This window comes from Xenopus laevis, chromosome 6L, assembly GCF_017654675.1.
Source record: "Xenopus laevis strain J_2021 chromosome 6L, Xenopus_laevis_v10.1, whole genome shotgun sequence".
NCBI lineage: Eukaryota > Metazoa > Chordata > Amphibia > Anura > Pipidae > Xenopus > Xenopus laevis.
The window spans coordinates 129,779,700-129,835,659 of NC_054381.1; the positions used below are offsets into that span (position 1 = coordinate 129,779,700).

The 55,960-nt window shown below is 37.1% G+C and overlaps 2 protein-coding genes and 1 long non-coding RNA gene across 3 annotated transcripts; 1 reads left to right on the forward strand and 2 right to left on the reverse strand.

Moving 5' to 3' along the window:
* Positions 1-15,727: 15,727 nt before the first annotated feature.
* On the reverse strand, positions 15,728-18,582 carry LOC121394887. The gene is made up of 6 exons (XR_005962067.1): positions 18,251-18,582; positions 18,066-18,131; positions 16,681-17,786; positions 16,343-16,453; positions 16,131-16,221; positions 15,728-15,840 (listed from the first exon to the last, which is right to left on the reverse strand). It is a non-coding gene; the product is annotated as an uncharacterized LOC121394887 (long non-coding RNA).
* A 475-nt stretch (positions 18,583-19,057) lies between these two features.
* LOC121394498 (ring-infected erythrocyte surface antigen-like) lies at positions 19,058-22,167 on the reverse strand. Its single transcript, XM_041565661.1, has 6 exons — positions 22,144-22,167; positions 21,707-21,752; positions 21,181-21,320; positions 20,845-21,006; positions 19,760-19,993; positions 19,058-19,450 (listed from the first exon to the last, which is right to left on the reverse strand). Exons 1-6 carry the CDS (start codon positions 22,165-22,167, stop codon positions 19,211-19,213), a joined length of 846 nt encoding a protein of 281 aa, XP_041421595.1. The 3' UTR covers positions 19,058-19,210.
* An 8,971-nt stretch (positions 22,168-31,138) lies between these two features.
* On the forward strand, positions 31,139-41,924 carry LOC108704836 (telomeric repeat-binding factor 1-like). Its single transcript, XM_041566495.1, has 7 exons — positions 31,139-31,337; positions 32,394-32,486; positions 33,277-33,404; positions 35,157-35,243; positions 40,128-40,277; positions 41,687-41,743; positions 41,829-41,924. The coding sequence occupies exons 1-6, from the start codon at positions 31,190-31,192 to the stop codon at positions 41,690-41,692; spliced, it is 612 nt and encodes a 203-aa protein (XP_041422429.1). The 5' UTR covers positions 31,139-31,189; the 3' UTR covers positions 41,693-41,743; positions 41,829-41,924.
* Positions 41,925-55,960: the final 14,036 nt, after the last annotated feature.

The window sequence follows — 55,960 nt, forward strand, 5'->3', positions numbered from 1 at the left end:
TTTCATTGGAAGGCTTACTCGCACGTGAATAAGGCAATTGTACTGCTAAAGGCAAGCTGCGATGGGTCAAAGTTTACTCATATTCTGCATTACTTGACTGTTGAGCCCCTTTGAGGCACTTACTATGTATCACTGTGCAGGAAGCCAGAACATATTTTACAATACCTGCCATGAAGGAATTCATACGTGATAAACATACATGGAAAAAAACCCCACAAAATTCTAAACCGGGAATATATTTTAATGAAAAAACGTTTCATCATATAGACATATTGCTAAGGTAAAATATATATCTATACACAATCTCCTGTAACTGAAAAACTATCATTGCATATAAGAGAATTTTACCTTCACCATAAATATAAATGTCTTCCACCCTCCCTCCTGTACTGTGCTAATTATGTTTTCTCTTGATGACCAGATGTCATGTTAATCGCTGTACCAGAGCATGGCCTGATAATTACATTTAGTGGTACCACATTTATTTCCCCCAGTAAACAACTAATAATAGTCCTGTAAATACTGTGGGTAAACAATGGTTCGTCTTATTAGCTTGGGGCTAAACAATTGGCAATTACCCCAAAGTCCCTTTTCCCTAAATTAAATCTTGCTATTTTACCAATTTAAAATTGTTGCCATTACTAGATTTGAAAGGCATTAACAATCTATTTTACATACTAACGCTGGCTTTCATAAGTTATAATGTGATGTTTTTGGGGGGTTAGCACATGTAGGAATACAGAATAAAATACAGTAGAACCCCAATTTTTTTTTTACATTTTTCAGGGGACCAGAAAATAATGGTGAAGTCAGAGAGACGTACTATGCATTATATATTGATGGGACCACAAAAAAAAGGTAAAATGAGGGGAAACTTAAAATCAGGGAATGTAAAATTGAGCTTGTAGGAAATTGAGGTTTCACTGTAAATATTTGTACCCAATTATAAAATCCAAACACACAGGAAATAGAAAAAGACTAAACTGCATAAAAATATAGCCTTTGAGATACAATAGTTAATTAGAATACCAGATCATCTTAAAGGGATAGTGATCCACGTAACAGGAACATAGCACTAAGCCTTTAGCATCACTAACCTTTTTTTACTGTAGACCCCCCTGCCTTCCACCAGCCCCCCACTTACTAACCTGTGTTGATCCCCAACACAGCTTAAAGGAGAAGCTTTGTAAGTGATATTGTGCTTGGGGACAGGGCAATATTTGGTTACACTTGTCCTCCAGCCCATTGGAACATTAACCTACTCCTAAGGATGTCGGCTGTTGAGGACCGATACAGGTTAGAAAGCAAGTAGCAACTACTTTACAAAAGGTTATAAATACCAGGGTTTCTATAGACATAATGGCATGGAATGTGTCTTAATTAATTGGGTTAATTAACCCTCGATATTCGACTGCCGAATTGAAATCCTTCGTCTATCGAAGTTGAAGGATTTACCGCAAATAGTTCGATCAAACGATCGAACTATTAAATCCTTCGAATCGTTTGATTGAAATGATTTTAATCCATCGATTGAACGATTTTTCTTCTACCTAAAAATTGTTCCAAAGCCTATGGGGACCTTCCCCATAGGCTAACATTGACTTCAGTAGGTTTTAGGTGGCGAACTAGGGCGTCGAAGTTTTTTTTAAAGAGACAATACTTCGACTATCGAATGGTCGAATAGTCAAACGATTTTTAGTTCAAATCCTTCAAATCGTTAGATTAGAAATCAAAGTCGAAGGTCGAATTAGCCAATTCGATGGTCGAAGTAGCCAATATAAACGTTCGAAATTCTAAGTTTTTTTTATTCTATTCCTTCACTCGAACTAAGTAAATGGGCCCCCTCATGTACAGTAATGGCAACAAAACATTATAAATATAAGATCCTGTTCTAGTTTGTGGGTGAAATTGTTCTAATTTGTGGGGGATACTGTAGTACAGTAAATAGAGGGTGGGGGATGCCCCGGTAAACCCCTTTACCCCAGACTTAATATTTTGCGCATTCCATGGGGTAAATTTACCAAGCGGTGAAAATTTGCCAGCGACAGCTTTGCACCCATTGCGACACTTCGCCAGACGAAAATTCGTTGGGACACTGCTAATTTACTGAAATACAAAGTTTTGTCCTTGCCGACGGACACTGGCGAATTTTCGCTATCGTTACTTTGGCAATGTGAGCAAATCAATTCTGCATAACGTAAATTCATTAGAGGTCTTGCGCTGAGCTTAATTTGCTTAATTTAAAGTTGAATAATCTCTCCCATTTGAAGAATTTCTAGCAATTGGGCAACAGTGATGACACTTCCAAGTCCTTTGATTACAATTCTAGGGATGTGCTGTATTGGATTCTGCTGAATCAAGTATACTCCACAGAATACTGTACTGAACAGTAAGTTGTATATTCAGTACGAATGTCAAAATGACAGCTTTCCCTGAGGAAATCTTCACTGCAGAAAAATCATGTGACATTAAGGGGACAATTTTATCAGAGCTGAAATGTAAAATCCTGCAGAATACAATCTGACTTCCATCTGATTCAGCTTTAATCAAATCAACCACATTAGCTGATTATATTAATCTATAGGTCAATCTGAGTAATTTAATTAAAATCAATAATTAATACTTTCCGAGCCTTTCAGAGATTCAATACCTGAGACCCTCAAAATATTGAATGATCTAAGATATTGAATTCCCTTGTAAGCAAGAGCAATCTTTGTTAAAGTGGATTCAATCAATATTGGTACAATATCGATACTACCAGAAAGCACAAACAAGTCTTTCAATAAGATCAATAAAAGATTGTTAAAATTCAACTGATCCAAAACAATTGTTAATTCAGTAAACCCTAATGATTATTATGGATCATATTCCATAATAATCACTATTAAATAAGGCCTTTTCCCAACCAATTTGCTGCTTATCGTGCTGATTTCTCATTCCACATTTCTAGTACATGGCTATTTCTTATTTTCTTAAGGGCCTTAACCTGCAGAAATAGCCATGTACTGGAAATGTGGAATGAGAAATCAGCACGATAAGCAGCAAATTGGTTGGGAAAAGGCCTTATTTAATAGTGATTATTATGGAATATGATCCATAATAATCATTAGGGTTTACTGTATTAACAATTGTTTTGGATCAGTTGAATTTTAACAATCTTTGATTGATCTTATTGAAAGACATGTTTGTGCTTTCTGGTAGTATCGATATTGTACCAATATTGATTGAATCCACTTTAACAAAGATTGCTCTTGCTTACAAGGGAATTCAATATCTTAGATCATTCAATATTTTGAGGGTCACAGGTATTAAATCTCGAAAGGCTCGGAAAGTATTAATTATTGATTTTGATGAAATTACTCAGATTGACCTATAGATTAATATAATCAGCTAATGTGGTTGATTTGATTAAAGCTGAATCAGATGGAAGTCAGATTGTATTTTGCAGGATTTTACATTTCAGCTCTGATAAAATTGTCCCCTTAATGTCACATGATTTTCCTGCAGTGAAGATTTCCTCAGGGAAAGCTGTCATTTTGACATTCGTACTGAATATACAACTTACTGTTCAGTACAGTATTCTGTGGAGTATACTTGATTCAGCAGAATCCAATACAGCGCATTCCCTAGAATTGTAATCAAAGGACTTGGAAGTGTCATCACTGTTGCCCAATTGCTAGAAATTCTTCAAATGGGAGAGATTATTCAACTTTAAATTTCCCACCGTATGCAAATTAAGCTCAGCGCAAGACCTCTAACGAATTGATTTGCTCGCATTGCCAAAGTAACGATAGCGAAAATTCGCCAGTGTCCGTCGGCAAGGACAAAACTTTGTATTTTAGTAAATTAGAATTGTCCCAACTAATTTTCGTCTGGCGAAGTGTCGCAATGGGTGCAAAGCTGTCGTTGGCAAATTTTCGCCGCTTAGTAAATTTACCCCATGGAATGCGCAAAATATTAAGTCTGTGGTAAAGGGGTTTACCGGGGGGAAGACCCTACACTCTATTTACTGCACGACAGTATCCCCCACAAATTAGAACAATTTCACCCACAAACTAGAACAGGATCTTATATTTATAATGTTTTGTTGCCATTACTGAACATGAGGGGGCCCATTTACTTAGTTCGAGTGAAGGAATAGAATAAAAAAAACGTAGAATTTCGAACGTTTATATTGGCTACTTTGAACATCGAATTGGCTAATTCGACCTTCGACTATGACTTTGACTTCGAATCTAACGATTTGAACTAAAAATCGTTTGACTATTCGACCATTCGATAGTCGAAGTATTGTCTCTTCGACCCCCTAGTTCGCCACCTAAAACCTACTGAAGTCAATGTTAGCCTATGGGGAAGGTCCCCATAGGCTTTGGAACAATTTTTAGGTCGAAGAAAAATCGTTCAATCGATGGATTAAAATCATTTCAATCGAACGATTCGAAGGATTTAATCGTTCGATCATTTGATCGAACTATTTGCGGTAAATCCTTCGACTTCAATATTCGAAGTCGAAGGATTTTAATTCAGCAGTCGAATATCGAGGGTTAATTAACCCTCGATATTCAACCATAAGTAAATTTGCCCCGAGGAGTTTTGTTGTTCTTTAATTACAAGATAAATATAATACAGCAATAAACACAAAAGCCATGTTTTGTAAAAAATGTCTAACTGGACAACTAGAAACGTCGAAGGTGACAAAATATACATTTTTTTGCTTTATGCTCTGCTTTTCCAAACAGAATGCCTTACTATATACAGGTATGGGATCCGTTACCCAGAAACCCATTATCCAGAAAGCCCTGAATTACGGAAAAGCAGTCTCCCATAGACTCCATTATAATAAAATAATCCAAATTTATAAAAAGGAATTCCTTTTTATCTGTAATAATAAAACAGTACCTTGTAATTCGCACAAACTAAGATATAATTAATCCTTATTGGAGAAAAGACCGCTTATTGGGTTTATTGAATGTTTACATGGTTTTCTAGTAGACTTAAGGAATGGAGATCCAAATTACAGAAAGATCCGTTATCTGGAAAACCCCAGGTCTTGAGCATTCTGCATAAAAGGTCCCATACATGAACATGTATATTGCTATTTTTTACTTAGTGTCAACATTTTGCACTTAAATCAACCAGAATTAAGAATCTCAGCAACTAAAGGATTTATAAAGTGCAATAATAGTGTGGCTAATTTTAATGAGATCTGCCCATGTTGGTAACTACAGACAAGCAAAGAGAGTAAAGCTTTCACATACAGCTTGTGTTTATTGTTTTGCTTTTAGTTTGATGCCATTGGCCTTTCTGACCCAAGTTTAGAATATACTGTAGCTCCCATGAAAACAAGAGGTCCTCGGACTGAAAATAAATGGAATGCAATAAAATCAGGATTTCTGTTTTCACGAGAATATCTTTCAGCATGCTGGATAGAAATAATTGTTTTGCAATAGTAAATATATCATTGCCCCTTTCGGTGATGCTGTAGGACAACCCAAATCATCAAGAATATTAAATATCAAGAATACTGCTAACTTGATTTAATGTGGCGGCTTAAGCTCTGGATTTGAAATCAAAAACACGTATTCAGCTTTCTCCTGCCTCTGTGCACAGTGCTGCATCCTTCTACTGGGCAAGATAAAGATTACAGATAATTTGGGAGCCAAAGTGCAATTTTCTGGCAAGCTTTAGAGAAATACTAATGTGTGCTATTGCAAGCTTCTTACAAGACACAATAAGATTAGAAATCTGAAAAACTCAAAGACACAATAGATTCCCTTCTGCATGCAATGTACCCTGTGCAACAGATGTCCAACAGGATAAATACCATTTAAAAGAAGGTTCTGCAATAACTTGGTCCTTTAGAGACAATTTACTAATATCCATAGATCTAAGTGGAGAGAATATTTGGGAAAGGTGACATTTTCTTAATAAGCTGCACAGAAACGGCCAGCTACCTAGAAAACGGATCTGGTGTATTTCAGTAGTTAGGGAATTGTTAGGGAATTATTGTTAATGTTTTATAGGGGCTGCACAGCAAAAGCTTACTTTAAAGGGAAATAGCCTCACAAAGGAAAAGGCTTAAAGGACCAGTAAGATAAAAAAAAAACCAAGGCAGTTTTAACTTTCAATTTGCAAAGTTTTTATTAAGAAATGACTTACCGATTCTCTACTTGCACTCCTCTTCAGAAACGGCGACAGGGCGACGATCCATCGTGCGGCGCTCGATTTCTCCTCCATGACTATCTCCTATAGAAGGTAGGGATGAGAAATCGAGTGCTGCACAATGGATCGTCGTCCCTGCCACCGTTTCTGAATATTAGCGCAAGCAGAGAATCTGTGATTTCTTGATAAAAACTTTGCAAACTGTCTTGGTGGGGTTTTTTCGTTAAGTAGAAACTATTTTTTTTTTTTTTAAATGTTAGTTTTTTTTAAATGAATGTACCATAGGAATAGAATTTATTGGAGCAACTCTTTTCTTGAGTTACGATTTAGGTTTGGCTTCACCTACCAGTCTGCAGTCATCACTTAAAATATGAATATCATTAAGGCTCAAATTGGTGTTTTGTTTCGGTAGCAGAGGATGAGTAGAGTATAACAGTGCTTTATTAGCAGGTTCATGCAGCCATTACACTTCAACTCTAATACCTTTAAGCAGTATAGAAAGTACTATGTACACAGTATAACTCTTGTGCACAGTGACACCTACAGGTCCTTTGTATAAACACCACAATTGGCTCATCATTAAATAAGTCAAAAACTGATGAACTGTCTTTAGTTTCTGTTTATAGTTAAAAATAATACTTAACAGGGAAGACACATTCCATGCCATTATGCCTATAGAAACCCTGGTATTTATAACCTTTTGTAAAGTAGTTGCTACTTGCTTTCTAACCTGTATCGGTCCTCAACAGCCGACATACTTAGGAGTGGGTTAATGTTCCAATGGGCTGGAGGACAAGTGTAACCAAATATTGCCCTGTCCCCAAGCACAATATCACTTACAAAGCTTCTCCTTTAAGCTGTGTTGGGGATCAACACAGGTTAGTAAGTAGGGGGCTGGAGGAAGGCAGGGGGGTCTACAGTAAAAAAAGGTTAGTGATGCTAAAGGCTTAGTGCTATGTTCCTGTTACGTGGATCACTATCCCTTTAAGATGATCTGGTATCCTAATTAACTATCGTAGCTCAAAGGCTATATTTTTATGCAGTTTAGTCTTTTTCTATTTCCTGTGTGTTTGGATTTTATAATTGGGTACAAATATTTACAGTGAAACCTCAATTTCCTACAAGCTCAATTTTACATTCCCTGATTTTGTTTCCCCTCATTTTATCTTTTTGTGTGGTCCCACCAATATATAATGCATAGTACGTCTCTCTGACTTCACCATTATTTTCTGGTCCCCTGAAAAATGTAAAAAAAAATGTGGGGTTCTACTGTATTTTATTCTGTATTCCTACATGTGCTAACCCCCCAAAAACATCACATTATAACTTATGAAAGCCAGCGTTAGTCTGTAAAATAGATTGTTTATGCCTTTCAAATATAGTAATGGCAACAATTTTAAATTGGTAAAATAGCAAGATTTAATTTAGGGAAAAGGGACTTTGGGGTAATTGCCCAGTTTTTAGCCCCAAGCTAATAAGACAAACCATTGTTTACCCACAGTATTTACAGGACTATTATTAGTTGTTTACTGGGGGAAATAAATGTGGCGCCACTAAATGTAATTATCAGGCCATGCTCTGGTACAGCGATTAACATGACATCTGGTCACCAAGAGAAAACATAATTAGCACAGTACAGGAGGGAGGGTGGAAGACATTTATATTTATGGTGAAGGTAAAATTCTCTTATATGCAATGATAGTTTTTCAGTTACAGGAGATTGTGTATAGATATATATTTTACCTTAGCAATATGTCTATATAATAAAACGTTTTTTCATTAAAATATATTCCCGGTTTAGAATTTGTGGGTTTTTTTCCATGTATGTTTACAGTATCACGTATGAATTCCTTCATGGCAGGTATTGTAAAATATGTTCTGGCTTCCTGCACAGTGATACATAGTAAGTGCCTCAAAGGGGCTCAACAGTCAAGTAATGCAGAAGTATGAGTAAACTTTGACCCATCGCAGCTTGCCTTTAGCAGTACAATTGCCTTATTCACGTGCGAGTAAGCCTTCCAATGAAATAGCTATGGTGCTAAGTCCATAACTATCAGTGACAGTTGATTCATTCAGCCCCCCTAGATTTAGACCAATGGCACGAGGAGCATTGTCTCCATTAGTAAGAAACGCTCCATTGATGTAGTTCAGCCAGGGGAGAAGCACCTAAAACTGCCCTTTCCAGTGACTTCAATGAGAGCCACCTGACACCACTGGACCAGGTGGTTCATTGCCAACATATACGTATTGGAGCATTTTTAGACTAAAAAAAGACCTGTATTCAGTGAGGCAATTCCTGTTGAAGAATGCATGGTTTCTGGTACTACTCCCAGCGCCGGATTTCAATGAGGGGCGCCCCTAGGCCGCGCGGTCTGACCAGGCGGCCGCGCGGTCCTAGCGCCCACCCCACCTTCCCTTCCGAGCGCGCCGGCGCAGCTGCTGTAATTGAATGGGGACGCACACGTCCCCATAATGCGGCTGGGCGGCATGCCGCCCCTATTTTTTTGCCGCCCTAGGCCCGGGCCTATGCGGCCTTGCCGCAAATCCGGGCCTGACTACTCCACAACCAGAGAAAAACCGGTGAAACATGGTGGTACCTCTAAATACCGTGTAGATACCCTTATTTTAAAAAAATGCATAAAATAGAGGCAGGCACTAAAATCTAGGGATGCACCGAATGCACTATTTTGGATTCGGCCGAACCCCCGAATCCTTTGTGAAAGATTCGGCTGAAATCCTGCTGAAAAAGGCCGAATCCCGAACTGAATCCTGGATTCGGTGCATCCCTACCAAAATCATTATCTGTTTTTATCAAAACGTTTAAATTTCATTATTTAGCAAAAAGCAGTAAAAAAAAAAGCAAATGATGACGAAAAAATTTAGGATTAGCAAATGCTCATTTGAATATAAAAACTGGAGATTTTAGTCACAATTTTGTATTTAAACAATAATTCTCAAAGAAACAAAACTTCCCTTTACCTTCTTACAAAGTTCAGGAACCACTCCCTTATAAGGTGCCCCATACTTGGTCTGTAAATGCAGAGGAGTATGGAGGAGTTGGCATCTGCCATATTTGGACACATTACATCTAGGGGCAGATTTATCAAGGGTCGAATTTTGAAGTGATAAATACTTCGAAATTTGACCATCGAATGGCTTTACTTCGAACTTCGAAGTCGAAGTTTTTTTCACCGAATTTGACTGTTTTGTGGTCAAAGTAAAATTTCATCCATCGATCGAACGATTTTTCCTCATCTTCAAAAAACTTAGAAAACTGCTTAGAAGGTCCCCATAGGATAACATAGCCCTGGCAGGTTTAATTTGGCGAAGTATTGAAGTCAAAGTTTTTTTAAAGAGAGAGTACTTCTCTCTCTAGTTTCTCGCTAGCCTGGGACCTGCCAAGCCATCCACCAAGCACCTTCCAAATATGCATCTCACATCTTTCGGTTTTGTTATTCACATAGAATTATGTGACAAACGATACAGTCCAGAAGTTTAAGTAGCTATAATGAGGCTCCCAATCAATGACCCCCAGTTGAAGAGTATAGTCTAGCACCTGTTAACATGAATTTGAGAGCCTTCTAAAAGTACACATGATTTGAAAAGTAAAAAGTATATTTATTAGGATGTGAAAAGCCTAATGCTTTTTGAGCCTGACGATGCACTTATTCAAAGGCAACTGCCGCACACTTCCTTTTTAAAGGAGCTGTGTCCAATCACGTCTGTTAAAACATGTGCACTATTGAGTTCCAAGGGCTTACGGGTCTGATTAGCTGCTTAACTTTTCGTCTTCGATGGGGGGCTACATCGCTAATGCAGAGGGAGCAATTAAAATTTTGGTTTTAAGAGTTACCAGGAGCAGCTTTTTGCCATCCCAGGTAACTCACTGGGTACTGCTCCCTGAGGTAACTTGCCAATTGGCAGCCGTGCCCCTGTAAATGAGCAAATAAATGTGAGTGTGAAACAGAACAGAGAAGAGATCATTGATGACGGACAAACACCTTTTTTGTGGAATATGTCAATGTATTTTAATATATAAATATGGGTGAACGCAAACAAAAAGATAGAGTGTTTGGCCTCCTGCCTCACTGCCAAATTGAATAAAATACAAAAATTTGGTGAAATTACACATGCTTTTACTCACAACAGAACATTATTCCCAAAACTTTCAGGACCAGAAACAGGAGGTACAAAAATTGTCACCAGTGAGTGAATTGTGCACAGATATCTCATGTGAGTGGGACATAGGTGGAAGGCCTATAAGGTCAACACTAAAATGCAGCCCTACACCTAACACTAGGTCTTCAGATCAGATTCAGGGTTGCCTTGTACCCGAGCACATTGTGTTTGCACCTTCTGCACTAAAATGTGGTAACTTGGAAAATACATATATAGATACGTTTAAGCAGGCGCGAGGAAAGCTATTTCTCTTTCGTTCTGGGAAAGGGTAGAACTTGATAGACTTTGATCAGCCTTGGCATCTCTATCATGCTAGTAAGTTACTACACTTATATGACACAGTGCACAATGAAGAAAATGGTTACGCAATGCTGGAATGTGGAAACAAATTATTGCCATGGTAATTATCTAGAGTGCTTTATTTCCATAGGGAACAGCTGTCTCAGACTGTATTTTGAAATGTTAAGGACACATAGAAACGTTTAGCTATGCTTTTGTCACCACCCAGTGGTAATATTGAAGCAATACAGTATTAACGGTACTGTCACAACATAGGCTTTACTCATTCTTGACCAGCCTGTTGGTCCATTTATTTGACCTGAACAATTGTCTTTCTGAAACCTGAGCAAGATTTAGTTCAGATAATAATTAGCGTATGGAAAACCCCACCAGACCCGCATAAAAGGAGCCCTCAGCCGACAATGTCTTTGGCCCACAGCTGTTACAGAGTTAAATTGATATATAGGGAATAAAGTAGCCACTATTGTAAAAAAGAGATTAGAAATCATTAAAGGAGAACAAACCCCTAAAAATGAATAGGGCCAAAAATGCCATTTTTTAATTCTGAACTTATTGCACCAGCCTAAAGTTTCAGCTTCTCAATAGCAGCAATGATCCAGGACTTCAAACTTGTCACAAGGGGTCACCATCTTGGAAAGTGTCTGCGTCACTCACATGCTCTGAGCAGCTGTTGAGAAGCTAAGCTTAGGGGTTGTCACATATTATCAAGCAGAAAATGAGGTTGACCTGTAATACAAGGCTGATTATTAATTTCTGATGCTAATTGCACTGGTTTCTGAGCTGCCATGTAATTATTATCTGTATTAATTACTAATCAGCCTAATATTGTGACATTTTGTATATTGTGTGTCGGTCCCTAAGCTCAGTAAGTGACAGCAGCACAGAGCATGTGCAGTGAATCAGCAGAAAAGAAGATGGGGAGCTACTGGGGCATCTTTGGAGACACAGATCTTTACTGCTAAAAGGCTGTGGTTGCCTTGGGCTGGTACAGAAGCCCAAAATATAAAGTACAACATTCCTAGGTACTTATTTAGTTAGGCTTTGGTTCTTCTTTAAGGAACATTTTCCTACTCCCAGAATGGTGCATGAAGAATTGTGCCTTCCTATAAATACAGAGCTTTATTCATACAAGGCAGGTGGTGTGTGGTGTTCGGTGCCTGGACATCCCTATGGACTCCCGCTAGTGTGCACATCATGTACTCGTGCAAGCTAGATGGCACCTCGGAGTGAAGGAGGCAAGAAAGCTCTGTACTTAATGTCTACCTATGTTTCACTATACAGGGCTTAGAAATCCCCATGGGCACTGTGGATGCACTCAAAGGACTCAAAGGTGCTTAATTTTGTACCCCTTAGCGCTTCAGCACCTGATCAATGGGATTAGTTAACTAGGGCTGTATTTAGGTCACTGCCTTAGAACCCCCCTTCCCTGATGATTAGCCCTTGAGCATACGGTCCTGCATGCGTTGATTCCCAAAGAACAGATTTTGGCAGCAGGCTGAAGAGTTGTTTTTAACGCAAATTTCTGTATAAGCACAAGACGGCTGCCCCTCTAGTTAGTGCACTCGAGTTAGAGATCTGTAGTAGGTCAGGTACCTGTGGAATACCCACAGGTACTCATTGTGGTTGGGCTCGGCCTCAGGTAGTGGCTCTAGGTAGGAGGCAATGGTGGGGCAGGTCAGGTGTCCAGGTTGAACACAAGTCTGCTTGACTTTACCATATAGGCACTCAAGATAGAGTCCTGCAGATAACATGTTTATGTCTTGACTTGAAGACATATATTACAAAAGGGCCTAGCAGAGCACATACATCATATTATTGTTTTTTTTTAGTTTGGGATCCAAATCATAACAAGGTGTCAGATCTAAGGAAAATACCGTTTAATATTAGCCATTTAGCCAAAGTTTTACACAAATTATTATTCACTGACTTTTAAAAGTTACAGGCCAGGTTCCCAGGTTTATAAATCAAGGCAATTTTGCTTCTTGCCAAAAGTTCACACTAACTGGCCTTCAGGGTAACCTCACCACCAGCCAAATCTAAGTACCCTTGAAGAGAAATAGGTGAGGGGATAGCAGCCATTTTTGGGAATCACTGACTGGTCTTTTTCCACACATTACATTTATTTCAGCTGTTTTTTTTCTACGAAAAGTATGAAAATTGTGCGTTTTTTTTTGTTGGGTAATTCTTATACTCTTAGTGGCCTATTTATATAGGCATTATTTTTATTTACGGTTATGGGGGAGAAAAGTCCACATTACTGCTACAGATAAGGGAGCTCAGATAGTCGACCCTTTAATGCGTCAAGCTCCCGCCATGATGACTGCTGACCCGTCAGGTGTATGTTATACTGGTCTACTACAAAACTTGCGTCAGTTAGCATTTCCTGAGCTATGGTAGCATGCAATTTCAACCTGTTTGTTATCGGCAGACACTAGAACAGTAGCACCGGCCTGTGGCTGAGATAGCTGACAAACCGCTTATCTGCTACAAAATGTCCCCTCATATCCCGCTACAATGGTCCCAGCCACTACAGTTGTTTAAAGTTTAATGTCCCTGATGTTTTAGTCTTGCGGTAAATCCTTCGACTTCGAATATCGAAGTCTAAGGTTTTTACTTTGACGGTCGAATATCGAGGGTTAATTAACCCTCGATATTCGACCAATAGTAAATGTGCCCCTAGATATTAATTATTCAAACGTCAAACATCAGCTTGTATTTTATTATTTTTATTAATATATAAAAATATATATACATTTAAATAGATTATATAAAAATAAACATTTGGTAAAGTATATAAAGTAGATGGGCTGTGGCTCCTACATTGTGTTCCCAACCCTTTCCCTCCTTTCCCTTTTGGGAACATAATGAAGGAGCCACATTTCAGATCTTGCGAGGGTAGAATCCATTTTGGGATTTATATATTGTTCTTCCATTTCCTTCCTAAGTCTTAACAAAGTCTTCTTAATGAGGTGTTGCAAGAGAATCTTTTACTTGAAGGCCTTATTTCTTTGCTCCTAGGAGAAAATGTTTTTATGTTAGACAAGAAGATCTGTGTTTTATATCTATGCACATGATAGGGCACTGTAAAATGGTCATAATGTGATTCCTTAACTGGCTAGCTAAGTTAGTAATTGATAGAAACTTTTACGATTTAAAGCAGAACTGGTTGGAGCTAAAGCCATTAGTAATTTAAAAAAAAAACTAATTACACCTGAAAATGAAAATTCCCTAAAAGCATTAATACTTAGGGGCAGATTTTGCATGTGATGGAATTTCTCAAATTTTTGGCTAGTGATCAAAATAGGAATCCTTAAATCCATAAAGCCTGGAATAACCACATAGGCATTAAAGATTTCCCAGTAATTGCTTTTTGATTGTAGAGAATATGAGTCATTTGCATTACCTTTATGTATATGCTCTGCTATGCTATATTGCACCTCGTCTTCATCTCGATTATATGTGATGAATCGGTTTAATAGGAGTTCCTTTGCGAATGGTCTTTTGGCTGGATCCTTCTGAAGACATTTATTAATAAATCTCTGGAATTTACTACTCCTGGGGGGAAAGAAAAAGGGCAGAAGTGTTACTGATGATGTAATAAAACACAGAGCCAGAATTATTCAAAAAGGACACTGAAGTCTGTTGGGTAATAGGGAATTAAAATGGGAGATATGTTTCTTTTCATTGAATCATTTTGGCCAACAAAGTGTAAGCTCTTGAATTTATGAAAAGGATGATGTCTCTAAACGAATACTAATAACTTGAACACAGCCCATCATCACAGCAATGGATAGAGTGGATACAGTAGTATAAATTGTAGGTAAAATGTTATTGTTTCTACCTGTATATCTGACAATTCAGCTCTACATGTGTGTACTGAAATGAACAATCTTTCTTGGAAAGATCTTTTCCAGGAATGATTGTAATTGTAACGTCTATGGCCACCTGAAGTCCCATTTCTGTAAAAAAAACAAAAAAAAATGACTCACCATATATCCTCTTTTAGAGCTGGAGCTGGACCATTCATAATCCTTTCGGAAAGCTCAGCACCACGGAGTTTAATGTGTGCTGTAAGTGTAAGAGAACACAATATTATTATTATTGTTATTCTTATAAATTTACAAGGGGCCAACATATTTTGCAAAATTGTACAGTAGAGGGTGACTACATCAAATATTCTGATGAGTTTCTTTTATCAGAACCAACCGATGATTTATTTTAACTTTTTGAGATTAAGAGACAGAATTTCCTTCTTTCATACATAACAAGTAAATAAATGCAGTCTGGATGGAATTTGCAGTGTGTGCACAGTGACAGACAGATATTGGACATATAGGGCAGTATATGGCTGTATCTGCATTTTCTCAGCGGCAGAGAAAACACATTATTTGCCATTAGCCTAAGGGGATACAGGAAAGACACAGTCTATATCTTTTATCTGATTGCTCCTGTCTCTGAAACAAGAAGTTATATCTTGCTTTCTTGTGTATCACTAAAAATCACTGTATTCGGCCGAATCTTTCACGAAGGATTCAGGGGTTTGGCCGAATCCAAAATAGTGGATTTGGTGCATCCCTACATGTTTCATTGTTATAGAATGGGTGATACCCCCTGACCTTCCTAAAAACACTCCTCCACAAATTAACATAAACGCACGCAAAATGTTATTTAAGATTACTTACGAGGATTGTATTCTGCCATTTCTATGGCCGTGATTCCTAAAGACCACACATCCACCTAGAAAATAAAAACAAAAAGCAACACCCATTTAGAAAACAAATTATAATCATTGTTAGAGATGATAAAGATACTTCTACTGACTCTCCCTCCTCATTCTGTCTCAGGGTCAATATGGGATGCTAAATGACTAATACTTTAGAACCAAGCTACGTTGTATTACTATGAAACATTTCCAGTAGCCGACTTTAACTATACCATTTATGATTTTACATTTTCAAGAGTCTCTACTAGGAGAAAAAAGCTCTACAAATTACATTTGGCATGGATTTGTTATTCATTTTGCATTTTGCCTAATGACTTTAATGAAAACTGAACTAAATGACAACTATTTTATTAATTATACCTTGCAGTTATAATGTACATTTCCTGTAAAACATGCATGGACTTCAGGTGCCATCCAACAGCGGGTTCCTGCATTACTTGTACTGATGGGCCCTATTGTGGCAAGGCCAAAATCAACTGAAATTGAAAGAAACAAGCATGAATTAACTTTGTACAACACAGTAATAACATCTATGCCAATACAGAAAGGTGTTATAGTTATTACAAATGGAAATATATTTTTGAAGCAGTATTTTCTTTTGTCTGGTGCTGACTATTGATTTGAACCCGGTGCAAAAAGAGTGTAAAGACTGAAAATGAATAACTGTATATTGGAACGTTGCTTAGAATGATATTTTTGAATTATGCAAAGGTGCCCTTTCCCTTTGTGGCACCCATTCTTCCTATAGATAATAAACGTCACTTACTTATCTTCACACGGGCCGTAGAAGTTAACATTATATTGGCGCCCTTGAGATCATGATGTATCACGCTCAGTTCTTGTAAGTAATCCAGGCCCTAGAAAGAAGAATAAAGCAAACATGAACATGTATATATTTTTATATTCTAGAATTAATAGGATACAAAGTCGGTGAGCAGAGATTATGAAAAGCAATGAAGGGGTTAATATCTGTCTTACCTGTAAAACTTTCTTGCATATGTATGAAATCCAGGTCTCATCCAAGGATCTATTGGGCGTGCTCCTAATTAAGGCGTCTACGGAGCCACCAGCACACATTGTCATAGCAATCTAGAATAAAAATAAAGTGTTTATATTTATAGTGTATATAAATATTATAGTGTATATATATATAAATATGTTGCCTAAAATCTATCTATCTATCTGTCGGTCTGTCTGCCAGTCTGTCTGTGTGTCTGTGTAACATTCATAGTAATCAGTAGCAGTAATGGGTCTGAAATAATCAGTGATATATTTAACTTTGATGGAGATTTTCTTTTTAAGAAGTATATCCTTACCCATAGCGCCTCTTCAGTTGAAATGCTGGGCCGTAGATAATAGGCTCCATAAAAGGCAGGGAAGTTGTCGTGGCCAGAAACGCGTTGAAGTACGTACAGTTCAGCAAAGATCTCTTCATTATCCTAGATACAGAAATAATGATCATTAATATGATAACTATTTAATCCTTGTTGTAAAACATAGAATTCATTAGTTTGCCATCAGTGTACCACAGTGCCAACACCACAGATACTAACTTCCCAAACAAACTTGATAGTAGGGATGACCTCACCGGATCAGAACTCGAGGAAACCAAACTTGGATAAAACCAGTTAATTTTATTAATCCATGTTAAGAATACAAAAGTGTAAGCGGGCAGGGGAACTAGCTTTACGCATTTCGTGACTGGAGTCAGTTCATCAGAAGCTTCTGAATGCATAAAGCTAGTAAAGTTTAATAAAGTTAACAGGTTTTATCCAATATTGGTTTCCCCCATTTCGGAGCCCACGGTCAGAGCGGGGATAGAGGGATCATCCGGCTATCAGTTCTCTCAAGTCTCTCTGTGATGTGCTGTAATGGCGTCCACTCTCAATCATAGATACTAACTTCCCCTCTTTCTCTATGCCACTCCATGTGTTTACTTGCAATGTTTTGAAATGGGTTATAATATTTTTTTGCTATGATTTGGTGTGATTTAAATCCCCTTCTGTTAGGGGTGGTTACTTTATAGTATTGTTACATAGAGATTAATGAATATAAGTCACACAATTGCCTTTTATAAGCTGCAAATATTACAAGCAGTTGATATAGTTAGTTTTGCATTTATTAAATAATTAAACCTCCAATGAATATTTCACCGGGCTGAGCAGAGCTTGGGGCATATAAAGAAGTCCATTTCTAATCATTACAAATTCCATTTTGCATTATGACTATCCATTATATAAGGGGGCGACTTGCTAATCATGGTTTACAAAGTCTCTTTTTACTGGCAGTTGATTTGTATGTGTAACACAACACTTTCTGCAACATTCTCATTATAATAAATTAAATAGTAAAACATATACATTACCGTAAGATCTTTTATTACTTTTATGGCCACTTCTTTCTTTTCCTTAAAATGCCATGCCTGAAAGAAAACAGATTTGTGGTGAATTTTGACTTGAATTTGATAAAGTACCTGGGTATAACGACATGAGTCTTTGCAGTCTCAGAAACAAAAAACAAACTCCAAAAGGAAATATGAATCCTGCTTAAAATGTGGCATAAAATACTTATATCTCCCTGTATGAATATTTATATACTAGATAGATAAATATATACAATATATAGAATTACATTGAGATGTTAAGGGCCACAAAAGGTAGGTCATTCCCACCCCTTACAATCTTAAAATCTCATATCTGACCTTATGGATTACTCCAAATCCTCCTGATCCAACACATTGTTCGAGGTCTATCCAGCCAGTTGGGTCCTAAAAAAAAGTTAAATGCAAAATTTGAAAATAAGACAATATAATGCCAGGTGGTGGGGGGAGAATAGAGGGAGAAGGCTGAAAACAGGGATAATAATGTAAAAACATTTTTTGCATACCGGGTATAGTTTGTCAAATCCATATTCATTGCAGACCTGGTAAAGGAAAACATTATTTTAGATTAACTCAGTAAATAGTTTGTTGCTCATATAGTTTGTTGGTTTCTGTTACATCAGGTTGAGAGGCATCCCCATAATATTCCTCACTGTGTTCCTTGTTAAGCAGTTTCTAATTTATATTTAGTATAGCAAAGGGACCTTGTGCCCAAACAGTGTTGTTAATGGTGGACATAACTATTACAAAGATTTTTATTCTTATGTATATGGGTTATGGTTTGTCCTAATAGAACTAATGTGTGTGAGACTTTTAGGGGGTCATTTACTAAAACTCATATTTGTATTAAACTAAGCTCGACCAAACTCCCATCCACAATTTTATCTTATTTATCAATAAAATAACTTGAAACAGTCAGGTCGGGAAAAAAATTGCTAAATCGGGCAAAAACCCAAATCGGTAGATTTTTTTGGGTTATTGCCCGAAAACCCCAAATTTTTTTGATTATCGGACAAAATACAGAGCAAATCACAATACCATTCAATTATAAAAAGGAAATCTCCCATTGACCTATACACAACAGGTTTGAAATGGTGAGCGTTTTTTTCTCCTCTAAAAATCTAAATTTTTGCCCTCTTTAGCAAATAATGTATTCCAGAGCTGCAAAGAAATAAAATGACCCATTTGTTGGTTTCCCCATGTAATGTGTGCAGCATGGTGTTGTAGTGATAAGCATTGATGGCTTCCCTCTGGGCACTGCAGTTTATGTGGACACTTCAAATATATATAGTTCTTAAAGTGTTTTAGCATGAGCTGGACTGGTGATTTAAACTGCAGTTTGGTTATTAGGTTCCTAGACATTAGTGGGCCTAAACAAAGTCATACTAAATAAACTTTACGCTAAACATGTCCCAATAAATCAATCAGTTCAATGCACAAAATGTCTTAATGTCCTTGATAGCAAATCATACCTCAAGTGATGGAAACAGATCATCAATAATGCTTTCTTCTTCATCACTACATATAACCATGTCATCACTATTGTTTTCTTCTTCATCTTGTTCTTCTAGATTATCTTCTTCCTCTGAGGCATTACCCTGACTGAACTCTTTGCCAGGCTCCTCAGGTTGCTCCTGGAAATGGCCAATATTTGTCTCAGGTTCCTCCTGGCAGATTTCATGGGCAATCATTTCCTCTAGTTGTTTCTGTTTAGGAATAAAAACATACAATTAATCCATTTGTTGCTATACTAATAGCATGGTGTTGTAGTGATAAGTATTGATGGCTTCCCTCTGGGCACTGCAGTTTATATGGACATTCCAAATATATATAGTTCTTAAAGTATTTTAGCATGAGCTGGACAGGTGATTTAAACTGCAGTTTGGTTTTTAGGTTCCCAGACATTAGTGGGCCTAAACAAAGCCATTCTAAATAAACATTATGCTAAACATGTCCCAATAAATCAATCAGTTCAATGCACAAAATGTCTTAATGCCCTTCATAGCAAATCATACCTCAAGTGATGGAAACAGATCATCAATAAAGCTTTCTTCTTCCCCACTAGATATAACCATATCATCACTATTTCTTTCTTCTTCCTCTTGTTCTCCTAGATTTTCTTCTTCCTCTGAGGCATTACCCTGGCTGATCTCTGTGCCAGGCTCCTCAGGTTGCTCCTGGAAATGGCCAATATTTGTCTCAGGTTCTTCCTGGCAATTGTCATGGGCAATCATTTTCTCAGGTTGTTTCTGTTTAAGAATAAAAACATACAATGAATCCATTTGTTGCTATACTAATATCTACTGCATATGCCAATGTGACACAGTTTTGTAAAATAAAGTTGGTAATGTGTTATGTGAATATCTTGTTTGTAGGGGTGGGAGAATTTGATCCATTTCACTTCGTCAAAAACTAACCGGCGGCGAAAATTTACCAAAGCGCATTAAAGTTTATGGGCGTCAAAAATTGGCTCAACCCTACGGTATGTTTTCCTCTCAAGCATCAATACTGTGATTATCTGGTTGATGATACTTAAGAGAGAGAGTGAATGACAAAGATCATTTTAGATCAATTCTGATTTATAGAGAAGGTGCAAAAACATGCATTTATAAGAAGGTAAATGTTTTTTATAATTCCCATTATTCAATTACTTGGCAGTTGTCTGTGGTAATTTCTACATTCTGCTCTGGTTCCCCCTGGGTAAGAGAGAGATAACGGGAGTTCTAACTCAAAGACAACTTTAATAAAAGTAAAATGTATTTTCAAAGTTTTCAATGTATTCCAGAGCTGCAAAGAAATAAAATGACCCATTTGTGCGTTTCCCCATGTAATGTGTGCAGCACGGTGTTATAGTGATAAGCATTGATGGCTTCCCTCTGGGCACTGCAGTTTATGTGGACACTCCAAATATATATAGTTCTTAAAGTGTTTTAGCATGAGAGCTGGACTGGTGATTTAAACTGCAGTTTGGTTTTTAGGTTCCCAGACATTAGTGGGCCTAAACAAAGCCATACTAAATAAACTTTATGCTAAACATGTCCCAATAAATCAATCAGTTCAATGCACAAAATGTCTTAATGTCCTTGATAGAAAATCATACCTCAAGAAATGGAAACAGATCATCACTAATGCTTTCTTCTTCCCCACTAGATATAAGCATGTCAAAACTATTGTTTTCTTCTTCATCTTGTTCTTCTATATTTTCTTCCTCCTCTGAGGCATTACCCTGGCTGATCTCTGTGCCAGGCTCCTCAGGTTGTTCCTGGAAAAGAGATAGAAGATTATTGATCACATGGATCACATGATTGATTCTGCAAATGTGATATAATTAATTGAGTTCTACAAAGAAGGCTTTAAAATATATTTAGTAAAAAGCCATGTATTATTGGGGAAGAGGCCTGTTCTTATTTTTTTTAGTTAATTTATAACTCCTTACCTGATAGCTGTGATGGCTAATATTGTCCTCAGGTTCTTCCTGGCAGATGTCATGACCATTGTTTTCATCAGGTTCTTCTTGGCAGCTGTTATGGCCAATATCTATCTCCTGGCAAATATCATGGGCAATGATTTCCTCAGCTTGTTTCTGTTTAATAATTAAAACATAAAATTAATCCATTTGTTGCTATATTAATATCTATTGCATATGGCAATGTGACACAGCATTGGAAATAAAGTTGGTAATGTGTTATGTCAATATCTTGTTTGTAGGGATGAGTGAATGAGGCATGTTTTACTTCATCAAAAATTCAAAATGCATTAAAGTCTATGGGCATCAAAACTTCGCTCAACTCTACGGTATGTGTGTCCCTCTCAAGCATTAATACTGTGATTATCTGGTTGGTGATGCTTAAGAGAGAGAGTAAATAAACATCAATTCAGATTAATTCTGATTTATAGAAAAGGTACAAAAACATGCATTTATGACAAGGTAAACTTTTTTATAATTCCCATTATTCAATTACTTGGCAGTTGTCTGTGGCAATTTCCACATTCTGCTCTGGTTATTCCCTGGGTAAGAGAGAGATAACAGGAGTTCTAACACAGAGACAATTTTAATAAAAGTAATATGTATTTTCAAAGTTTCATGTTTTCCTACTTAGCTCACTGATATTATTAACAGTGGTTTCTACTGGTTCCTTGTTGTAAGAAAAAAAATTCAATCAATTATTTGTTGGAAAATGCCAAAGTATACTTCCCGTGATATTATGGGTTTGTTTTGTTTTAATTGTGTTAGCCTTTTTTAAATATTTTTAAATATTTACCGGGCTGAGAAGATTCCCATATCCAGTCGTTTGCTCCTGTTTAAGGCAGCAAAGTAGAACAGTTCATATATGTAATGTTGCTTTATTTAATTTAATATTATTTAAATATAACTAATAGTAAACTCATATTTGCTTACCAAACAGGGCATTTCTGTGTACATCTTCGGTAGGTCCTGTTTTTTGAATAAAAAATGGGGGGGTAAGAGATTATTGATCAAGATAAATAAAACACACATTATACTATGAGATATAGTTTTGAGTATAAATGAATGCAGTGTTGGAATCTCTTTTCTCAGAAAATGCAAGGGGTTCCAGGACTGCCCCTTGCTGGAAAAAAAAAGGATAATTAGACATTTGCAATGAAATGGGTTCTTAGCAATCAGGTCATTGTTGGTATGTAAGTGGCAATGGTCAAATCTGTAAATCAACTGAAATGTTAGATACATTTGTGTAGAGTTTGTGTCTAATGCTACTGATCCACAGATAAGTCTGACTTGTAATTTAACAAAATCTAATTAACAAATGTGAACAAAATGTGGCCCCTTGGGAGTAACATATGCTAGGCTATGCATCATAGTTCAAGAAGAGTTTTATATCTGCTAGAAGGTTTGGAGTGTTTTAAAGTGTTTTTAATTTTTATTATATTTTACAACATTAAAATGTACTTTTAAAATTGTTACATTATCCTACATCTTTAACAAAACGTTTATGTATGACAAGTTTCTCTACTTACCAAAATGACTTCATTTTTCTCTTCTTTAACCTGGCAAAAGAAAATAGGTTTGAATATTAGAGGCAATGATCAAGGTGTAACTAAATGAATAGGCCCATTAGAAGAAACTTAGCAGTTCCCAACCTCTAAGACCATTTTCCTTATGAAGCAATACAGAAAACAAGGTATAATTTAATATTAAATATGCAGAAAGTGTACAAAATATAAGGCTATTATAAGCTGTTTCTTACGGTGAGTAATGAAAGGATTTGGTTTAGATCTAGCCAAAACCAAAGATATATGAAATTTGTAATTAGAGATGCACCAAATCCACTATTTTGGATTTGGCCAAACCCCCGAATCCTTTGTGAAAGATTCGGCTGAATACCAGACTGAATCCGAATCCTAATTTGCACATAAATATATATATATATAGCACAAATAAGGTCCGCACTCTCAGGACTTAGGAAAAGTTAAGAATTTTTTTATTCACATAGGAGACTGACGTTTCGACCTCTTCAGAGGCCTTTCTCAAAGTACTGACAGAGATTACAGAAATGCTTTAAATACACAGAAATGGCGGGAACATAGTCAAATTGGAATAGATGTGTCAGCATGGTCATCAGTATACGTCACATAATTAGTCTACACATGTTTCAAACAATACACTCATCTGGTGTTTCACTTTTGACTATTACAAAAACACACCAACATTTAAATTAAACCTCTCCTACACTCTACACTGTTAAAATGGTTAAAAACAATACTATGTAACATTTTGTTGCCCCTCTATGGCCATTTCCTATTTTGTTCTGCAACAGCTGTTCATTTAGATATTTTATGTTACAAATAGTATCCAATAAGAGATAAGATTCAAGGTCTGTGTGGACTCTATAGTGAGCTCCCTCGCAAGTCCATTCTAAAAGCCCTTAAGTAATGCAGTAATGTGGCCTTCAGTTTCGGCCGGAAACATGCATATTGCTCTCCCCTCTAATAATAAATCTCCCTAAACGCGGGTACTAGCACTTCCATTCTGAACCGGATGGTTAATAAAAGTGAGAACTCTATTCATTTGTGTTGGGACAACTGCTTCTGGGTATATATGAGCCTGCAAATGTGTACTTAAACTTAATTAATTTATGCTCAGTGTTAATAAAAAAGCGCTGGAAAAACGCTAATCAAATGTGTAAATTACCCCAATCAATTACTGAAAATTAGAAAATACTTGGCCAATAGGCATTCACATATATTTAGTGCACACCTCCTGTGTTTAATATAATATACAGGTCAAAGTAGAAATTGTATGCACTCCCAGGCCTTCTCGTATGCAATAATCTGATGCTCAGTCCTCTAGGGAGACGGCACTCCCCTGGGTTCACAGGAAACGAAGAATTGAGGAAACGGCACACAGAATTGAATGCAAAAGGGGATATACCCCTATGGATTTATTGTGTCAAACAGCACAACGTTTCGGGGGCAGGCCTATCACCTGACACAATAAATCCATAGGGGTATGTCCCCTTTTGCATTCAATTCTGTGTGCCGTTTCATCAATTCTTCGTTTAATATAATATACCCCACAAGTAAAAATTAAAATTGCACAAACGAAAAACAAAAAGCAAAAAACCGTGATAATTGAAATGAAATATATATATATATATATATATATATATATATATATATATAAGGGATGGGAAGTGGAAAACATTTTTTACTTTTTTGTTTTGTAACAAAAAGTCATGCAATTTCCTTTCCTGCCCCTAATTTGCACATGCAAATTTGGGATTCGGCCGGGCAGAAGGACTCTGAATCCTGCTGGAAAAGGCTGGATCCTGCCCGAATCCCTAACCGAATCCTGGATTCAGTGCATCCCTATTTGTAATCATGAATATTTTATATTAATATTTTATAATTAATATTAGATATGCAAAATGATCATAAAGTAAAGCTACATCCCACCATGGAGCTGTTATAGCTTTAACATGGGGAAACAAATTCACTAAATCTTAAAGAGTGCCCTAACTTGCTAGCTCCGGGCCCCCCACAAATAAATCTTTGGAGGGGCCAGCGCACAGCTATACCTACCCAGAAATACCCACCCACCCACTCACCACCCTTGGCTGACATTTCCTGCCCACCACTGATGTCCCCCACCCATCTGCTTCCCCTGCTCCCTGGCTGGAGGTTGGAGAGTGGCTGGGGGATTTCTTTGGCCTTAAAAAGCTATAGAGAAAGAGGACCCCATGGTCCAGGCCCCCCTGTTCCTTGGGCTACCCATCATGATTATGGGTTTGCTTCCTCTATAGTGATGCCAGTGAACTAAAATTTAAATCAGTTAACACAGGGGTCCCCAACCTTTTTTGACCCAGGGACCAAAAAAGAGCCAAATATTTTTCCAAAGACCAGGGTGGGGTCGTGGAGGGGGTCTGGAGGGGTCGGGATGGGGTCAGGAGGGATCGGGGAGGGGGTATGGAGGGGTCGGAGGAGTCGGGGAGGGGTCAGCATCCAATTTGGGCGTGCCATGTTAATTGTTCAGCAGTCCAGTTCAGGCCCGGCGGTTGGGGACCCCTGAGTTAACAGGAAAATAACATTTATAGCAATTTGTTTTCAAAGGTACATTTGATGAAATTTTCATTTTCATCACATACATTTTAGTTTGTCATTAACAATTTACACAGCATTTCCATACAAACTAAAAATCTAGGATATGAGTATAAAAAAAAACCCTTACTTTCGTAAAACATTTGAAAATACTGCATATGCGTCGAAACATGATGGTTTTTGTATGTCGATAAGTTTTTCTTTGAATTTGTTTGTCGAAAACTCTTTCTGTAGATTTGTATGTCAAAAACTCTTTTTGTTGATTTGTATGTCAAAAACTCTTTTTGTTGATTTATATGTCGAAAATTATTTTTGTTGATTTGTTAGTAGAATATTCCTTCTGTGGAGAGAGAAAATCATTGGTTACACACTATGTAATAATCCTATGAAATGGTTATAAATAAGGTTTGAACCATTTTTTAACAGTTAACTGAAAATGAATGGCCAGTAACATTAAGGTAACATTAGAGTGACAATTAATGACTAGGAAAAACTATCAGCAGTTTGAAGCACACTAATATCTTTTCAGATCCCCATAATTACTCCACTAGCAGATACTTAGGCCTACACAACAACTACATGCAGCTATATTGCTATATGTAGATGAAAATAGGGAATGTATAATATATGTACATATGTATACCATTAGTAAAGGGAATGCGACCATTATTGTCTGTAGGGCCAATCACTTCATCCCCTTCAAACTCAAATGGTTTGCAATTACCCCACTAACAGCTACTAAGCCCTACTCAGCAGCTATATGAATATGAATATTCATTTTTCTAACATTTCCCCAAGTGTATGATGATGAGCTCCACTCACCTCAGTTGCCTGATACAGAATGAGGCAGTTAGAGCTTGTTTTCAAACATTAACTCTGTGTGCACTGTGACATCACAATGTATTATGTGCCACATTATGACATCACTCCTGCAAACTACAGTCGGGAAATTCAGGTTTAGCAGATAATCTGCTCTTTTAAGGACAGTTATAAATTAATGCAAATAGAAAGACTGTATTGAGATTGTGTTTAAAATGGAATATTTCTTTTGTTGGCTGCACTATGATATTATAATAACTCTATTGCATTGCTATATGTATGTTAAATGAAAATAAGGAATGTGCTAATATTATATATAGGCTATTAAACAGGCAATGCCACCATTGTTGTTTGTTCGGCCACGCAACTCTCCCCCCTGCATTTACCCCACTAGCAGACACTAATAAGGCCTATCCAGCAGCTACCTTTATATTTATATTAATATTGTTATTTTAAAAATTTCCCCAGCGTGTCATGAGCTCCACTCACCTCAGTTGCCTGATACAGAATGAGGCAGTTAGAGCTTGTTTTCAAACATTAACTATGTGTGCACTGTGACATCACAATGTATTATGTGTCACATTATGACATCACTCCTGCAAACTACGGTCAGGAAATTCAGGCTTAGCAGATAAACTGCTCTTTTAAGGACAGTTATAAATTAATATAAAGACTTATTGAGATATGTCTTTTGTTGGTGGCGCTATGATATTATAATAACTCTATTGCATTGCTATATGTATGTTAAATGAAAATAAGGAATGTGCTAATATTATTTATAGGCTATTAGTACAGGCAATGCCACCATTGTTGTTTGTTGGACTAAGCAACCCCCCCTGCATTTACCCTACTAGCAAACACTAATAAGGCCTATCCAGCAGCTAACTTTATATTTATATTAATATTATTTTAAAAATTTTCCCCAGCGTGTCATGAGCTCCACTCACCTCAGTCTCCTGATCAAGAATGAGAAAGTCTGGGCTGGTTATGAACAGCTGTGATAATGTCCATTATGACATCACAATGATATGTCACATGACTAGCTGCTGATCAGAGGATACAAAATGAGCATAAAAACTGCACATAGTTCTACAATTATTTCAAAGAGGATTATGGTTAAAATGCTGTTTGTTTATTTGTTGACCCTTTTATTTTTATGAAGACAGTGTAAATATATGAATGTATAATATACTGGTATAAAGTATGGAGGTATAATACATAAGTAGCACACAGGTATAGAGAATGGCCCAGATATTTGTACAGCAATTGAAATATATCAATACTGATAATTGCACCATTACTGTATGTGCTCTATACTATATCATCAGAGGGGATTCATTCATTATTATTAGTATCAGTACAGGGAATGACATTACTGTATGTATAATACATCATTAATGGGAATGTGCCCTTTATTATCAGACAGATTTACTAGAGATTGAATTAGAAATCCAGAAGGATTTAAAATAAGGTAAAGCAGCACTCATAGAACATTTAGGTACTTATGTTATTTAGACATTAAGGGGAATAAACTTCCCAATCATAATTAACTATTACAATGCCGCTGCTTTGGAACAAGTTAAATCTTGTTACACTCTTGGTATAGGTAAACGTTGGGTATAAATTGAACAAGGTTATCTCTAGCCTGTGCCAATCCCCCAAATAATGGGATCTCTAACACCCATTTAAGCATGTGAATGTAAACTATGTCCCACCTACAGCATCCCATGTATTGATAGCATAGCAACTAAAAGTGCCTGTAGTACCGCCGTTAAATCTCCTGTGACCCCGTTTCAATGTTTGAGCGATTAAATTTGCATTTAAAGCTTTTTCGATGGGGTTCTTATAGACATGTACCATTTCAATGTCTGTATAAAGGGGGTACTACAGTCCTTCCTTGATCTTCAACAACAGATGCATCTTCCTAAAAGTGTCTTTTATCAGTATCTTCAAGGTGGTTTTTCACTCAGGCCCGGATTTCCTTTTTCGGCGCTGCCAGGTCCTAGCACCCACCCGCTTTCACATGCACCCATTCCCCACCCCACGCATATGTGGTGGGTCACTGGAGCTCCCCAGAATGCGGCTGGATGGTATGCTGCCCCTGAAATATTTACCGCCCTAGGCCCGAGCCTTTGTAACCTCGCCACAAATCTGGGCCTTATTTCACTGTGGTATTGAACACTATTTCCCTCCTTAGAGAACAAGGAGCATATGTATAAAAATATACCCAATACTTGATGGAAAGACTGCCAATATAAAGTGGGTGCATTGTATTGCGTTCCACTTGTATTTGGGGCTTGGATGCACCTTTGTTAGTAAAGGCCCATAAGAAAGACTAGGCTGTGTTTTGTCCTGCGGTGGAATGCAGGTAAATTAAGGCACTAGCACTAGCATTTGATTTTTATGAACATGTGATCAGTGAATTAAAATTTAATTTTGTGAATTAATTGGCACATAGCACTTTTTAAGTTTAACACTTATTTAATTTAGAACAGGCACTTTAATCAATTAATTTCACAAGTATTTTTTATGATAATAATTAATAACTAATGAATTATACCTGTGATCACGGATTACTTTAATCAAATTTTAATGATTGCACATAGTACTTTGTCAGCTGGCATAGATTATTAATTGGTTAAGTGGTGAAGAGAGAGGGTTTTACTAATTTCTCTATATGAAGTTAATAAAAAGTAGCAATTACAATACATTTGTAGCCATACAGAGCATTTATTTTTTAGATGGGGTCAGTGACCCCCATGTGAAAGCTGGAAAGTTTCAGAAGAATGTGAACCACTCCTTTAAGGAGAGTTTTTACATAGACATTGCCCATGGATAGCTTGGTATGATCATTTTAACACCAGCAGAAATGTTTTTCATGTTTATATATTTTAGAATCCAAGAGCTAAATGTTCCTACTTTAAAATCTATTTTCCCTCTTCTACTGAGAGTATTTGCATGATAGAATGGCTACAATCCACAAGATGGCAGTGCTTCATAGGGATTTACAAGCAGGGTAGAATTTTTTTTTTAAAAAATGTTCTGCTCATGACAATTTACTAAGAAAGTCACATATTTATGTGTTTCAGCATTTAAGGATTTACTATTTTAACTGGACACATTAAAGATGAGTGCTTGTGACAATGAAAAGACTTGCCCTGTACTTTTGTACTTCTATACAGTGTTATAGAGAAAAAAAAGCTGCAAATGTGGAAAATACATCCACCGCAGCATAATGGAAACTCTAGAGATTGAATGGAATAAGATGAACTTTAATACCAGGGAGAAAGGTGTAACGTGTTGATTTAACCCTTTTTCTTTTGTAGTACAGTTATCTGCCTGCCAGGGCTTAAAGGTAATGGCACACATGAATCATTCTCTTATGGCAGAGAAAATACCTACAGATGTCTGCTTATCTGTCATATCATGCAGCAGCACTGACAGGCATAGCATCTATCTGTTAATGTCAGCACAAAACTACATAGAGTCAGGTCTTTGCAGTGAGATCTGCCCTGTGTTTGCACTGATAGGCGGGTGCTATGTCTGCCAGTGCTGCTGCAGTATGGGGCATATTGGAGTAAGTGAATGTTTATTCTTCCCCCGGTTTAATGCCAGCAAAGAAAATGCAGGGACAAAAAGAAAATACTCCTACAAATGGAAGCTTTGTGGATAAAAAACATTTAATGCATTGGAACCATGATCAATGGAGTGTGGCTTTGGACTTGATCACTTTGGACACTCACAGACTTGGGTTATTTGAGCCAATCAGGCTGCAAATCTTCATAGCAGTGGCTGTCTTGACCAATCAACTGAATGGTGGGAGTGGCTTATTGTATTCATAGGTTATATCATGCCCCAGTGACACCTGACAAATCACCTGGATATCTAGGCCTTTCCCCTTGCTACCTTATTGTTAGTGGATTATAATATGAGGGTTCTTATAAAGTAAAACGATGGCTCTACCCAACAGTGTATTCAGATCCGGTGATGCCCTAGGCCCCTCTGCGGCACATTTGTGCTGTCAGTTCTGCCACGCGACGCAAAAAAAAGAAAAAGAAAAAATTTTCTGGAAAAAAAAATACCGGCCTCCCTATATATTTATCTTTTTTCCATATTAATAACATGGGTATCATCCATTATTTTTACTGGCCAGGTGGCAACCATAGACCCCCCCCCACATCTGGTGCCTGGAATTGATACAAAAGTATTGGGCAGAAGGAAAGTGGGTTTATCCAGAAAGTTTTCTTTTTCCATATAGGCTTTAGAGGGCCTCCCTTTTAAAGCTGCCGTCCTAGGCACAGGTCCTCGAGTGCCTATATGCTAAATAAGCATCAGGTTCTACCCAGTCTGAGATGATGAAGGTAATTTATTATACCCTACACTACAGGTCACAAGTGTGCGCTCCTTCATGCTCACTGGTTCACCTTTAAGATAATTTTTAGTATGTTATAGAATGACCAATTCTAAGCAACTTTTCAATTGGTTTTCATTATTTATTTTTTTATAGTTTTTTTTCCCTTGTTCATCCGACTCTTTGCACCTTTGGCGTCGCTGACCCCCTTCTAAAAAGCAAATCCTCTTAAAGTCTACAAATGTATTGTTATTGCTACTTGGTATTCATCTTTTTTCTATTCAGCCCTTCTCCTATTTATATTCCAGTCTTTTATTAAAATCAATGCATGGTTGCTAGGTTAATTTGCACCCTAGCAACCAGATTGCTAAAAATACAAATAAAAAGCCAAATAACAAAAACCTTAAATAAAAAAACAAAACCAACTGCAAATTGTCTCAGAATATCCCTCTCTACATCATAATAAAAGTTCTCAAAGGTGAACCGCCCCTTTAAGACAGATAAGGGTCTGAGCTTTCCCATACGCCAAACCGAAAGCATTGCCCAGCCAATCAGCGTACGCAAGAAAAGTGACGTAACAGCGAGCGCAGTTCAAACCCGAAAAGCGCGAATCCCGGTTCTAGCGCATGCGCAAAGACTCCAACGTCACTGTAAGTGCAAGTAGCCACGCTTCAGTTATTACAAGCGCAAGTACTGGACAATGGAAGAAGAAACAGACGGACCCCCGTTCGATGACACGGCCGCTGTTGCTACTAACTGGATGTGCGACTTCATGTTCGCCAGCATGTGTTTCTACTTCAGAGAAGATCGAACGGAGGATTTCCAGAGAAGCACACACATGCTGGAATGTAAGCTATAGCAACGTCAGTCCTTCTCTCGGACTCTCTTATATGAGCGTCGGCAACAGAAACGCGCCGCTTCCGAGATTTTACTTCAGTTACATGGACCGCAAATTTGTGCGTATCGCCGAGGGGGCGGGATTAGCGGCGCGCAAAGTGACGTTGTTAAAGGCAACATCGGGTCTTGATTGGCTGAGGTCATTAGTGGCCGCCCACTTCTCTGCCCCGCCTCCGTCTGGCTTGATGAATGCATTTATACAGCGTTACTGGGTGGAACATGGCTGACAGGAACCCATAGCAACCAATGAAATGCTTCATTTTAAACAGTGAACGCTGAATGTCCCTTTCTTGGTAACTTTCAAATGGTCTTCATATTTAGTTTTCATTGTGTTTGTCTTCTTTCCAGCTGTCAGATGGGGGGTTGGGATCAAGACAGCAAAAAAATGTATTGATTTGTGAGGCTACGACTTTTTATTACTTCTCTTTCAGTTCAGGCCCTTTCCTATACAATCTTCCATTCAAACCACTAGCAGGTTGTTAGGGTAAACTAGCCCCTAGCAACCAGATACCTGCCGAAAATCTGTTTTGCACCAACCTTCAGTCACAACCTAAAAACTGCACTGAACAAAATCACAGGCCCCAGTACATTTACCCATATACCCAGTAAGGTTTGTATTTATCATATAGGCAATGTGTGTGGAGTGGCAGCTTTGGGGACAGCACTCCAGTGCCTATGGTCCTCATGTCAATCACTGTTCTGTAGCAAAAAGAAGACCTGCACACATGTATTAAAGTATTAAACCCTTACAGTTTGGCAGCCAATAAGTGCAGACCCTGTGACATTGGCTTTCAACTCTAGCGTTATCCTATCCTATTCTCCTATACTTTCAACTCTAGCACTATCCTATCCTATCCTATGCTCCAAAAGATGGCTGCCTTGATTGCTGTAAAGCACCTACATTACCACAGTGAGAAAGCACAATATATATAAATGTTGGGAATATGAACTGGTATCCCAGAGTCCAAATATAATCACAATTTAATGACATTTTTGTACAATGACAGGGCTGCTAGAGGGTTCTCAAAAAATAGACGCTCACAGGAAGACAATACCTATTGCGCAGTTTCTTATGCGAGTGGCCGAAGGAAAAAATCTGGGTAAGTAATTCTTATCTTCTTTTAGCCCCTGGTGAAATCAGGGATCATGGCTGGATAAAGAGTTTAGGAGTACATGTAATTGTTAGTAGCAGCAGGTGTAAAGCATCTTGTGCAGGTATAGGGTCTCTTATCCAGAATGCTTTGGACCTGGACATTGATATTTATGTAATTCAGATCTCCATAACCTTAAGTCTGTTAAAACCATTAAAGCATTAAAAAACCAAAAGGAGTGTTTTGCCTGCAGCTTAGTTACCATCATATTGCACTACTGTTTTATTATTACAGAGGGAAGGTAAAAAAAAACTAAAAGAACAGTAGAATTATTTGCTTTGAATGAGCTACATGGGAGGTGGTCTTCCTGTAATCCAGAGCTTTCTGGATAATAGATCCCATTCATATACCAGTCTCCCATCTAGTGTAAAGGGGCATGACCAGTGCAGCCTCTGCCTATAATACCCAGATGGGACCATAGCCAAACATCCAGAGGTGAGCAGAGTAGGGTTAGGCACCCCTAAACCACAGTTATCACCCAAATATAGCCCATGTACCATTGAAGTTAAACTGGTGTCCAGTTTCTTATCCATGCTTAGTGATCTGGGCTATTAAAAAACAGCTCGTTGTCTTCTGTTTATGTACTTCAGTTCCTTGAGCATTACAACATATGTAATAGATAGTTTTTCAGTTAAACTGGGGGACAATTCTTCGGAAGAATATTCGCTAAGGCCATTTCCCATTAAATGTATTTGATGTACAAAAATTTCAAGGCGCTGATTTTTGAGCTATTTTACAGATTCTCAGTTTGACACAGATGAGAGCCTTACACCTTTAGAAACAGCTTTAATGACTTTTAATCAAATTGAAGAAGAGGAGGATCTGAAGCATCTCCATGAAGAAATTGAACTGCTTTTGAAAGTGCAGGTATTGTTGCTTTCTAGCAATCTGATTGCCTCTTGTAGCAGTTTATTATTTAGGCTATTTTACCAAATTATTGCCTTTGTTTTTAAAAAAAGGGCTTATATATATATTAACATTTGATTTATTGTTGGCTGCTCTTTCAGGTCTTAGCTGTGATGTTAGGAAAAGATCTGCTTCTTAAAGGGGTTGTTTATATCAGAACAGACTTGAAGTATAATGTACCGAGTGATATTTTTAGACATGTTGCAGTTTGCGTTTATTTTGTATTATTTGTAGTTTTTGTATTATTTCGTTTTTTGTTAAGCAGTTGTCTAGTTTGAAATTGTAGCAACTATATGGTTGCTAGGGTCTTAATTACCCTAGCAACCATGTAGTGGTGTGAATGAGAGACTGCAAGATGAATAGGACAGGGCCTGAATAGAAAGATAGTTATAAAAATGAGCAATAGCTATAAAACTGTAACTTCACAGAGCAATAGTTTATGGGCTTCCGGGGTCAGTGACCCCCATTTTAAAGCTAGAAAGAATTAGAAGAAAAAAGGCATGTCATTTTTAAAAACTATAAAAAATTAAAACCAACTGAAAAGTTGCTAAGAATTGGCCATTCTATAACACACTCAAAGTAAACTTGAAGGTGAACTACCCCTTTAATAATGGAGGGATTTCCCATGGTCTCTCCTCTGTCATTATTGTTCAAGGTGCAAAACTGACACTAACTACAAAGTTCTACATAAGTTCTGTCCATCATCTTAGAGCAGAAAAGCAAGATACTGCAATCAAAGGTGTTAGCCACATGGTCTTGCCTTTTATCTCAAGGTCCCCTCTGTATTAAAGTAGGGATGCACCGAATCCACTATTTTGGATTCGGCCGAACCCCCGAATCCTTCGTGAAAGATTCGGCCGAATCCGAACCCTAATTTGCATATGCAAAGACCCAGCCCAAGCCCTTGCATATGCAAATTAGGGGTGGGAAGGGGAAAACATTTTTACTTCCTTGTTTTCTGACAAAAAGTCACGTGATTTCCCTCCCCGTCCCTAATTTGCATATGCAAATTAGGGTTTGGGTTCGGCCTGGCAGAAGGATTTGGCCGAATCCGAATCCTGCTGAAAAAGCCTGAATCCTGGATTTGGTGCATCCCTATATTAAAGATATTCATAAATATGGAGAAGTCCTTGCTTTATTTACATGAATGCACATGTTTATAACCTAGCCAGAAAATATAATCCATATTTATAAAGGCAGAACAAGGGCTTGGGGTGGGTCTTTAATTAGGAAGACATAGTTTTGATATACAGTAGGTATTCTACTTTCCCCAATCGGCGTATGCTCATTTCCCCTACCTTGCCCTTCTTTTCTCACCTATATACAAATTATACAAAATATATACATTTTTTTCTCCCATGTTGTCTTCCTTCCCATTTCAAGTCTTAGGATGGTGCCACATAGAGAGTCACACATCATGCAGAGTTTGACAGGCCTCTGGTCTTGTGTATATAGTAATATGTAACTACTGCTGGTTTCATTTCATTTTACACCACTAGATGAAGAAATGTAGAGAAAATTCATCTCCTCCTGTCACTATTAAACAATTCCTGTGAGCAATCTATAGGAATGCATTTGCATGGTGTTACAATATTCTAATTTAACCCAGATGATTTAGTTTAATATCACAAATTACAAATGTTTGGATTTTGTTTACGATTACTAATGACAAGCATACAGATTTTAAATATGTAATTTTACTTTCTCTTTAAGGCAGTGGTCACTTGCATGGAAAAAGGAAGATTTAAGCTGTCCGCAGAAATCCTCGACAGACTTTTTAAAGAATCTGGGTCAAACAAGGTAGAGTAATTGCTCTGAATAAATAGTGTAACCGGCTCACAAAACCAAACTTAGTATGAAAGGTAAAAACACATTATAGTTTTAGGGAATCCTTAAATACAATAATAAAGGCTCAACTTTTCATGATGTAATGTGAGTTAGTGATGCTGGAAGGCACAAAGAAGAGTTTTAACTTGATGGACAGTTGTCTTTTTCCAACCAACTGTGGGCTTCATATTGTGACCTGTTCATTGGACAGTGGGTATAGTGCCAGAATATTGCCTTGTGTGTTTTTTTTTTTTTTTTTTTTTTTTTATGTTTGCAAAAACAGAATTACACTTATTTTATCTTAAAGGAAAACTATACCCCCCAAAATGAACACTTAAGCAACAGATAGTTCATATCATATTAAGTGGCATATTAAAGAATCTTACCAAACTGGAATATATATTTAAGTAAATATTGCCCTTTTACATCTCTTGCCTTGAGCCACTATTTCGTGATGGTCTCTGTGCTGCCTCAGAGATCACCTGACCAGAAATACTTCAACTCTAACTGTAACAGGAAAAAGTGTGGAAGCAAAAGACACAACTCTGTCTGTTAATTGGCTCATGTGACCTAACATGTATGGTTTGTTGGTATGTTTGAGTACAGTGAATCCTACGATCCCAGGGGGCGGCCCTTATTTTTTAAAATGGCAATTTTCTATTTACGATTACCCAATGGCACATACTACTAGAAAAGTATATTATTATGAAAATGGTTTATTTACATGAAGCAGGATTTTACATATGAGCTGTTTTATGCAATATCTTTTTATAGAGACCTACATTGTTTGGGGGGTATAGTTTTCCTTTAAGTGCCACCAAATGTAGAATCTATGGCACCTAGTGCCCGTGCCATATATTTTATGTTTCTGGTTGGCTCTTGGATCTGTGTCACATGCTTGCTTACATGGCAACACATGGGATAGGCCAAAGACCTGACTGCAGAACAGAACGGCTAAATATATTCCAGCCCACAAACATTTTGTCTGAATACTACTTGGAAAAAGTTGTGTAGCACCGCATAATAATCCTCCCTTTTACCACCAATCTCTTTCTCTTATCTTTGTGATATTTTTTAGCTGGTTTCTCTCCTGCACTTTATATAGTCTGTTAGTTTTACTTTTCCTATGAACTTAGGGCATATTTACTTAAAAGTGTGTTTTTTTCCCCCCCCCTTGAACTCTATACGGAGGAGGTGACGTAGACAATGAGATACAAAAGTGGCTGCTGTATATAATATAAAATTCTCTTGGAGAAAGTTCATTTTTCATTCGTCTTGTTAAAGTGGGCATATTCACTGGAGAAATGTCACTTTCCTCTTAGTAAATTGTCAAAAGCAAAATGCATAAATGTGCTCTTGCCCTGCACAGGTAAAAATATTGTTTTGCAGCCATTTAAGATGAATAGGACCAGGTGCAGCCATATAATCTGAATAGGGCTAAATGGAACATGTTAAACAGGAGATAACCTATAAACTCTGTAAAATACAATTGGTTTAGCTCTTGCGTAGGCAGATAAGCAAGGGTCAAATGTCTATAAAGGAAAACCTTTCTAATTAAAAAAAACAACTTAAATAATATTTCTGAAGATGCTTGATCAACAGATTTAATTTTTAAATTAAGAAAAACTCACTTTTTGGTATTTATGATGCTTTAAGAGCTACTCAGAATCCTGGGTTTGGTGCATTTTGTGCTAAATCGAAATGTGTTGCAGATGTCTCTGCTGGGAACATTTATCAAAGTGAAAACCTCAGAATATAACTTTTTTCTATGTCCTGCCCAGTACAGACACATCTGAAATGTTGTAACATCAGAGCAGTAATGAGCTGTTTTCTATCAAGCTCCTTTAAATGCAGTTATGCTGAGCAACCACAAGGTGTCAGCAGTCAAAACATCTGCCACTGGGTATCTATTTCATTTTGTATTTTCTTTAAAAGATATCCTTAGCAAAATGAGGTTTAATGGCATCAAACTCTCTATGTTTCTCCAGCGCCATCCTTGGTTATCCGTGGCGTCCTGAATTTGGATGTATCATTACAGAAATAGTTACGTGAATCTATTTCTAATTCACGCATCGGAATGTAAAGAACGCAGTGTTTTATACGACAGATACACTGGATGGTGCATGGGTTATTTCATTGGACATGGATACACTTTCATAATAAGGGTGTGCAGTCTGCTACCTCTGTCTAGACCAAGAGCCAGCTTGTCTGTGGGTTTTTCTAAAACAAACATTTATATCCCTTAAAGGAAAAAGAAATCCCCTCTCTTTTTGGTAAACTCATTCAGTTCATGGCTTATGTAGAGATGGTCCATAAGTGCTATGTGGCCTCTTGACTTGCACAGACCATTTATCCACCCTTTCAAGCTGGCAGACATTCAATCCTTCATGTCCTTTTAGGGTAAGGGCACACCGGCAGATTTGGGGAGATTAGTCGCCGCGGTGCCTCACGAGGAAACTTTGGACGACTTCGGAAAGACTGTCAGGGAGACTGTCGCCCCGAAGAAGAGGAGATTTGTCGCCGGGTCGACTAATCTCCCCGAATCTGCCCGTGTGCCCTTACCCTCACTTTCCAGGGAAGCTGTGCACCTCCCACTATGGAAAACAGAGGGGCTTCAAGCAAATAACTAAAAAACAAATCTTTATTTCTGAGAGATAGTGTTTATGCACCTTCCAGCCCAACTGGATGAGCTAATTTCAAAAAGGGGGTATTCTTTCCCTTTACGATAAATAGAATTTTCAGCTCCTGATTAATCAAGACTACTCTTTCCATCCAAAACAGGAATATCTCCCTACTGTGACTGCAGTCATATATATATATGTGTCATAAGGGATTCTTTTCCCCAATCCACATCATAGGCCATTTCACATGCCGTATAAATGACTGTACGTGTTGCATAGTTTATATGGACCAGACATCGAGATTGGTCCTCATATGAGCACATTGTGGCTCTTAAATCAGCAATTAAGACTAGCATTTTGCCAAAATCTGGTCATGGGATCCATATAGTCAGAGGTTTAAGGGTTGTGATGTTCTTATGTAAAGAGGCAATGTAAGTTTAGAAACTGGAAACCTTGGCACTGCAAGGGTTACATTTGGAATGTGACCAGTTGTTTGCAGTACTACTTGATTTAATTCTGATTTTTATTTATAGAGACATTATGATGATCTGCTCAAGTGAAAACTGCTAGTATTGTGAAATTGTATGTTTACAATTCATAGACAATGGTTACTTGGTTACATTAAAAATATTTTATTTATCTAAAGGTCGTAACGGTTTATCCAGCCTCTACTAATACATCTATTTCTTGGCAATGAATCTATTTTATATAACAAAGATTCACATTGTGTAGTTCTGTGGAGAGCCATTAAAGGGGTTGTTCACCTTTGAGCTTACTTTTAGTATGACGTAGAGAGTGATTTTCTGAGCTAATTTGCAATTTGTCTTAATTTTTTATTATTGAAGGCTTTTGAGTTATTAAGCTTTTTATTCAGCAGCTCTTCAATTTGCATTTTAAGCAATCTGGTAACTAGGGCCCAAATTACCCTAGCAACCATGCATTGATTTGAATAAGAGACTGGAATATGAATACGAGAGAGTCTGAATAGAAAGATGAGTAATAAAAAGTAGCAATAACAATACATTTGTAGCCTCACAGAGCATTTGTTTTTTAGAAGGGGACAGCGATGCCGATTTGAAAGCTGCAAAGAATCAGAAGAAAAAGACAAATAACTATAAAACTATTTAAACCAATTGAAAAGTTCCTTAGAATTGGCTGTTCTATAAAACACTATTTTACCATTAGAAAGGGGCACATGAGCCGCAGTCTCAGCTGCAAATCTTTTATTTAACACAACATGTTTCGGACCGCATGGATCCTTTTTCAAGTGCCAAATCAAGTGCACTTGAAAATGGATCCATGCGGTAAAAAACAAGTGTTAAATAAAAGATTTGCAGCTGAGCCTGCGGCTCTTGTGCCCCTATGTTGATTCAGTATAAGTCTAAGGTTGGGTGGTGTGGCCTATTTGGAAGGAGAGTACGTGTAAGGGTTGAGACACACGGGCAGATTTGGGGAGATTTAGTCACCTGGCGACTAATCGCCTCTTTGGGGGGCGACAATCTCCCCGAACTGCCTCAGGGCGCTTCGTTTTCCGAAGTTTCCTCATGGGGTGACTTTAGAAATCGAAGCGCCGCGAGTGCATTAGCGCAGGCGATTCTTCATTCAAGCAGACGGAAGGCAGTTCGGGGAGATTGTCGCCCCGCAGAAGAGGCGATTAGTCGCCAGGCGACTAAATCTGCCTGTCTGTCCCAACCCTAACAGGTGTAAGAAGCTGAGCATTTTGAGTCCATTTGGTATTTTACCCCTGTTTATCTTCTTGTGCCAGAACTAAACCCATTGTATACTACAGAGTTAGTATCTGCTATGTTTACATGTGACATTTTGCCTTATGCAGCTTGAAAGTCTGCCCCCATGGCTACAGCGCGGTACACATTTTTTTAACCAGTGCAGGGTAACCGCACATTATATTCAATGCACACACTTTAATTTTTGGGGTTACTCTTCTTTTAGTGCTGGCTATGCTGAACTGGTTGAAGAATTGTTATTAGAATTGCTGTAAGATGTCTTGCTTTAGATTGCATAATGTACTCCTAAGAGGAGAAAGGGAGGAGTTTCAATAAAACTGAAATATACTTTAGATTCTTTCAAGTACAGAAGCACATTTATATCTGTTTGTATTGCAATTACACTGACCTAGATTTTAGTCTAACTGACCTGTTATGGGTGAAACTCATATAATCCCACATTCAGAAGCATCTTTATTGTTTGGTTTTTACTTTTTTTTTTGTCATGTTAGTATTTGAGAATGAAGTTAACAATGCTGATAGAGAAGAAAGATCCATATCATGAGTTTCTACAAAATTTCACTTATGCTCAAATGATGAAGAAAATAAAATCGTACATCGCCCTTAAGATGAAGGAAAGGCCATCTGTTTTTCTCTTAAAGGTGAGTGCAGCTCAAACCCAGGCTGTGTGCTTGTTTTGCAGCAGCCACAGGAAGGCATTTGGGGCAATTAGTCGCCCGCAGTAGTGAAGATTTCTCGCTTGCTGATTAATCTCCCTGTGTGCCACCACCCCTAGGGGTATATTTATCAAAGAGTGAAGTTCCGCCACTAGAGTGAAATTCCGCCACTCTCCATTCATTTCTATGGAATTTTTATAGGCGTATTTACCAAAGGGTGAACTTTCGCTTTCACCCATTGATAAATACACCTTTCAAAATCCCATAGAAATGAATTGAGAGCTGCGGAATTTCACTCTAGTGGCGGAACTTCACTCTTTGATAAATTTACCCCTTAGTGTATAACTTGCATTTATATTATTTCTGCCAAAGTGCATAACCTTTGAACCTAATTTTCCAGTTTTGCTAGGCGGTTTTCCAATTTAGCCAAATCAATCTGGAAAGTGGCAGTATCCGGCATGGAACTTATAGTTCTGCACAATTTAGTGTCATCAGCAAAAAAAGAAACCACCACCTCCAGGTCATTAATAAACAAGTTGAAAAGCAAAGGACCAAGTACAGTTCCCTGCGGTACTCCACTAATAACATATAATGTATGTTGGTAGAGTATCGGTTTACTTGTCTTTTCTTTGTTTTTCTACTTAAAAAATAAAAGGGAACAATTGTTTATGGATCTATGGTGGGAAGCTATGACAGCTGTTCAGCTTCGAGGCAAAATTTAATCAACCCTTTATTTTCCTATAAAATCTATCCTGCTCTCTTACAGTTATACATTGTATAACAAGCAGTTTACTAGTATTAATTAATGTGCCGCTGTGTGCATAGCGCAGCAGTTTAATTTATGGGAGGTGACTGGATGCTATTTATATTTGGAAGGGTCTACTTTTTTGCAGCTCCCTTTGTGACATATTTTAGACAGCCACCCAGTCTGTTTTCTTATTCTCTCCTAAGCTCTCCTCCTTTCTGTTTTTGCTTTTATAAATTCCATGTCAGTGGCCATAACAAGATGTCTTACATTCCTCTGCTTTCAGTGATGTTACTCCTACTGCATTCACTAGAGCCCTTGTCAGCAGAAGTGTGGGAACAATAGTGCAACTTAATACAGTTTAGAATATAAAGGATCCAGCTGCTAATTGGCAATTTATTGGACACCAGCAGTGTTTTCCTGTGCGGTTATCAATCATTTCATTTTTATTCATTCACTGGCTCAAAGCATTGTGATATTATTATACAGTTAATTATCTACCAATAAACAAGTCTAGGAAAATTGAAACATGGATTGCTATTGACACATGGATTGATGTGGGATGGGTATCACTGATCTACACAACTAGTCCTCATTTATATTACAGTAAATTGGCTGTATATGTAACAAATGTGCTTATTGTCCACAGGAATGAACTAACAAATACTACGAACATACAGGAAACAACAGAAAAATCCACAAAGAGGTAAACGTAAATGAACAATTTCCTTCAGAGAATGCCTTCTGAACACTAAGCACTAAGCTAACATACTTGTGTTTAATGTATACAGGCACCAGAGACGTCTGTTTTCTATAGCACAGCGCACACCTTGGAATCCAGATAAACCCTGCACTAGTAAAAGATTACTGAGCAGTATAAACATAGGTATGGAAGTATGGAAATAATATTAATCTGAGTTTATGATCGTAACTGATTTGCTGGTACATGCAGATATGGGTTTAAAATGCTTAAAAACAATTTACTGTTCCATAGTAGTTTAAGGGGCAGATATATTAAGGGTTGAATTGAATTGAAAAAAAATCGTTTTGATTTGATTTTCGAGATTTATCATACTCTGGCTTTTTAAGAATTTGACTATTCACCACCTAAAACCTTCCGAATTACTGTATGTCTATGGGAGAGGTGCAGTGCAAGGGCGTAACTACAGAGGAAGCAGACCCTTCAGCTGCAGGGGGGCCCAGGAGGTATAGGGGCCCCATGAGGCCCTAAATAATGAGCAATTTCAACATATATTGGTAAAAAAACGACAACTTCTGATTATGTTGGGGGCCCTAAAATTAAATTGCTGTGGGGCCCAGTAACATATAGTTATGCCACTGGTGCAGTGACCAATTTGGAGTTTTTTGAAGCCTTCCTTTTTTATGGAGAAAAAACTCGAATCGAGTTTGGTCGAATTCGATCCTTGATAAATGTGCCTCCCAGTGAATGTCCAGCCAAAAGTAAAATTCAGCAAAGTAGAAAATGCAGGTATGGGACCTGTTATCCAGAATTCTCTGGACCTGAGGTTTTCCTGGATAGCAGATCTTTCCATAATTTGGATCTTCATACCACAAGAAAATCATGTAAACATTAAGCGGCAGATTTATAAAGGGTCGAAGTGAAATCGAGGTAATTTTCTAAGTAAAAAAATTTGAAATTCAAAGTAATTTTTTGGATACTTCGACCATCAAATAGGATACTATTATTTCAAATTCGATTCAAAGTAAAATAGTTTGAATATTCGACCATTCGATAATCGAAGTACTGTCTCTTTAAAAAAAACTTCAAATTCAATACTTCGCCAAATTAAACCTGCCGAAGTCGATGAAAAATCGCTTGTTGAATCGATTGCTGAAATCCTTTGAATCATTAGATTTGAAGGATTTAATCGTTCGATCAAACGATTTTACTTCGACCGCAAATGGCCAAATTCTATGCAAAAAAACTTCGATATTCGAAGTCGAAGTAATTCAATTCTATGGTCGAATTTCGAAGTATTTTCAACTTCGAAATTCGACCCTTTGAAATATCTGCCCCTAAATAAACCCAATAGGCTGGCTTTGCTTCCAATGAGGATTAATTATATCTTAGTTTGGATCAAGAACAGGCTACTGTTTTATTATTACAGAGAAAAAGGAAATAATGTTTAAAAATTTGGATAAAATTGAGCTTTCTGCATACTGGGTTTCCAGATAACTGATCCCATACCTCTATAAACAACTTTCTAGTACACTTTAATTTAAACAGATTTCAAGGAAATCATGAATACTAAAAGCTAAATTAAAAGTCTTGATTTGCAGGTTGTTGGTGTCAATTACAAGGTACTTCATTATTTTGTAACATTAGTCCAAGTTTCCATCCTCCCAGGCATAATAACCCTTTCCCCTCCTCTCATATGAATAAGCCTCTCCTCAGCAGCCCAGAAAAAGCAAAGCAGGGAAGTCTGGAAAATTTCATTGAAGAGTTGCCCATCAGCTGCATCCTGCTTTGCTTTACTCCTTTAAACTTGAATGTGGGTAGTTTATTAATATTAATTACCAGTTATGTATACCCTAGGTACTGTTGCAGTTTCTTCCCCAGATTGCTCAGCTTCTAGACTCTTATTATTATACAACTCTATTCTCCTATGTGTGGTTTTTTTTCCCTAATACAAATGTTTAGATTTTGAAAATAATTGTTACAAATGTGATACAATTTCTAGCTAATCTTGTTTTTATTTCCTCTAGGAAAGAATAGTAAAGAGAATCAAGAAAATGTCAAAGATTCTAGAACGGAGAAGCCGTTAAATTCTAAAAAGAGACAGGTACAGGTTGCGAAAATATTAAATGTGCAGTAGTGATGTGCGGGCCAACGGGAGACCCGTGGGTTCGGGCCGACTCCTGCACAAAATCTTCATGTCGTGGATGGGTGCGGGTCGAGCTCTTCTCCTGCCCTTCCCGCCCGCGACCTATTACTGCCGGCATCTGGCGTCTAAATTTATAAACTTTTGCCTGCCCCCGCCCCTTTTGTGACATCACTGCAGGCAGGTCTATAAAAAGAGGGCAGGAGCAGGCCCGGGTCGGGTCGGGTCCAGAAATTCTCGACGGTAGTGTGAGTTTGTGCAATGGGCACATCACTAGCCCAGCACTCCTGAATCATTTGCATGACAATTGTAAAATCAAAAACACTCATTAAATAGCTCTTTAATGGATAACAAAGATAGATCAACTGTTAATTTGGTACTGTAAACTCCATATTTCTCAGATGATATTTATGCATGTTATTCTAAGTTATTATCTGGAAAGCCATTATGCATAGTGCTGTTTTCATATGTCATGTAGCTCACAGACTGTGTTGTTTGCAGCCAGAATAAATGTTTGGTTGATGAACGTACAAATAAATGATTAAATATATAAACAACTTTAGAAAAAAATGATGGAAGCAATTATATAGGTCATTTGGGTTGATCTCATCCATTTGCTGTAAACCCTACCAAGGGAACTTACCCCTCAGTATAAGTGACTGCTCAGCAGACTGTAATGTAATAATTAAACTTTTCTAAAAAACTTTTAAAAAAGCTTTTCTTCTAGATAATTGCTGCAGATGAAGCCAGCAAGGGTATATATGATCTCTTGCTAGACCTGTTTCAGAACGGTGTTTCCACAAAATTTCATAGCCTGATTTAATTGAGCCTGTGATTGATCTATAGTTTAGTAGAGAATACAGTTACTCATTCATGAAATTGGAACTGTATGCATTCTGAAACTATAAACCTTTCCAGTAGGCTGAGTTAACTCATGGTCCTTCGTATCCATCCATTTATATTCTTTGTGAGCTGTGGTTTCCTTATATATTGAGTGCCCAAAGCACCCTGTATGTGTTAAACCAGTAGTGTGTGCAGTACCACAAAGGGCCCCAAGCACAAAACTAAAGGAAACGATCAAGATCAGCTATTGTGAAGTCTATTTGCCATTTATTATTCAGTTCCACCCTAATGCAGTGTTCCCGCATATGTATAAGTTAAATATAAATATTTTAATTTCCTTTAGTATAGCATTAGGATAAAGCATTTTGTGCTCCTTCCCTGTCTGTATATACATATCAGTAGGAGTTGCCATGCAGTTTCTTTTCAAAGGGTCAGATTTATCAATATTTGAGAATTGTATTTATCAAATGCTGAGTTCTAACTTTCATCCATTAATAAAGTCAAAAAAATCCCATAGGAATGAACAGAACATGGGTTTTATTTATTAAAGGGATCCTGTCATCGGAAAATGTTTTTTTCAAAACGCATCAGTTAATAGTGCTACTCCAGCAGAATTCTGCACTGAAATAGACTAGACATTTTGTCAATTTCCCAGTTGCCCCTGGTCATGTGACTTGTGCCTGCACGTTAGGAGAGAAATGCTTTCTGGCAGGCTGCTGTTTTTCCTTCTCAATGTAACTGAATGTGTCTCAGTGGGACATGGGTTTTTACTATTGAGTGTTGTTCTTAGATCTACCAGGCAGCTGTTATCTTGTGTTAGGGAGCTGTTATCTGGTTATTTTCCCATTGTTCTTTTGATTGCCTGCTGGGGGGGGTGGAGGGGGTGATATCACTCCAACTTGCAGTACAGCAGTAAAGAGTGATTGAAGTTTATCGGAGCACAAGTCACATGACTTGGGGCAGCTGGGAAATTGACAATATGTCTAGCCCCATGTAGGATTTCAAAATGGAATATAAAAAAATCTCTCTGCTCTTTTCAGTAATGAATTTCAGTGCAGAATTCTGCTGGAGCAGCACTATTAACTGATTGACTTTGAAAAAAAAATTTTTTCCAATGACGGTATCCCTTTAAGCTCTAAAATCAATAGCTGTAGAATAACTATATTTTGGGTTGCATTATACCGATAGGAAAGAACAATGCAAGCAGCAAGCTATACACTTTGCGGCCCATTTACAATCGAATTTAGATTTTTTTTTTCTAAGAATGTCTAAAAAATGTGTGGTTTTCTCATTATTTTTTATCAAAGGTCAAGTTTGAGGATTTTTTGCTACCTCAAATACACTCATACCTTGAATGTTTGTTTATTTATAAAAAATCCAAATGTAAAAAAATTCAACTGAATGCCATTGGGGAGACAAACTGGAATACCTCGAATGTATCGATCTAGAAAATCTCAAATTTATCGTATTTTTGAGTGCAAACACTGTAAAAAACCCAAAACTCATGAAGGCAAAAAACATCTTCTGCCATTGACCTCAACATGTTTTAGCTGGAGTATTTTCAGGTTGGGATTTTAGCAGCTTCGGGGCATAAGAAATATATAAAAAAAATGTTTTTTAGTTGAACTACTGTGAAAACTCAACCTGTGATAAATAACCCCCTAAGTGTAAAAAACACTTCTTATAAAAAAAAAACATTGCCGGGTAAAAGTTGTTGAGGTCCTATAGAAGTCAATGGGAGCTGCTCTGATCTTATTGGACCGCTCTAGATCAATTCAGACTGTGCAAAAAACTCGAATTCTTACCCAGTAGCAAGTCTACTTATATCTATTTAAACATAAACACATACCAAATATATATGTTTCTGTTTATTCTGTAGCACTGGACATCGGAACAAGATGAGCTTTTGAAAAACGGAGTAAGAAAATTCGGAGTTAGAAACTGGAGCAAAATTCTCCTTCATTATGAATTTCGGAACCGTACAGGTGTCATGTTGAAAGACAGATGGAGGACCGCGAAGAGATTAAAGATTGTTGACAGTGATTGTGACCTCTGAAGGCAATTACTTTTCTATGAGAGTGTATATATTATTTAACCACATTATTTCTGTAAAATATAGGGAATACTTGAACGTTTGAAATGTTCAGTTGCTTGTGTATACACCAGAATAATCCATTTGTTGTTGTAAGTGAAATACATTCTTACTTTAATTAACAAGGAGTAATTGGTATTGGTAATTCCTTTAATCACCTTTCAGGGCTAATTACAAGATGTACTGGTTGTATGCAAGTAAACCATTTATGGCAACCCTTGCACCTTCTCCTGTTCTACCTGTTCTCTTTAAACCTTACATAGGTTTGGGATATCCCAATTTATTAAAGGAATTATGTATATTGTGTAACCTGCAGCTAATTTCTAGGGATGGACTGAATCCTATATTCAGTTTGGCCGAATCGGAGCTGTTTTTATCAGGATTCTGCTGAATTCAAGAGCCTGGCCAAACCAAATCTGAAAAAACATAAAATAAATGAAAAAACACGCTTTGCAGGTGGTTCCACCCATGGGCTGGCTTTTCCGGCACAGAAGAAGAGTTTGGATTTGGTTTGGTAATCCGCCAAATCAGGGATTCGCATCACTACTAATTTCCAGTGGTATTTAAAAAATGTGTGCGGTTTAGGAGGTTATTTATAGAATTTTAGTGTTTTATGAGCTTTTTTTAGACCTTGAATGAACTCTTCTCAAATGGTTTCTAATTGAAGAAAAAACTGGAATGGAAAAAAATTAGGGCTGCACCGTACTTTTTTGGATTCGGCCGAACCCCCGAATCCATAGCGAAAGATTCGACCGAATCCGAACCCTCATTTGCATATGCAAATTAGGGGTGGGAAGGGGAAAACATTTTTTACTTCCTTGTTTTCTGACAAAAAGTCACGCAAATGCTCCCCCCGCCCCTAATTTGCATATGCAAATTAGGATTTGGTTCGGCTGGGTAGAAGGATTCGTCCGAATCCTGCTGAAAAAAGGATTTGGTGCCTCCCTAAAAAAAACTTGAATCAGCAAGATCGGGGTTAACAACACGAAAACTTGAATTGACCAAGCTTTCTGCAAAACAAAAACTCAAATTGATTTATGAGCAAAACTATCACAAAAAAACTTGAACATCATGAAGATTATTAATATCTTCATATGGTTCAAGGGACCTCTGCCGTTGACTCCTTGACAGGTTTTAGATGGTGTATTTTCAGATTCAAGCTATTTCAAGGGCCAGGGTATAATAAAAAAAAAAAGATTTTTGGCTGTTTTTATATAATGTATATATCATTGAGAAGCTGAATTTATATAGGATTATATACTGTATGAAACCAAAAAATGATAATACAAAAAATACAGATGTATTTGCGTCAATTCCCTAATCTGAAAAAATAGATATTTTTTTAAGAATAAAAATTATTTTTAGCTTTCTAAAGTGTAAGATGCTTCAAAAGTTCTCCAGTTTTCACACCCTGTTGTTTTGTAGCCCTATGTGGAAAAATTGCAGGTGGTAAAAAAAGGTTCAGGTCTGGGATCTGTTATCCAAAACATGTGAGGCCTAGGGTTGTCCGGATAAGGGATCTTTCAATAATTTGGATCTCCATATCATAGGTCATAAAAAGTAAAGTAATTTAAACATTAAGGGTCAGATTTATCAAGGGTCAAAATGAAAATTCTAATTAAGAGCTATTTTTGTGTACTCGACTATCGAATAAGCCAGAATTTGATTCGAATTTGAAAAAAATTTGACTTCGAATATAGAAATTGATCATGTACTGTCTCTTTAAAACTTCGACTTCGACCATTCGCCATCTAAAACCTGCCAAATTGCCGTTTTAGCCTATGGAGAACCTCCTAGAACCTATTTGGTGGACTTTGAAAAATCGATTTTTTAAATATACAGTATTTCGATTGGTCTTTTTTTTTTATTCGAAGTTATGGGAGTTCAAAAAAATTCAACCCGTGATAAATCTGCCCTCTAATAAACTCAATAGGATTGGTTTGCCTCCAATATGGATTCATGCAGCTTAGTAACCATCAAGTACAATGCACTGTTGGTTTGCCTAAATGACCTGCCAGGACCATGGCTTTCCTCCCATGCCCCAGGTCACTGAAGGAGTTTCTAAGAATTCCCTTTGTGGTGACTCACAGCCCGGCCAATTTAAAAGCCCAATTAGCACTGAAGTGCAATACAGCAAGGATATTAGGGCCCCTAAAAAACCAAAGGTACAGAAATTGTGGTACTGTATACATACGGTTGTTATTTCATCAAAGGCAAAATACAATGCTATTGACATATCTTACCTTTCTTACCTTCATCTTTCTTTCTAAAAATGTCACCCTCATCATAGTTTCAGCTAAACTACAGACTCCTTTTACTTTAACCCTACAGAAATTGAACTCCAAGGGCATCCCCCCACCAAATTGATGGCTTCTTAGGCAGCTAAACCTTTATATCTTTTAAGCCTTTTTAGGTATATAAAAGACATGTTCTATAATTTAATTTTCCTTATGAACAATGTCCCTGTCCATTTTCTCCATTATATTTATTGTAATGAACTAATGATTTTGCTTTCTAAGCTAGGAATATCCCTAGAAGCTTTATTATATATTTGAGGCCTGTAATCTGATCAGAGGACTTGAAACAATTTTTTGAACCCTGTCGAAATACCTAATGACCCTGTAACATACTCAAAGCTGATATATATGCAATGCATATTATTAATCCTCTCAATTCTAATGCTTATATTTTCCTAATCCAGAGTATTTTTTTGCCTCAGTGATGATGACTTTAAGGGTCTTATTACAGAGCACCTCGGGCATGATTGGAATTTTGCAGGATTTTTCAAATTCAGGTTTCTGTAATCTCTGTGGAACTGGTGAATTCATTTGCTTATTTGTTTACCTGATAATATCCACATAAGTAAAGTAACATTTCTTGTCTGATTTGATGTAAAATGATTGGTAACAGCATTAAAGACTGAATGTTTAGAGTTGATCATAATGTCCAGAATAAGAAATCTGGGTTCTGGATTCTTACATTTTGTGTGCACTTTTAAAGTAATAGTTCAGGGTAAAATGATATCAGGCAAAAGCAAAGACTGTGCTGAATAAAAGCTTTTTTCAATATAGTTATTTAGCCAAATATTTATGATTAAAAAGATAATCTATAGGGTATGTGGCTAAATAAATAAACTTCAGCTTCCTGCTTTAAATGGCTCTAACCAGCATCTAAGTCGGTGACTTGAAGGGAGTCTATGTAGGACACAAAGCAGCAGAGTCGGATCATTTTACAGCCTGCTGTGCGCGCTCCCGAGAACTAGCTTCCCGCCTTTTCTTTCAGCTGCTCTTTGCTGCGTGTGCAGAGAGCAGCTCTCTGTGGAAACAGCGTCGCTGAGGAGAGGAGTTTGCCAGCTGGCCATAGATGCAAAGATCCGATCGTACGAATCATCCTACGATCGGACTTTCCCATCTCCCGACCCGCCACTAACCATTCAGATCAAAGTCTTACCAGTCAGATTAGTAAAAGAACAGATCAGCAATGTTCTGCCCCTGACAGCAATCGTACGATATCTATATCCAACCAAAGCTAGTGACAGTCTCCCACTGAAAATCGTACGATCGGCAATACACGCAGAGATATTATCGGCAGCCAACAGAAATTTTCTAACCTGTCCGATCGTCCAAACGACCGATCTCCGCCGGACGAAAAATGTCGGGACTCTCCACACACGGTTCGAAAATCGTACGAATCCTCGATTCGTACGATCAGATCTTTGTGTCTTACACAGCTCTGTGAGATCGAAGCCGAATGAACGAGATTGAAGGACATTTTTTCTTAGATGTCTGAGAATTTGTAAAAGTTTTGCTACTTGTGTGTAGTTAGGTAGGAAAGTGTATACAGTTAATACCTATTTAATCTGAACAAATACTTTTCTTTTTTTTTTAAAGTAAAAATGTGAGTAGCTTGTAATTACTCATACTATAGTGGGTTTAAAATCCCAGAAAAAATATATATATATGTATACTTTGTTAATTTATTATATGAGGAGTCATTAAATTAATATTAAGTAATAAAAGGACGATTTTCTGGGAAACAATTTTTTAGGCAAATTTTTTTTGTGTCCTAATATAAAATAAGACGATATTTTTATAACTCCCAATAGTGAGGTCTGTCATAGCCTAGTGGATTAGGTGTTTGTCTTAGATGGTAATGGTTATGGGTTCAATTCCCTGTTAAATAAATAATTTTTCCCTCTCTATTTAATACAAACATTTTATAATACAGAAGTTCACAAATAAAACACCAACAGCTGCATCAACAATTTTTCTGAGTTGTGCCAGCAATTTATGCCAGGAAAAAATATATATGTATGTATACTTTGTTAATTTATTATTTGATGAGTCAATCAATTAATCTTAAAAGGCAGATTTTCAGTGAACAATAATTTTTTGGGTTAATATTTATTTTTTGCTGCCTAATGTAAGATATATAAAATATATGTATTTTTTTTTAACAGCTGCTTATGAGTAATATTATAGCCAAGCGGATTAGGTGTTTGGCTTTGATGACAATGCAGTTATAGGACATTCCAATATATATAGTTCTTAAAGTATTTTAGCATGAGCTGGACAGGTGATTTAAACTGCAGTTTGGATTAATTTAGGTTCCCAGATATTTTGGGCCTAAAACAAAGCCATTCTAAATAAACATTATGCTAAAACATGTCGCAATAAATCAATCAGTTCAATGCACAAAATGTCTTAATGCCCTTATAGCAAATCATACCTCAAGTGATGGGAACAGATCATCAATAAAGCTTTCTTCTTCCCCACTAGATATAACCATATCATCACTATTTCTTTCTTCTTCTCCTCTTGTTTCCTAGATTTTCTTCTTCCTCTGAGGCATTACGCTGGCGATCTCTGTGCCAGGCTGCTCTCTGGCGTTGCTCCTGGAAATGGCCAATATTTGTCTCAGGTTCTTCCTGGCAATTGTCATGGGCAATCATTTCCTCAGGTTGTTTCTGTTTAAGAATAAAACATACAATGAATCCATTTGTTGCTATACTAATATCTACTGCATATGCCAATGTGACACAGTATTGTAAAATAAAGTTGGTAATGTGTTTATGTGAATATCTTGTTTGTAGGGGTGGGAGAATTTGATCCATTTCACTTCGTCAAAAACTAACGGGGGCGAAAATTTACCAAAGTGCATTAAAGTTTATGGGCGTCAAAAATTGGCTCAACCCTACGGTAATGTTTTCCTCTCAAGTATCAATACTGTGATTATCTGGTTGATGATACTTAAGAGAGAGAGTGAATGACAAAGATCATTTTAGATCAATTCTGATTTTTAGAGAAGGTGCAAAAACATGCATTTATAAGAAGGTAAATGTTTTTTATAATTCCAATTATTCAATTACACGGGAGTTGTCTGTGGCAATTTCTACATTCTACTCTGGTTTCCCCTGGGTAAGAGAAAGATAACGGGAGTTCTAACTCAAAGACAACTTTAATAAAAGTTAAATGTATTTTCAAAGTTTTCAATGTATTCCAGAGCTGCAAAGAAAAAAAATGACTCATTTGTGGGTTTCCCCATGTAATGTGTGCAGCATGGTGTTTTAGTGATAAGCATTGATGGCTTCCCTCTGGGCACTGCAGTTTATGTGGACACTCCAAATATATATAGTTCTTAAAGTGTTTTAGCATGAGCTGGACTGGTGATTTAAACTGCAGTTTGGTTTTTAGGTTCCCAGACATTAGTGGGCCTAAACAAAGCCATACTAAATAAACTTTATGCTAAACATGTCCCAATAAATCAATCAGTTCAATGCACAAGAATGTCTTTAATGTCCTTGATAGAAAATCATACCTCAAGAAAATGGAAACAGATCATCACTAATGCTTTCTTCTTCCCACTAAGATATAAGCATGTCAAAACTATTGTTTTCTTCTTCAATCTTGTTCTTCTATATATTTCTTCCTCCTCTGAGGCATTACCCTGGCTGATCTCTGTGCCAGGCTCCTCAGGTTGTTCCTGGAAAAGAGATAGAAGATTATTGATCACATGGATCACATGATTGATTCTTGCAAATGTGATATAATTAATTGAGTTCTACAAAGAAGGCTTTAAAATATATTTAGTAAAAGGCATGTATTATTGGGGAAGAGGCCTGTTCTTATTTTTTTTAGTTAATTATAACTCCTTACCTGATAGCTGTGATGGCTAATATTGTCCTCAGGTTCTTCCTGGCAGATGTCATGACCATTGTTTTCATCAGGTTCTTCTTGGCAGCTGTTATGGCCAATATCTATCTCCTGGCAAATATCATGGGCAATGATTTCCTCAGCTTGTTTCTGTTTAATAATTAAAACATAAAATTAATCCATTTGTTGCTATATTAATATCTATTGCATATGGCAATGTGACACGAGTATTGGAAATAAAGTTGGTAATGTGCTATGTCAATATCTTGTTTGTAGGGATGAGTGAATGAGGCATGTTTACTTCATCAAAATTCAAAATGCATTAAAGTCTATGGGCATCAAAACTTCGCTCAACTCTACGGTATGTTGTCCCTCTCAATCATTAATACTGTGATTATCTGGTTGGTGATGCTTAAGAGAGAGAGTAAATAAACATCAATTCAGATTAATTCTGATTTATAGAAAAGGTACAAAAAACATGCATTTATGACAAGGTAAACTTTTTTATAATTCCCATTATTCCAATTACTTGGCAGTTGTCTGTGGCAATTTCCACATTCTGCTCTGCGCTTATTCCCTGGGTAAGAGAGAGATAACAGGAGTTCTAACACAGAGACAATTTTAATAAAAGTAATATGTATTTTCAAAGTTTTCATGTTTTCCTACTTAGCTCACTGATATTATTAACAGTGGTTTCTACTGGTTCCTTGTTGTAAGAAAAAAATTCAATCAATTATTTGTTGGAAAATGCCCAAAGTATACTTCCCGTGATATTATGGGTTTGTTTTGTTTTAATTGTGTTAGCCTTTTTTAAATATTTTTAAATATTTACCGGGCTGAGAAGATTCCCATATCCAGTCGTTTGCTCCTGTTTAAGACAGCAAAGTAGAACAGTCATATATGTAATGTTGCTTTATTTAATTAATATTATTTAAATATAACTAATAGTAAACTCATATTTGCTTACCAAAAAGGGCATTTCTGTTGTACATCTTCGGTTAGGTCCTGTTTTTTTAATAAAAAAAGGGGGGTAAGAGATTATTAATCAAAGATAAATAAAAGACACATCTATACTATGAGATATAGTTTTGAGTATAAATGAATGCAGTGTTGGAATCTCTTTTCTCAGAAAATGCAAGGGGTTCCAGGACTGCCCCTTGCTGGAAAAGAAAAGGATAATTAGACATTAGCAATGAAATGGGTCTTAGACAATCAGGTCATTGTTGGTATGTAAGTGGCAATGGCCAATCTGTAAATCAACTGAAATGTTAGATACATTTGTGTAGAGTTTGTGTCCTAATGCTACTGATCCACAGATAAGTCTGACTTGTAATTTAACAAAATCTAATTAACAAATGTGAACAAAATGTGGCCCCTTGGGAGTAATATATGCTAGGCCTATGCATCATAGTTCAAGAAGAGTTTTATATCTGCTAGAAGTTTTGGAGTGTTTTAAAGTGTTTTTAATTTTTATATTTTTACAACATTAAAATGTACTTTTAAAATGTTACATTATCCTACATCTTTAACAAAACGTTTATGTATGACAAGTTTTCTCTACTTACCAAAATGACTTCATTTTTCTCTTTCTTTAACCTGGCAAAAGAAAATAGGTTTGAATATTAAGAGGCAATGATCAAGGTGTAATAAATGAATAGGTCCATTAGAAGAAACTTAGCAGTTCCCAACCTCTTAGACTTTTTTCTTATAAAGCAATACAGAAAACAAGGTATAATTTAATATTAGATATGCAGAAAGTGTACAAAATATAAGGCTATTATAAGCTGTTTCTTACGGTGAGTAATGAAACGATTTGGTTTAGATATATGAAATTTGTAATTAGAGATGCACCAAATCCACTATTTTGGATTTGGCCAAACCCCCGAATCCTTTGTGAAAGATTCGGCTGAATACCAGACCGAATCCGAATTGCACATAAATATATATATATATATATATAATGGTATAGTAGAACCGGCACTCACCCTCAAAACATTAAGCCCCGGGTGCTACTTCAAGGGTTTGCATATTGGATCATTTAAGAGCACTCACGGGTGTTGTGAAAAATACTTTTTTATTGGAGTGTTACAATCTACCCCACATCAACGCGTTTCGGTTTCTCTCTGAACCGTCGTCAGGAATATAATATATATATATATATATATAGCACAAATAAGGTCCGCACTCTCAGGACTTAGGAAAAGTTAAGAATTTTTTTATTCACATAGGAGACTGACGTTTCGACCTCTTCAGAGGCCTTTCTCAAAGTACTGACAGAGATTACAGAAATGCTTTAATACACAGAAATGGCGGAACATTAGTCAAATTGGAATAGACGTGTCAGCATGGTCATCAGTATACGTCACATAATTAGTCTACACATGTTTCAAACAATACACTCATCTGGTGTTTCACTTTTGACTATTACAAAAACAAACCAACATTTAAATTAAACCTCTCCTACACTCTACACTGTTAAAATGGTTAAAAACAATACTATGTAACATTTTGTTGCCCCTCTATGGCCATTTCCTATTTGTTCTGCAACAGCTGTTCATTTAGATATTTTATGTTACAAATAGTATCCAATAAGAGATAAGATTCAAGGTCTGTGTGGACTCTATAGTGAGCTCCCTCGCAAGTCCATTCTAAAAGCCCTTAAGTAATGCAGTAATGTGGCCTTCAGTTTCGGCCGGAAACATGCATATTGCTCTCCCCTCTAATAATAAATCTCCCTAAATGCGGGTACTAGCACTTCCATTCTGAACCGGATGGTTAATAAAAGTGAGAACTCTATTCATTTGTGTTGGGACAACTGCTTCTGGGTATATATGAGCCTGCAAATGTGTACTTAAACTTAATTAATTTATGCTCAGTGTTAATAAAAAAGCGCTGGAAAAACGCTAATCAAATGTGTAAATTACCCCAATCAATTACTGAAAATTAGAAAATACTTGGCCAATAGGCATTCACATATATTTAGTGCACACCTC

Coding starts and splice junctions, on each gene's coding strand:
- LOC121394498 (XM_041565661.1), bottom strand. CDS start 22,167: ATGTACACAGAAATGCCCTGTTTG. Junction 21,007..21,180: donor TTAGCCATCACAGCTATCAG/GTAAGGAGTTAT, acceptor TCTCTTTTCCAG/GAACAACCTGAGGAGCCTGG. Junction 19,994..20,844: donor ATCTGTTTCCATTTCTTGAG/GTATGATTTTCT, acceptor ATTCTTAAACAG/AAACAACCTGAGAAAATGAT.
- LOC108704836 (XM_041566495.1), top strand. CDS start 31,190: ATGGAAGAAGAAACAGACGGACCCCCGTTCGATGACACGGCCGCTGTT. Junction 31,338..32,393: donor AAGCACACACATGCTGGAAT/GTAAGCTATAGC, acceptor GTACAATGACAG/GGCTGCTAGAGGGTTCTCAA. Junction 32,487..33,276: donor GGCCGAAGGAAAAAATCTGG/GTAAGTAATTCT, acceptor GCTATTTTACAG/ATTCTCAGTTTGACACAGAT.